This window comes from Anabrus simplex, chromosome 14 (assembly GCF_040414725.1).
Source record: "Anabrus simplex isolate iqAnaSimp1 chromosome 14, ASM4041472v1, whole genome shotgun sequence".
Taxonomy (NCBI): Eukaryota; Metazoa; Arthropoda; class Insecta; order Orthoptera; family Tettigoniidae; genus Anabrus; species Anabrus simplex.
Window position 1 is genome coordinate 6,590,059 of NC_090278.1, and position 72,089 is coordinate 6,662,147.

A 72,089-nucleotide genomic window follows, 5' to 3' on the forward strand; every position below is an offset into this window, starting at 1 on the left:
GGAAAATGGAAGCTAACTCACAAAGGGAGGAAGGAAGTGACCAGAAGGTGAGTGGGATTGGCAATCCCTATCTCAGATTAAGACCTATGACAGAAATAGACACTAACATCCCCTCGTACATCAGTCCTCTTTAACACTACTTAAGCCAACTGTAACAGTCAATAGTATCAAGATATGCCACTTATGCAGGAAATAAAATATAAATACAATGTAAGAAAGAAAACCATACACAGGAACCACAATGATGAAAGGAAACTCATATGATAAGGAGGGAGTTTGTAGGATTCAAAGATAAATTGAAATGAAACATGATCTTTTGGTTTATGGAGCTATATTCTACCTACTATCCACAGTGTTACAGGTATAACATTGTGTAGAAATCTGCACAAAAGTTTTAGTGATCATAGTATATCATAATCTCATGACATTACATTCAGCAGTGTTAATCATCAATTAATATTCATCAGCCAGAAAACTATGCAATACAACACAAATACAAAATCATTCATTTAGGAAAGAAAGACTGGAACTGACAAGTTACAACATAATACTTTTCTCTCTTATTGCAGTCTAACGTTGCACTGACATTGCAAACGTTTTCAGCAACACCATTTGTATTTTCCCAAGGAACTTACTATATGATACATCTTTCAGTCTGTCAAAAGAGGCACCTAGGGCCACACACTGAGAAATATAGAGATTTGTACTTCTTTTGCATCTACTAGAGGATAGCAAATCTCTTGCAGAGTAGTGTTTGAAGAAACCAAGACATGATAGCACATACTCTGTTCCTACATACTGCACCAAAACACAGCATATCATTCAATCAGTCATCTGCATTTAGATGATAAACAATGTCAAGCTACAAAATTGTATGCATCCCGTGTATTCATTGATCTGCACTATTTACAATACTTAAAAATGTTCTATTTTATGTGACAGTAGGATATATCAAAATTTTTCTGCTACATGGAAAAAGATGGAATCATGAATATGTTTGTGGGTTTAAAAGACAAGAGAGCGCTTACAGATTCTGTGATTGTTCCCCCTTACAACATGCAGGAGGTACAAATAATGCTTCCTTTCAGTCCATCCGCAGGAGAGGAGTTCCAATAAATGGACAGAAATATGTAGCATCAGGATCTACCTACAATAATATGGCAGCTGATCCAGCACAAAACATTACCATGCCAAGTCACAACATAGCTCCGCCTATTAAGAGCTATGTCCAAGGAATTGTATGCTAATTTAGTACAGTATTATGAACAATATGCTGCTACTTCCACAACATTATGGTGTGCAAGGGACTTTGCTGTGATCTAGACGAAATGCCTGCTGAAGACAGTGGAAACTCACTTCAGACAGTGCCATTTGTACCTACTGTATATCGAAGGCGGAAATCTATGTTGGTGGTTGCAGAGTAGCCTGATCTGTGGTCTGACAGCATGCACTCCACCCGGCCAACCAAGTGGGGAGCCTGGCAGAAGTAAGCAGAAACAATGCCAAAACTCAATTAAGGGCTGCGTGGTTGCCCACCCCCTACCCACAGGGGGACAATTATGATAAGGCTAGTTTCTTTACGTTGCACTGACACAGATAGGTCTTATGGCGACGATGGGACAGGAAAGGCTTAGGAATGGGAAGGAAGCAGCTGTGGCCTTAATTAAGGTACAGCCCCAGCATTTGCCTGGTGTGAAAATTGGAAACCACAGAAAACCATTTTCAGGGCTGCCGACAGTGGGGTTCGAACCCACTATCTCCTGGATGCGAGCCCACAGCTGTGCGCTCCTAACCGCACGGCCAACTTGCCCAGTACTATGATAAGGAAAGTTTGTAGAACTGTTACCATCACATCAAGTGAATGGGTTACCAACATCACAAAATTCACAAATATTAATTTAGTTACTTGGACATTGCATACATACCAGTACATACTTTTGTATAGGAGGATGTGCATACAAACTGCAAATAAGAGAGGAGAGAGCATAATATATTTCCTGTGTTCTGATGAGAAATGTTCTCCAAAATACAAGATTTTCAGTGAAACCTCCTTTGGTAGAAATGGATGCTTAACCAAAACTATGACTTCTTTACACAAATCATTCACGCAATATCACACGACACTTCCACTTCAGTATTTGAATATTATCATACAAATGATGATCTCATATAAAGGAACAGACTATGAGTTCAGTAAACCACATGTTTGAAAGGTTCATTGCTCTTGAAAATAACTCCACATTACAGTTTTTCACTTCCCATTTAGCAGATATGTTTCATGCTGTACTTAATCTCCCTATAATACCGTAATATTAATAGTAATACTAATATTAATGATAATAATACATGGCCCATGAAGTTTAAATAAAGTGTTTGATTATATAACAACTGAAGGGCAGGAATTTATAAAAGTCATTATGAATGCAATTAAGACAAATGGGGGTCTGAAACATGCAGATGTATGGCATATTTTGAATTACAACACTGAACATGAACTTAACATTTTTCCACCTTTATGAACAATTATAATGATGTTCTGGGCTTCATATTGATCTCATTTTTTTGCCTATGAGGCTCATACACCAATTCATGGCAACGATGGAATGGGCCACAGAAGGATGCAACTGTGGCCTTAATTATGGTATGGCCTTAGTATCTGCCTGCCTATTGCAAAGAAGGGAAACCATCTTCAAGATAGCTGACAGTGGGGTTCGAACCCACCACTGCCCAAGCGCAATTTCATAGATACATGACCACACTGCACAGCCTACTTGTTGGGTGTTTTGTAATACAAAATTAAATATATTGCTAAACAAGCATTAGCATTCATAAACTGAAATTGCTTAATTTGAATGTAAAATTAACAATAATAACATTAGCACCAGTGTTCTCCCCAGAAATGTTTGTCAGGCGGGTGGCAAGAATGACTAGCCGGGCGGGGAATACTACGTAAAACTTCAATATGAATATAAATTTCAATTCGTTCCCCTCAGGGTGTTAACAATAATATCAGACAGGTAAATATTAACTGCACAATTGAACTATTTGAATGTTATTATCATGAACAAGTTATAACAGAGTACGTTGAACGTCTAGTGTTCTATTGCTCCTTCCAAATCATGTAACACTGGACTTTAGGCCTCCCACTCGGTTGCTGTGGACATGTGGACTGCCATACAGGTTTGTGATGTCATACGGAATAGAGGGCTCGCATGCGATTCCACGCTAATCCAGACCCCTGCTCGCGACTACATAGTGGTCAAGCTAAACATTTGATCTCCGATGTAACTGATGCAATTATGGTAATGATTTATCATTTAAATTGGCAGATTTACAGTATTTATAGGTGAATTTGGAGCACCCAATGACTCAAATGTGTACCTATTAATAATATTATGTAATTAGCATATATCTAGGTTTAGTCAAGCGGTCTCTAAAACCGGCAGGGTGGTGCACCCATTAGAAAGGTCCTAGGGAGAACACTGAGCACATAAATACCAATTAGTGAAACAACAATTACAGTCCACAGGCTGAAGAGAATAAGAAATTACCGCAATAGTTCTTCATAATAACAACTCTTTACAATGAACAACATCCACTCAGGAAGGGACGATTTCTTTCTAAGGGTTATATATCACTGTCAGCACAGACGAGCGATGACTCATTAAAAGTTTATTCGTAATAGCAGCAGGCGTGGAGATGGTGGTGGCAGCAACAGCACCGGTGATAGTAGTAGTAGTAGTAGTAGTAGCAGAGGCAGTAGGAGTGCAGGTGGTGGGAGCAGCAGTCATAGCAGCTGAAGGCCTTGGCCGAGGACCAGACTTGTGTTCAGGCACACCTACATGCACAAGAAAAAACAATAAGAATGGTACCATTTTTTCCTCTTCTACTACAGTGAATGCAGGGTATTGATTTTCAAATCTCATAATGTCATTCATTCATAAATGTGTATTATGGTTCTTATACAGGCAACGTAAAGCCATTGATGGACTATAACAAGGAATAACATTTGCACATGTGTGCACTATTTTGTTAATAATAAATGTTAGGTATTTCAGCTACACTCTGCCTCAAAGAAATGTACACATTTCAACTTACAGGTAAGGCAAGCTCAGGTATGACAGGCATTATAGTAAATTTCATTATGAGAAGCGAGGTTCCCCCTCATCTGGCACTGATGAATTTATGATCATTACCTCTGGAGAGCAATTTGAAATGAATCACAGGAAAATGTGATAGGTCACAGTACCGGTACTTTGAACAACAATAATAACAACCACTTACTTCTTTCCGGGACAGCATCTTTATACAGCATCTTTGATAGGGGTCCTGGATAGCTGGAGTGACGAAAGTGCCTCGAACACACAGTGCAGTTCCTCAGCTGCTTCGGGGGAAGCTGCCGCAACCGTTCGACCCCCACAACGTCCAACCACTCTCTGCAAATGTTAGGTCTAGCAACAGGGAAATGATGAAATAAGATTCCCTGTTGCCGGCCTTCTTTGCTATCTGTGTACATTCCACAGATCTGACACTTTTCGTGCATGGTCTGAGACATGAAAAGAAATAGAAGAAAATAATTAAGGACACTGTAATCAGCTTATACTTTTACTGCTAATATCAGTACTATCAAAACGATAGTGGCTTATCAGACATAATATAACATTACATCAACTGAATTTTAAGGTGTCTGTTTCAAGTAGGCTTATGTAACCATCATATCAACCACCATGCAAAAAGGTAATAAAAAGGTGACAGTCAAAAATAATAAAAATACATTTTTGGGAACAGAAGCAACTATCAATCATCAACTTATTAACTTACTTAAGGATGCTTACCTCAAATATCTTGTACTTTTTCTTCAAACACGCAAACGAAGATAACAGATATACGCATCCAAATCAAAGTGAAGCAAAATGTCACAAACGTCAAAAACGTGGTCGTCCCACGTGGTCTAAGGTGTCAAACTCAAATCGACCAATAGCAATCGGAAGATGTTTCTACCAATAGGAGCTGCCGTATTCGTCACGTGGGCTATGGGTGAGTGACGTGATGTACAACAGCGCGCTCACAAGAGTGGAGGGCGAAAGTATTCAGTCTGAGCCGAGCCCTCGGAAGGGTAGGACCTATGCCGCTGTCAAACCCTTGTCGCGGACGAGACTCAAGGATATAACAACAAATAGCATCATATCGCACCCTCAGAACAAGACTGTCGTAACTACCAAATCACTGTTTTGAGTAAACTGCGATAAAAGATTTCGAATGCACTTCAAAATTCAAAGTTTTAAGATATACACTAGAATTTTTTTACTCACACTTGTATATCAATCTGGCACCTGGAAAAGTAACTGTTTACCTTCAATGTATAAAAACAGGCATAAAATAAACAACAAACTATAGTTACGACAGTTCATGTGTTGGTATATTGTTGAAATGAAAAAGTTACATCAGTCATACAATACAGTAGGAAATGCACCGAAGTGAGTTGAGACATCATGAGGATTTAAATAAAGTGTTACTAAAGTGAATAATATTACAATTGATATGTCCTAATATTAAATGGACTATAAATGCTTAAAATAAAAAGAATAAATAGTATTATAAAATTTAGTTTGTGAAACTGGCAATGATTAGTAAAGAGCATGATACACTCGTGGTATTATATTTCCATCACACAATGACATTAGGTCTTTCTTCTTTTCAGCCGAAATACACGGTTGTCGTGTGTAGGCACGATCAATGCTTTACATCTTCTTCTTTTTTGTTTGTTCTTGGACTCTGCGCAGCGCACTACGTCCAGTCACTGGGTTGTTTTAAACTTCACCAATCAAAGTTTCTGTTACAAAAAGGGATAGATTTGAGGGTAGTGGGAAACGGAAGTACACACTAGTGTATTGGGAGAGGTTGTGTAGGAAAGAGACATGAGGAATATTCGAGGCGTCTAATACTACAGATATGTACAACAGAACAAGTTGACATGTGTTAGGTTGCAGGGATTTAGCACGGGGACACAGAGTTCTACATCTTCACGCCAGTGTGTATTTACTACTATAGACAAACATGACCAGATCACAAATAAAGGAGGCAGGATCGTCCAGATTAAATCAGGATATTACATGCGTGAAAAAAGTTAGTCAGTAACTCAGCTAAGCGAACTGTCGGATGGTATACTAAACAAGAAATAGTGAGAGGAAGTTGAAATCCGAGTGATAGTAAAGTGGAAATGAGATGTTGTTGCTGTCGGGGATATTTCTCACATTGAAACAAAATATGATTTATAGTGCCGACATAGTGACCACAATTACACAAGTTGTTTTCCTTAATCTTTAAACGATACAGATGTTCCGGTGTACAGGCATGATTCAAGCGAAGTCTGACTAGAGTAGTGATATGACGTCGAGTGTACTTTCCGTTTGCGAACCACGGTTTAATAGCAATGTTATTTTGAATATTGTAGAAATGTTTACCTTTAAATTGTGCAGATTGAGGCCAATGTTCGTTCCACTTTTCTCGGAGAAATTTCTGACAAATTGTCCATACATCATTGTGTGGGAGTGCAATATGGTAGCGTAGGCCTTGTCCATCAGCTGCCTCATTGGCCAGTTTATCGGCCATGACATTGCCTGTTATGCCAGAATGTCCTGGCACCCATGTAAATAATACGGAACGATTTAGTATAGTTAGATCATACAATAGTTGTCTTAGATTTTCTATATACCAATTGTCCGCCTTTGTAGGATTTTCTAATGCTTGAAGAACACTGAGAGAATCTGTACAGATGAGGGCCTTTTGGATCGTAGAATGTTTAATATATATTAACACTTGACGAACTGCAAATATTTCAGCTGTGTAGATGGATGCATATTGGGGTAAGATGAATTGTTTGGATAATTGCAGCAGAGGGGAATAAAAAGCAGCTCCTACGTCGGATGTGTCTTGATGTTTTGATCCATCAGTATAAAAGGAATGTATTGATTATATTGATCTATAATAATTTTGAATGACTTAGTTGCTATCAGTCTGTTTAAATTCTCGGAGATACTGGAATCATCGAATTTTGTACGTATGATATTAGGTAACTGTATAGTCGCAGGAAACATGATAGAGTACTTAGGGTGAGTTCTTGTTTGAACAACGTGAGGTCGTAAATATATAAACTGAACATAAGCCCACAGGAGTGCCGGATATTTGTGTTGTACTACAGGTCCATTTCCAAAATATTCAGATAATAACTGCAGCTTGGGAAGAATCGGATGATGATATCGGGCCATTTTCTTGAGAAGATATTTAGTAGCTACATGTTTGCGTCGTAAATGTAACGGTGGTTCGGTAATTTCAGCTAGTAAAGCATTTGTAGGAGTCGAATTCATTGAACCTGTAATCAGTCGAGCAGCTTTGTACTGTACTTTGTCTAATCGCTGTTTTTGATCCAACGAAGCCATATCTATAAACTGATTACCATAGTCAAAAACAGACATGATCATGTTTTTATATACAGTTAAAAGGGTAGCTGGGTCAGCTCCCCAGGTTCTGTTCGTTAAGGATCTTAATACATGTAGCTTTTGTTGCGTTTTGCGACAGATCTCTGCAATATGATTTTTCCACGATAGTTTATTATCAATCGTTACCCCTAGATACTTAACGGTTTCTTTGACGGAGATTTCCTGTTCACCGCATCTAATGGGAGACTTATCATATATACGTTTGTGGGTAAATATGAGAATTGAACTTTTTGCCGGTGCTATCTCTAAACCATTTTTTATCATCCACGTCTGCAGGACTTCTAAAGTCTTCTCTAGAGTAAGACGACATTCTTCTATGGTATTTTGAGTGCAGTAGATTACTATATAATCGGCATATTGCAGTATTCGAGCCGTTTTTACAATTTCCTTTTCAAGATCCGCAGTATACAACATATACATAATCGGACTTAAAATGTCCCCTTGTGGAAGCCCAACGGATACAGAGCGGCAATTGCTTTGATGAGCGATTTGAGGGAGACTTACGCGTCGATACGTATATAATTGTCCTAAGTTATTAAGCAACGTGGAAGGAAAATCCATAGTATTTAGTTTCTGGAGTAGGATGGGAATATGAACATTGTCATAAGCACCTTTAATATCTAAAAAGGCAGCCGTAACGTGTTGTTTTCTGGATTTTGCTAACAATATATCGACTAATAAGATATTCAAAGCATCTGTCGTGCTGCGGTCTTTGAGGAATGCAAACTGGTACTTCGGTAGTAAGTCATAATATTCTAGAGCCCACATTATTCTGTTGAGTAAGATCTTTTGAAACAGTTTCCGAATACAAGAACTTAGACAAATTCCTCTGTAACTAGTTGGATCATATTTCGGTTTACCAGGTTTCTTGATAGGTACTAATACGAAATAGTTCCACTCCATAGGTATAGTACCAATATGATAGGATATATAATCCATTCCTGGGGAGGTGGTTTTCGTATGATATAAAGCAACATCGAATTCCGCTGGGATTATTGGTCGCAGCAAGGTTTGAAATTTATGCGTAATACCAGTTATCGGATATTGGAGCTGAGGTACGACATAATCAGGAGTTAGAGTTTGATAAAATTGAAGGAGAGTCGTACTATCCCAGTCGTTATGGGGTGGATTATTGCGGTTGGAGTTGCATAAATTTCGAATTGCAGACCAGACGTCTTGAAGAGGAGTTTGCCTATTTAATGAAGTTGTGAACATTTTCCAAGCCAATCGTCGTTTCTCATTGAATAAGTTTTGGATCTGGGCGGCTATTTTCTTGTATTGAAGATAAGACGCCATTGTCCCGTCATGCCGGAATTTTCTTAAAGCATTTTTTCGACGCTGTACACATGCCGAACATTCTTCATCCCACCAACGAACGTGTGGGGAATATTGAGACGGGTATTTAATTTCAGGTGGATGGTACATGTCTAAATACAGCGTTATAATATTTAGTAATGTCTGGTATTGATCATTATTCCCGTCGTTATCGACAATGGACAAGTTATCCTGAATATACCTTTGAAATAAGGAAGTATCCATATGTTTCATTTGTCGTACACTCTTCGGAAATTTTTTTGGCTTGCGGAGCTCGGTTGATGTGACAGTAATAAAGATAGGAAAATGATCACTTTGGTGGGTATCATTCCCTGTTTTCCACAAAAGTTTATGAGCCAAATCAATAGTTGCAATAGTCAGATCGACAGCACTGGGATTAGTATTGGGCGCAGTGATCCGTGTTGGTGATCCATCATTCAAAATTGTAAGAGGGGATTTATTTATGATGTTCTCGATATCCCAGCCTTTTTTGCAGCTAGAAACACTTCCCCAAATTGGATTATGGGCATTGTAATCACCCCCAATAATAGTGGACGTGTGGAATTGTGCGAAGAAATTCTTCCATTGGTCATATGTCGGTCTAATTTTAGGAGGACAATATAAGGAAACGACGGTTAAATTATTGATAGTAATTGCGATTGTTTGAACATTGGGAATTTCATATTTGATCTCTCTGACTTGGAAATCGATACTATTTTTAATAAGGATACACACACACCATTCGCAACATAACCATCTAAACGTATGACATTGAAACCAGTGACTCGGAAGTGATAGTTTCGTTTGAGCCATGTTTCACTAAGGATAACTATTTGTGGATCAAAAACTTGTATAATCTGAATTAACTCGTGTTTCTTGTTTAAAATACTCCGACAGTTCCACTGCAAAATTCTCATTTTTAGTGATGTGTTAATAGAGTAATAACTTCATCGTGTAAAACTTTAAGTAAATGACGCCACTGAACATCTTGTCCCATTTGATTCATTATGAAGTCAAATTTTTTCGATAATTCTTGAAATTTCCCCTCAGACTGAATGCGTACATTAGAAGATTCACCCTTCTTAGAGACAGAAGCCTCAGGAACACAGTTCCCAGAACGGACTTGGTCTGTACTAGTAGAACTATGAATTTGGGGTACATTCCCAGAGTTAGAAAGTAACTGAGATCTGATTGCCGGAATAGATTGTTGGTCTCGTGGAGGGTCCCTTATCAAATTCATGTAGTTACTTCTATCGAATCCTGGTCTACGTGGTTTTCGGGGTGGGCTAGTTACAATAGCAGAAAACTTCCTTTTACGAGGGGTTAATGGTTCAGATGTACTAGAAGAAGGTACCAACGGGGGGAAATGTTGCGGTAATGTTAAAGGATTAAAATCCTGTTCCAAAGGAGCAAAATAATTTTTTACCTCCAAGAAGGACTTATTCTCAACACTCATGATCCGTTTAATTTCCTTCTGTCTCTGATGTTCGGTACACCTTTCATCCCCTGCCGGATGATTTCCGTCACAATGGATGCATTTCACCAATGTCTGTGTACACTCTTGGGTGTTATGAGTTAATGCACATTTCCCGCAGCGAGGTTCCCTAGCTCTGCAATTTGTCGATGGATGGCCATATATTTGGCATTTACGACAAATGAGAGGTGCAAAAATGAATGCTTGGACTTCCAGAATAACATTAAAGATAGAAACGGTCTTTGGTAGTTGTTGAGATTGAAAGATGACCTTTACCGTACCGGTAGGTATGTATTCGGTCTTACCCTCTTTGGACGATCTGCGATTCATTCTTTGAACCTTGATCACTGGGTATAGTGAATCAATGTACTGTAATAGTTCAGTCTCTGATATAGTTGTATCAACCCCCCGCACCAGACCAACTCTGTGGATATTTGAGGAAGGTACAAATGCCTTCAAGCGTTTCTCTTCAAGAATCGGGTTGGAAAGAAAATTATTGGCATCCTTTCGAGTGCTAAAAGTAATTTGAATTCGATTTCGGCCCTTTTTATGAATGGCTTTGATGTTGGGAATCTGTCGTTCATAAAAAAGTCTGCCTAAAGCCATCGGGTGTAGGTATCCTATTTTTTTTCCGGATCATCCGATTCGACATAGACAATATACGGCCCTATGTGCATGTCTGAATAAGTGTTGGGTTTATCATTGTGAGACACTGTATTATTATTAGTGTTAGGAGTTGTAACTCTGTCTCTATCCATAACTTCTTGATTAGGTATATCTTTATCCACAATCATCCCTTCTAAAGAAACTTGTTCCAGGATTAGGTTTTCTTTCGATACCGGAATCGAATCTGGAGGTCTACCCAAACCACCACCTCCACTATCTAGAGACATCCCTTAAAACTATGCACTCTATTACTTATATATAGGTAGCCAGTGACAGGACGTAGTCGCTTCACACACTCCGAACAGTTCAGCACCAGTCAAGAACAGCGAACACTTTCAACGATCTGCTTCAGTTGAATGCTCGCACGACACTGCGACCAATGCTTTACTTCTCGCAGCCCAGCACTCGCTACATTCAGCTGCGCGCGGAAAGACTGTCGTTTGTTTACACGCTCGCGGCCTTCTCGGGAAGGATGTTGTGAAGCTATGCTCAGAGCTGCCACCTCTGTACGGAGGAACTAATGAGTGAGGTGCTTCGATAGCTGGTGGCAAGAAGATTAGTCTGGACGGTTAGGATTCTTGCCGTGGACAAGACGATTGGTCTGGACAGTTAGGATTCTTGCCGTGGACAAGACCATTGGTCTGGACGGTTAGAAGCCGCGAAGCGGCCTTAGGCCCCTAGTTTCATGTGGAAACACGATTGGTCTGGACGGTTAGGATTCTTGCCGTGGACAAGACGATTGGTCTGGACGGTTAGAAGCCGCGAAGCGGCCCTACGCCTCTAGTTTCATGTGGAAACACGATTGGTCTGGACTGGTTCTTGCCGTGCGGACGGTTAGGATAAGACCTGGACAAGACCATTGGTCCGGACGGTTAAAGCCGCATTGTAATTTTACATGGTGTTTTTTTGTTTGTGCTTTTATTCAGCCGGGGTTGGTAACGCAATGTATTTATCAGCATTGATGGCAATGACGTCACATTCCGTTCACCATGACCAATGAGAATGCAAGAAACTACTTGAGCCATGGACGATGGCGGCTACTGCTCTTTATTAGGTTATAAAAGTAAATATGTTTCTCGGGGCGGGCTGGTGGGTTCCTAGACATGGCAATGAACACATCTCTCCTCTTAAAGGAATTCCAAGTAAGATTTACATTATTTTCACTTCCCTATAATGTTATAAACGTTGGGCTGCGGGAAGTAAAGTTTTACCTAGGCAGGAGTAATTGGAAGTGTTTGAGTTGACCTCCTTCCCTTTTGACGGCCCTTAATATTAATATAATTGAACTCTTCACACTCGAAGTCTGTCTTGTAGCAAAGAGTATACTTCTGGCCCTTTTCAACTTTCAACACTCTAATTCATTCCATTTGACTGATTCTCCTTTATCATTCACTGTACAGTTGCTACACATTTTGTCAGTTAATTTCTTGAAATCATGGAAATCAAAGAGAATAAGTGATGGAAATCACTGTAATTCATCTCTCTGACCTGATATTCTGTCCCTCTTTTCGTGGCACATTGTGTGATTCCGGTCCACTGCGCAGGCACATACACTGGGCCACACTTTAAAGCTCTTTTCTTTCGCTTCTCTATGCAGGAATGCATGGAACCACCAGCGTGCTGTGCATCTCCTACAATTAAATATTTGTGGGTTATGGATTGTAGGTTTGGAATGGTATCCACTGCATACAGATACATTGTTGCCAGGAACTTTTTCTGGTTCTGTGCAGGGCAATTATCACTGTAAAATATAAAGTCTTTACACTCATTGGATTTGAGACATTCATAGACACAGGATGCAATTTCTATTGCTCCTTTCTTACCAGATGCTTCATTCCCAAGGTAGCAATAACCTTTTTTGGGTGCATTATCACAAAATGTGAAATTGTACACATTTAGTCGTTATTTATAATAAAACACTGATAGGTCACCACACGGTGCCTGAAGGACAGACTGCAGATCAAAATCGCATAATTTAATATCGTTACCCCCAAGTGCTTTTTCTAAATCAGCATTTCTCTTGGCCTCTAGTGGACACGGCAGTAGGTCTAAGTATTTTCTTTGAGATGGCAAATTATCGGTGTCAACATGCATCAGATGCGAGTTTGAAGCATTCACTTCTTCTGCTCTTACAATTACACTAATACAACATTCGCCAGAAAAAAATGTGACATAGCAACGATCCTCTACTTGGGAATACACGTTTGCAATCTCGACAGGACATCATTACATCTATATCACTTTGTGGAATTTTACTCGCTACACAATCGCAACTTGCCAGTGCCTTGGCACAACACTGTCTTTCTATAGAAAGCATAATACTGTCAACACTATACAGACAATAATAATGTGCCCCACACACAACGACTTGTCTTGTCTTGCGGATATTTATTTGGGATTCAATAAATTCCCAGTCACGAGACCATTAATATATTACACTTATATCACAAAAGCACACGATTACATCACTAATGCCCGATTTTAGCATGATCACACGTAGATAGATGCACTTAAAGAAGCAATATTATATCGAGTATATGTAGGTTCATGGAAGTATTACATTCGGTACTGAGCAGAGACACAAATAACTTAGTAATCTGGAATAGGAGTAACGTCTTACACTATACAAGATTGGAAAGTAATAAAAACCTTGATACAGTATCTACTCACCAGGAACATATAGAAGTGCCACCTCACAAACATGTCAGAACAAAACAACTGAAAAACTGGATCATAATTACAATTTGATGTGAGTGTTATCAAGGTATTCGTTTAAAATAGTAATGATCGTAGGCGAAGGTTGGTGCAACAAAACTGAAAGTCGTGTAGGGAAAGGTACTTGAACTTTAAGTAATTTCTGCATTAAAATGGCCTGATGATGTGCATATTGGGGGCAATGAAAAAACAAGTGGTCACTATCGCCCTGAGATTCTCCGCAGGAACAAGTTGGGTCGTTCGTAATGTGAAATCGAGTTAAATATACTGGGGTTAAGGCATGATTAAAACGTAGTCGGATGATATTGGTAATGTGACGTCGTGTATACGTACCATTTGCAAACCACGGCAGTGTGGGAATACTCAGTTGAATTTGATAGTAATGTTGGCCTTTCGTACGAGCAGATAATCGCCATTGTGTGCACCATGTGTGTTGAGCTGCAGTTTTGATATGTGGAAAGAAGTCGGGAATCGGAATTTTGATTTGTAATATATTCGCGGTATCTGCACTGGCGTCTTTCGCTGCTATATCGGCCATATCGTTGCCTACGTGCCGATTATGCCCTTTAATCCATATTAGCGTTATAACAAAACCGGATGTTTCAAGTCGAAATAGAAGAGACTTAACTTCGTAGACATATGTAGTTGTATGAGGGGCGAGTGATTGTAGAGCTTGTACAACACTTTGAGAATCGCTGAATATATTTATTTTTTTGGATTGCAACTGTTGAACATGTACGAGGGCTTGGTATATGGCATATAATTCTGCTGTAAAGATAGTTAAATTAATAGGTAACGGATATTTAAAGCTAATGTGTAGTTGTGGATCGTAAAATGCTGCTCCGACTCCAGTATTTGATTTTGACCCATCGGTAAATAGGTGGTAATCTGATGAGGTTATGGGACTTTTAAATTTCTTATGAGCGTATAATGTGGGATAAGGTGCAGACATTGATTGGTTTGATGCATCAGAAGGGGCAATGATAATAGAAGGACGGAATGTTTGAATATCATAGTGGTATGAATACGTATTAACGCGTGGTGTACGAAGTATAGTCTCAGTAAGATGGTGGATTTCAGCATAAGCCATATATATGGCGGGATACCGATGATTGGGAGGAGGACTCAGTTGATAATATTCATATAATAATTGTAATTTAGGGACAATAAGGGAGTTCGTTCTACTAATATGTTTAAGTACGAATTTTTTGGAAAGTTTTATCCTGCGAATATACAGTGGTTCTTCCGTAGTTTCTACTAATAAAGCGTTAGTTGGTGTTGTGCGGAGGGCACCCACACTGATACGTAGTGCTGAAAATTGGAGACGATCCAAAGCTAATAAACTATGTTTAGAGGTTAAATCAATAATGTGGGCGCTATAATCAAGTATGGACCGAATGGTTGCATGATATAGCTGTAGTGCTGACAAGGGGTCAGCACCCCATGCACGTTTCGTTACCGTTCGTAAGATGGTGATATAACGATCAGATTTCCTAATAAGATGCCGTATATGAGTTTGCCATGTGAGTTTTTGATCGATATATATTCCTAAATATAAGTGTTGTGAAACCAAGGGAATGCTATAAGTGTCAAAGTTAAGAGGGCTTTTATCAAAGGTTCGTTTATGTGTAAAGATCATCGCTGCACATTTAGGTATAGAAAGGGAAAGTCCATGGCCCGTTAGCCACTGAAAGACTAAACTTAAAACCCGAGATATAGTGGCTCTACAAAGGTCAATGTGGGAGTCAGAACAATAAATAACATAATCATCCGCGTAAGCTAGAATACGAGCGTGTGGAATCACAAGAGATTCGAGCTCTTTCATGTAAAGGGCAAACAAAATTCCACTGAGTATCGAACCCTGTTGTAAACCTTGTGATGTGTAACGGCTATCAATTGTGTGTTGGGGAGATTTAATAGTTAACCGGCGGTTAGTAAATAGTTGATTTAAAATAGAAAGGAATTGGATGGGGAATCCAGCACTAAATAATTTCTCCCAGAGGATATGCAATAACACAGCATCATAGGCACCTTTAATATCCAAAAAACTGCCACGATAGATTGTTTCCGCCATTTTGCTAATAAGATGTCGAGTAAGAAAATAATGATAGGGTCTTGTGTACTATTACCCCGTCGAAAGGCGAACTGATACTTGGGTAATAGCGAGTGATATTCCAATACCCACGCCATTCGTTTCATAAGGATTTTACAAAAGACTTTGCGTATACACGATTCCAGAACTATGCCTCGGAAATTTTCAGGTTCGGTAGGTCGTTTTGTTGGTTTCAAAATGGGTGTGATGAAAAACTCGTTCCATGATGCTGGTACATGTAATGTCTCGAAAATACTATTATAATATTTGAGTAAATAAATTTGGACATGGGGGGGGGGTAAGGCCTTGAGCATTTGATAAGTAATTGCATCAGGTTCTGGTGATGAGCTATTGACGGTACATAATACAGAGTGTAATTCATTATACGTAATTGGATTCAAAAGGGAAATAAAAGAACAAGAATTATTCTGTGAGGTGGGTAGAAAGAATGGATTTACTGTAACAGGGGCAAGGGTGTATAAAAAATCTTCTAGAACTTGTCGCGGATAAGCAGAAGAAGTTTGGTATTGGAAAGTTCTCGTGATCATGCGGATCGCGTTCCAAAATTACGTTGCTGGAAGTTGTGGAGTTAATTGAGAAATAAAAGATTGCCAAGCTTTTCGTTTTTTTGCATTAAAGACGAGCTTTGTTTTCGCAATATGATTTCGCAATTGAAAATAATGCTGCTGCATCATTGATTGGCGATATTGTTTGAATAATTGTTTGCGCTTATGAATAAGATCGTGACATTCTTTGTCCCACCATTTTAGTTCATATTCCTGTGGATGGGTCGTCACTTTTAATGGTCGACACGGATGAAACATGTTTAAATATTGGGTTAAATAAGGGAGTAAGAGGGACAAGGAAATAGGGGACTTGTGTTTCTGCTGCAAAATATAATTGAGGTATGATTGATAGCTAGCAACATTAAAATTTTTATAAGATCGGACGTTACTTATACAGGAGGGTGTCTGAAACTGGGATGTGGTGGGTGAATACCACATGTGATGAGAATTGGGAAGTGGTCACTAGTGTGAGTATCAGATAATGTATGCCAGGTGGTGACAGGGGCCATAGTTGTGCGGCAGAAAGTAAGGTCTACTGCGCTGGGTGGAGATCCAGGCGGAATTAAACGGGTCGGGGAGCCGTCATTTAAAAGGAACAAATTCTGATGCGTTGAAGTAGTAAGTAAATTGGAACCTTTGATTGTATCCACCATATTTCCCCATTCAGTGTGGTGGCAATTACAATCACCGAGAAGAAAAAGAAAAAGAAAAAGAAAAAGAAAAAGAAAAAGAAGAAGAAAAAGTCAAATTGTTGAATATAATGCATCCATTGATTCTGAGTAATGTAAATGTGGGGAGGGCAATAGATGTTTATGAAACAAGTATTATGGTGTACTATTCCTACAGCATAAGTGTGCGGGATGATATATTGTAAAGAGAAATGTGTAACTGATAAGGAAGTATGAACACATGTGGCAACTCCATCAAAGCCGTTACCATCATGTCGGAAAACTTGATAACCTCGTAATCGAAAAATGAAATGCGGTTGAAACCACGTTTCTTGTAAGCAGATAAAATGAGCTCGTGTTTCATTCAGTAATATTTGTAACTCATGTCTTTTAGAGGCGGCACTTCGACAATTCCATTGGAGTAAAGTAATCATGCTAGTATGTTCATGATAGAGTATCGTAGTTTATATAATACATGGTGAAGTTGAGGCTCGTGACCCATACTTTGGATTAACATTACCAGCAATTGCTGGATTTCTTGTTGAAGCCGTTCCTTGGAAGGAGGATAATGTATATCTTGAGGGGTTGCGGAGGGTTGCTGCCCAGCAGATGTGGGCGCACTTGAGGGATATGCTAGTTGCAGAGGTTGTTGCATGGCACTCGTTGACGGGATCGAATGTACTGGAACCGAAGGTTCGTTTCGCAGAATGGCCATGTATCCTTGTCGGTCGAAACCGGGTTCGGGTGTAGGAGGGGGAGATTACATGATTACTTGGGTGAACTTACGGTTACGCGGGTTTGGAGTCGAAGGGGATGGGGGATTCGACGATAGAGGAGGGAACTGAAGTTCTTGTTGCTCGGAATGATAAATTGGAAGGGCGATTCGGGCTTTAGCTTCGGGAAAAGATATGTGTTCAGTACTCATTAATTTTTTAATGGTGACCTGATACTTATGTTCAGGACAAATTGAGGAACCTGTGACATGGTTTTTCTTATAGTACGCACATTGTGTAAATTGCTCCGTACACGCCTGGGTTTCATGTTGTTGCGCACATTTCCCACAACGAGCGTTTTTCGCTTGACATTGTCGAATTGTATGCCCATAGCGCTGGCATTTGCGACAGTGAATGGGTGAAAAGATGTAAGGTTCAACTTCCATGTACATCTTATATAAGGCGACATGGGAGGGTAATGTTTGTGATCTGAAAACAATTTTTACTGAACCCGTAGGAAGGTATTGGGTTTCTCCATCTTGAATTGCACGGCGATTAAGTCGTTGTACGCTTTTAACTGGTGCCTCGGATTCCAGGTACTGTAATATGTCATCATTCGATAAACCTTTTTCAACTCCACGAATAATGCCTACTCTTAACACTCGTGAGGATAGAATGTAAGCTTTAATTTTGAGGCTTTCAAGCATAGGATTACTCAAAAACGCGTTTGCTTGAGAAGCCGTATGAAAGGTAACTTGTAGTCGATTACGCCCTTTACGTTGGATCGATTTGACATTGAGTTTGGTTTCATAAAATCGGCGACCAAGTGCCATAGGGTGTAAATTGCCGAGGTTTTTCTCGTTTATAGATTCAACAAATACAAAGAAAGGTCCATGATGAAAGCGATTATAATATTCCGGGGTAGAAGCCACTTGGGGCGCCTCGGATTGATTGTTAGATTGTTCGGAATTAGAACGGTCTACCACTTCCGTATTACGCCTCTGTACATCAGACTCAGTTGACTGAAAACCTTGCTGTAGTGTCGTATTACTGGATGAATTGGTTATGGGTTCCTCTTCCATGGGTACGACAATTTCACGCTCCACTCGTAAGGAATTCCCGGTTACCGCCGACGTTCCTCCACTGTCGGTCTCCATTGCTTGTCACTCCCGCACCACACGTGAACGAAAACACAAGTGATTACCACTACCGCGCACCTCTGACTCGCACAAGTAGAGTAGTGTACCGTACCACTATCACGGCGTGACTGAACCTCCACACACAACGACTTACGACAGTTTGTCAGTATGTACCTTTGCAAAATGTTCTAGAGGAAGACTGTCGTAATAGAGTTACAACAGTTTTACTGTTCGTTAGAGGACAAAATATCAGTTTTTAACGTGTTCGTAACTCAAAATTCAACTTTTGGGAGTTACGACAGTCTTGTTCTGAGGGTGCGATATGATAATAGTGGAAACTCCTGCGAGAAACTGGCGACACCGCTTCTGCGAGCCATCTAGCGGTTCGAGAGGCTGTCAGCTGTGTATGCCAGAAGTGTCTTATTTGTACTTCAGAGAGTTTTGTGCTTGTTATGTATCACGATTTTGAAAATAGCAGGAAGAGGACTTATTTGTGTTATGTATGAGTGTTTTAATTACAGAAGACAATGTGATTGCACGTCATTTTACAGATTTCCTAACAACGAAGTCCTGTGAGTATAGGTCTACCTGTGCCTGTATTTTTTTTTCTATTTATGAGAACATACTCTTTAAAATATTGTTATGATTAAACCTATGCATTTAAGCTATTTTTAGGTGTACTCAGTGGGTTGTGAAGAGCAGAAGGGCAGATTTAGATGAAATTCTGAGGACCAAAGGACCAGAACATTTAAATAAAAGCTATGTAGTGTGTTCGGACCACTTCTCAGAAAAGGATTTCAGAACAAAAATCTCTTAAGCCAAGGGTAGGTATATCATTTTATATTTTCTTCTGGCTTTGCTTATGAACTTTCCTGAAGTACAAACATTGCATTTTCCCATCATTATAACTTTTATCACTAGTGAATGCCTGATTATTAAATCTTTATGTTTGTTACAGAATTTGGCCAGGTGCAGTGCCATCACTGTTGTGCCACAATATCAAACAGACAAACTTGAGGAGTAGTCCGAAGAAAGGAAAACAAGAGCATGAATCTACCCCAGAAATTTCAGATGAGTTACCGGTACCAACAGAAAGTGCAGTCCAACCAAACCAAACCCCATGGCACTACAGCCCTTGAAAGGCCTTGGCCTACAAAGCGACCGCTGCTCAGCCCGAAGGCGTGCAGATTACGAGGTATCGTGTGGTCAGCATGACGAATACTCTCGGCCGTTATTCTTGGCTTTCTAGACCGGGGCCGCTATCTCACCGTCAGATAGCTCCTCAATTCTAATGACGTAGGCTGAGGGGACCCGAAACAGCCCTCAGGTGCAGGTAAATATCTCTGACCTGACCGGGAATCGAGCCCGGGCGCTTCGCTACCCCTACACCACGGGGCCGGCTGAAAGTGCAGTCCGGGAAGATGATAAAGTGCCCGCAGAAGAGAGACTGAGTAAATGCTGTTCAAACTTAATGCTGAAATATAGGAATTCTCAGAAGTTGCTATCCAAGTACAGATCAGTGAATAAAAGTTTGAGAAGAAAATTGTGTGTGCAGCAGAAAAATCAGTCAAAGTGTAACTGTGAGAAAAGTGTTGTGGATAACAGTGTTACTCACAACTTTATAAATTTTCAACTAAACCAAGGGAACCGTAAAGCTCAGGGTCGAAGATATTCGAGTACTGACAAAAGTTTTGCCTTAGCTTTGCATTATTGTTCACCAAAGTCATAAAAGTTCATGCAAAACCATTTTTCTTTGCCAAGTACCAGGTCATAAGGAAGCTGGTTACAAAATGCTCAAGTGGAACCTGGAGTAAATAAAATGGTTCTAAGCTTGCTGGAAATATAAACTAAGAAAATGAGAATGGAGGAGAAGGTTATTTCACTGGTATTTGATGAAATTTCCATCAAGTCATCACTGTCATATGATCCTCAGAAGGATCAGCTGGAGGGCTGAATGAATGTAGTGTACGTATATGTAACAGCTATGCAAAATTACTGACTAACAAGTATTTCAAAGTCCTTATAAAGGCATATGTGATTAGAACCAATTACTCAACAGTGAAAAATATTGCCTGTAAAAATACCAAGTTTAAAAAGATATTGCATGTGTGATTTGCTCTTGAAGACTGTAGGCCCTAATTATAACATGACGATCTAATGTTTTAATTTGATAATACATTTCTTTTATTCTTATCACTGGTTCATTCAGATCAACATCACCCTTTTTCCTTCCCTATATTATGTTACAAGAACGACGCAAACGTCTTAAAGTCTGTATTTCGTTGGGTTGGAAGTCGAAATGTGTAGTGTTTGAATAGCGCGTTATGTTAGTGTTCCTTGCGAGCCGCTAGATGGCAGCACTACGTGCTGTCGCCGCTGCTCTGCGTGCTAAGTGAAGAGAGTTTCCACTATTATCATATTAAGCTATTTGATAACAACAAACAGTAATAAGTTATCTGAATTATTCGATTCATGATGGCGGCGTACGCCATTCGGAAAGCTTCGGCTTGCTCCGTAAGGTTTCAGTAAAGCTTCAGAGTGGAGCCGTATAACGTCGAGTGGATATAGCCAAACCCTACTGGATACTAGAAGGCCTGGACAGAAAGCCAATTTCTTGCATTAAAAGCGGGGTAATAGTTTTTCTCTTTTCCACCGCTAGGTTCGCGTTTATGTTCTGTTGTTTGGCGTGAATTCTACGATGACGTGTGTTACTGTAACATGTTTCATGAGAAGAAATTATATATTAAACTTTATTTTATAAGGTAAGGCCTTATCTAACATGAAATATGAAGAGTTTTGCCGTTTTTTAATTTATTTGGTCTCACGGTTTGCAATATATGGATGGTTGTTGAGATGCATTTAACATTTGTTTAGTTATGTGTTTCCAAATTACTGTCAAGGTGGTGGTGGTGATTATTGTTTTAAGAGGAAGTACAACTAGGCAACCATCCTCTATATAACACTAATCAGAGAGAAAAACTGGAAGGGGTCCGACACTTCGAAAAATGAAAGTATCGGCCAAAGGAAGACAAGGGCCAGGAAAGGCGTTGACCAAGGAAGGTCGGATAGGATAGATGAAAATGAGGAGCCTGGCAAAGTAAGTGGAAGAAATGCCAGGACTCAGCTAAGGGCCCCGTGGTTGCCAACCCACGCTCAAAATTTCAGAACCCCTGGGGCATATTGCCGTCAAGTTTCTCTTTCCATTCTGTAGGTTAAGATGGTTTATTGCCGGGCTGAGTGGCTCAGACGGTTGAGGTGCTTGTCTTCCGACCCTAACGTGGCAGGTTCGATCATGGCTCAGTCCGATGGTATTTCAAGGTGCTCAAATACGTCAGCCTCATGTCGGTATATTTACTGGCACGTAAAAGAACTCCTGCGGGACAAAATTCCGGCACCTCGGCGTCTCCGAAAACCGAAAAAGTAGTTGGTGGAACGTAAAGCCAATAACATTATTTTTTATTAACATTATTATGATGGTTTATTGTTGCGTGCCTACACATCTGACACAGCGAAGAAATATACACAAATATTAATTTTCATCTTTTTCCTAAATATCCGAGTTTACGGGAGAAATGCAGGCTTGCTATTTCTGGACAGGGCAGCAGAAAAGAATCTCTTCCGGCTCCTAATGATAACTCCAGAATATGTAGCTTGCACTTTTTCGAATCAGATTACGGTGTACGTATTGTGAGGGGAATTCTGCCTCCCCGACAAAGTGCCGATGCAAATTCTTCTTCTTAAAAATGTATTAATATTTACAACGCGGGTGTTAGGATATCTCGGAAAATGTAAACTTGTCCGAAAGCTGAAATTCCTTACCGCTCCAAATTTTAAAGAGACGTTTCAGTGTCACGACTGTGATCAAGCACACATCACATACGTTATACTTACAACATTTTTCAGGCCTGTTTTTGATAATAATGCAAAGAAAATGACTAATGACTGTGATTTATTGAACAAATTCAAGAGCAAGCCTCTGAGCAGAAAGGTGTTGAAATTATAGAAATAGCGAAAAATCGGGTCAGTACTTCTAATTAGGCCTATTTCCATTTCTTTACCCCTTTGTGATAAACAAGTGCAAAATGAAAGAACTCTATGAAGTGTAGTGTTTTCTAAGTTGTTTTATATATTTAAATCTCATCCACACCGGACACAATGATAAAAAATGTATTATTTCGCGTTATTGTATGAATCTTCAATATAAGGATATAGACAGAACATGAGAACAACAGAACATAAACGCGATCCAAGCGGCCATTGCCTGAACTACTTCGTTCGCCCAGAAATGTGTCGGCTTGTCCAGGCCTTCTATTATAGCGTAGGCAACGATATAGCGCACCACACTCATTCTCTTTGGCGCACCAGCGAGCTTCAGCGAGCATCACTCATGCATAACCTGGATGATCGAGCCATTCCCGGCCGGCTAATGCCACCTTCGGTCAAAGTTACCGGCCCGGGCATCATAACATCTGAGGAGGTAATCAACTGGTATCCAGCTGGTACTTCGCCACTTCCTGCATTGCTGCTGCCAGGCGGGTGGCCTGACTCATCACATCGGTCCTCGGGCAGGGACCACCCCACTAGAGCCTTGCGGGTTGCATACTCCACCCGTATTGCGGGCTGCATACTACCAGGAGACTGCACCAAGGGAACAACGCAGATCATCGACTTCGCTGCCACCTTATCGAGGTTGGTTTACCAACCTAGTACAGAAGAGCAAATCTGTAGTGGGACTACGGTGTCCGCGTGCTTCTTGCCGGGGAGACACCCTTTCAATAACTGTGCCCTGAAGCAACAGCTCCGGAAGTTCGCACATCCCCTTTTTTTGCTAGGGGATTTACGTCGCACCGACACAGATAGGTCTTATGGCGACGATGGGATAGGAAAGGCCTAGGAGTTGGAAGGAAGCGGTCGTGGCCTTAATTAAGGTACAGCCCCAGCATTTGCCTGGTGTGAAAATGGGAAACCCCGGAAAACCATCTTCAGGGCTGCCGATAGTGGGATTCGAACCTACTATCTCCCGGATGCAAGCTCACAGCCACGCGCCTCTACGCGCACGGCCAACTCGCCCGGTCGCACACCCCTTGTCTCGTCCGAGGAAGGCCTCCGGGCATTTGACCTTTCCCTCCCTTTCAGCCTTCGTGACCGGCCTACGGGCCCTTGGTCCATTGAAAGGCCTTAGAGCGTGGACACTACTACACCCACATCACACACACTTGGTGTACACCATACACTTCCACTGCCACAGTGTCTAAAAGAGGCACTCATCAGAACAACACTGCACGTGGGTCCCACTTGGAAGGGGTGGATCGAGTAGCTCCGACTAGTGAAGGCCCAAGCAACATTACTCCAGCACCAGGTGCACACCTAGCTAAAAACTTGAAGTCAGAATTCCCTACGAAAATCACACGATGAAGCTATCATCCCAACCCAAAATGCAGATATTCCTACAGAAAAGAACGAGAAGAAAGATAAAAGGAAGCCAGTTAATTCCAGTACTACTAGTACTACCAAGAAGAAGCAAACTTCTACCGTGGCTGAAAACATCAATGCTGAAAGCCACGCCGAAGATTCCTACCCAAGTGATCCCTCAGAAATCCTACAGGAGGAAAAACGGCAAGCCTTGACCAACTCAAGGAGGAGGCCTACTGACGTCACTGTAGCCCCAGCAGAGACTAACAGAGGTCAAATAGTTAAGCCAACTCACATCAACATAGATTCCGATGAATACATATTCTCGCGCAATTCTACGCCCAGCCGAAACCTCAACAACAACAACAACAACAACAACAACAACAACAACAACGCCACTGCATTTATACCAACTGCAAACAGATATTCAGGACTAGAATCAGACATAGCTGCTCAACCAGACAATCCAGCGCCACTGCAACCACCACGACGCAAGCCACCCCCAATTACCATAAAGGAGGATCCGATGCCATACGCACCGAGAAGAGAGTTCATCAAATCCTTCATACACGGGCAATTCACCGCCAAAGTAGTCAGAAATAATAACCTAATAAAATACCAACTCGATGAAATGGATGATTACCATGCCTTAATTAAGGCACCGAAGGAAAATAAAACCACTTTCTTTCTCACCCGACTGCACCTAGCAGCACAATCTCTGCAATAATCCGAAACCTTCCCATTGACATCCCGACGGAAGAAATCACCATGGCCTTAACTGACAAAGGATACCCAATCTGTCAAACGGTGCAACTAACTAAGAGCTACACTTATACCACTAAAATAACTCAAGAGGACGGAACAGAAGTCGAAGAAGAGACAAGAGAACACAAGAAAATACCACTTTACGCGATAACTTTGAAATTCACCGACAAATCTATGACGAAACCACTTTATTAGACCTAGTCATAAAAGTTGAAAGACCCAAAAAGCCCGTTGGACCACCTCAATGTAAGAGGTGCCAACGCACTGGACATGCCCATCGAAACTGCAATCTCACCCCCAGGTGCGTCAAATGCCCTGGAGCTCACAGCACGGAGGAATGTGCTGTTACTGATGTCAATAAGTTTGTTTGCGTAAACTGCAAGGGAAACCATACGGCGAACTACGGTGGCTGCCCTGCACTCCAGAGGGATAAAGAAGCACTACTCCTAGCAAAGCGGAGAGAAGCTGAAAAAATTCAGCAGCAGAACGCTGCCCTGCCAGAGGACTTCCCAGCACTTCCACCAGCAGCTAGACAAGGAGATCTCCCTACCGCACAACCGGTTACGGAAGGGGACAACAGTACCCAAAATGCTACATCTACAACCCCGTCGAACAAAGAGGACAACCAGGTCGAACAAATAGGAGTACAAGCAAACGCTCCTGTCCACCAACAACCCTACTGCTACCTCTTTTACTACAACTCAATACACTAGTCGAACCCGAATTGCGAACAAGTCCAATGCAGTCACCCCTATTGTACTGCCACCCACACGGCAAGAAGCACTTAAATTGCTGTCAGCACTTCCTACATATCAACAATTCGATATACTCATGAATCACATCGCAGACAGCGGAGTAAGGGAGAGGATAATAAATCTATTGTTAGATCTCTCCTACACTCCTGCCGGTAAATATGTCGAATCAGTAGCACTCGATCATATATTTCAATTAAATCATGGGAAGTAGACGATCACCCATCAATGCTCAGATCGAAGGACTACGTATATTGTACTGGAACGCATGGAGGCTCAAGAAAAGAAAAATCGAATTTGAACAAATACTACATCAATATCACATAGACGTGGCACTTATCAATGAAACGTTCTTGAAACCAGCAGTAACGAGCAGGCAGGGACTCCAAAGAAGATGGAATAGTAATCCTCATCAGACAACGCCTAAAATACGATGAATACTTATTACCAACACTACAAACTATAGAAGCCTCAGCAGTGAAGATTTACACTAAACGAGGCCCTATAATATTCGTAGCTGGTTATAAGGAGCCACAGAAACCGTTGCAAACAAGAGATCTTGAATACATCTTTAACAATGGCTTCCCCACCATACTTGTAGGAGACTTAAACTCTAAACACACTGCGTGGAACTCACGAGTAATAAACTCTGCAGGCAACAAGATGATGGAACGCTGTCAAAAAACAAATATCAATATACTTGGACCATCGGAACCCACTTACATACCTTATAACCCTAATCACCTACCTGACACTATGGATATTGCTTTAACGCAAGACATCGAAGATGATATACATCTGACCACGATTTGGGCCACAGACTTAGACCACAACCCTGTCCTATTGGAAATGCAGGATGACTCCGTCACACCAACCTTGGCTAACACACAAATATCATACCTACTAAAAATATTAACTGGGATAAATTTAAAGACTTTATGGAGACCTACACTGAACACCCACTCCAAGAGGTAAACACCCCTGAAGGCATCGACGCAGCGGTGCAAAACCTCACTGCATCCATAAGAACAGCAGCAAAGGCAGCCAGTTCACTGATCACAACAACAGAGACTTCAGGTTTACCGGAAAGAATAAAATTCCTAATCAAACTTAAAAACATCGCCAGAAGAAGGTTGCAAAACTCCGGGAATCAACAACACAAACGCACGTACAACTTTCTCAACAGAAAATGCTCAGCAGAAATACTAGAGTACAGTAATGAACAATGGAACAATACCCTCCGTCATCTGTCAACCAAGGATAAGAGCATCTGGCGAATGACCAGAATACTCGAAAGGAAGCCCAGCAAAATTCCCATCCTCAAAACCAGTAACATTACAGCAAACACCAACACTGAAAAAGCTGAACTACTTGCCACTTCTCTTTAAGAACAATTTACACCAAACAACGAACCACAATACGCCAATCTCACCAAAGAAATAGAAGAAGAAATCTCCAACATCCGGCAAAAGCAAACTAGCCATGCAGATGAATACCCAATCATCATAGTTACTGAAGTCAAAAAACCGATCATTAAATTAACAAATAACAGGGCACCAGGGCCAGATGGAATAGGCAACAGAATATTAAAGCAGCTGCCTCGCACAACGTTAGAGCACTTAATAAAAATTTACAACGCCATCCTTCGCATTGGTCACTTTCCCACTAAATGGAAACTTGCCAGAATCATCAACCTTCACAAACCGGGAAAGCCAAAACCAGACCCCAAAAGCTACAGACCAATAAGCTTACTGGACGGACTTGTTAAAGTCATGGAAAGACCACTCTACCGACGACTTTTAAATAACACCACACCAAATGACTCTCTTCCCCCGTAGCAATTCGGATTTCGGAAATGACACTCAACGGTCCAACAACTTATCAGAATGGTAAACAACATCACGAAGACCTTAAACACCAAAAGAGGACGTGGCATCTTATTTCTTGATGTTGCGCAGGCATTTGACCGAGTATGGCATGAAGGCCTACTCTACAAACTTCATATCAAAGGACTGCAAAAAGTATACTGTAACCTCATCGCCAACTATCTTACTAATCGACAGTTCTATGTTGAAATACTAGGCGAAAAGCCAGGCCTAAAAACAGTGAGAGCTGGTGTACCTCAAGGATCCATCATAGGGCCGTATCTGTATCTGCTCTACTGCTCTGATATACCAACTACACCAAAAACAGAACTAGCACTATATGCAGACGACACTGCGCTAATGGCAGAATCCTTCCAGCCGAAAATTGTCATGAGAGATTTACAGGATGTCATAGCACACTTGGAACTCTGGTGCCACATGTGGAGGATTAAGATCAACCCTGCCAAATCCACGGCAGTATACTATACCGTCAGATATGAACGAAAACCCCAAACGAATCTTCGATTTAATGGAGAAGAAATTCAGTGGACTACCGAGGCCGAATATCTAGGAGTGATACTGGACCGTACGCTCCAGTACAAGTCACACATTAACTATATCCTTGATAAGTCCCAGAAGGCATAGAGATCTATCGAATGCCTCCTTAGCAAAAGATCTAAGCTCGATATAAAGAACAAGCTCCTTATATACAAAACACTGCTTCGAACTGTGACACTATACGCATCCATAGTATGGGGCACAGCCAAGGAGTGCTACATTAAGAAACTGCAACGATTTCAAAACAAAATCTTGCGACCGATTGTAAACACACCCTACCATCTAGGGAACACAGAAATTCATCAGCAAGTCAAGATTACCTCCATCAGGACGAAATAAAAAATGCCGCAAAGCACTTCTACCGCCCGGATCAAGAACATGCAAACCCACTAACTAAGCAACTTCATGAACTTGATGCCGGAGTGTACTACAGATATAAACATCCGAAAACACTAATTAACGATTAAAAGACTCCTCATAACATACACCAACTTGACCCTGCAAATAATAACTGCGCAGTAGAAACCAAACACTAAATCATATCCTATGTAACTACTGAAAATACCGTCCAGGTCCATCAAAACTCCATATAAATACAGTAAATATTGTAAATACCACAAACCACAGCAGCACTGTACATAAACAACTGTACAGTAACATTTCCCCCCCCCCCCCCACTATCTTCAATTTTTAAAAAAGTACTCCATGCCCAGCCGAGACCCTTCCCGCAAACACTCAATAGCAAATTTGTAAATATTTTACCAGTGGGCACTTGAATTCACAAATATAAATAAACACAATTGCACCAAATTATACCAAAAGTCCACGCTCTAAGAGCCCCAAATCAAAGTGAGATAAAATACCCAATGAGGTCGGCGATCTCAATCAAATCCACAGCAGTCGCTCCGCGAGGCTCAGGCTCAGCACGCGTCCTAAATACTTAAAATCATCTAGCTGTTCCAGCTTTGTATCCCTAATCCGACATTCAGTTCTCTTGGATTTCTTATCTACTGGCATCAATTTAGTCTTGGAGAGACTAATTTTTATACCATACTGATTGCACCAATTGGTGCCAAGATATTAGACTGCAGGCTTTAGGCACAATCTGTCATTAAGACCAAGTCGTCAGCGTAGACCAGACTGCTTACAGCATCTCCACCTATTAGAAACATTCCTGTAATCTCATACTTATTATATAATTACCGTGTGAGTTAAAATAAATGTGTATAGAAAGAAGGAAAATATAAAAGAATTTTGAAATAAGGAACGGAAGAAATATATTATTGTAGATGTTTTACTTCCTCCGCTGATTGTTCCCCTCCTTATTTTGCTGATATAGTCTATTTATTCTTTGAAAGATCAAAGCTTTTCCTGTTTTTATCCTGATTACTGATAAACGAGGGGCCAGCTCCATGGGTGGATCGTTAGCATGCTTGCCTTTGGTCCAAAGTGCCATGGGTGCGAATCCCGGCCGGATCGATTATCTTAACATTCATTAGTTAATTACTTTGGTTCGCAGACGGCGTGTGGTGCCATCTTCAGCTTTAGAATCCATCATAGGCACAGACGCACAGGTCGCCTATAGGGCGTCAATGCGAAAGAGCATCACCAGGCCTCACCGGACACCATATTCTCGTTTATCAAGATACTGTATACTTACCCTTACTGGGGCGGTAAAGGTGTGCTTACTTCACCCGGAAGGACATGGGTTCGATTCCCCGTCAGGAAGTCGAAACATTCAACCTTTTCCTTCCCACGCCCAAGTTAATTAAGGACTCAGCACATGTTCAACTCCTCCAGTAGCGAGCTGAATTTCAGACGTCACACTGTCTTCCAGAACATAATAATAATAATAATAATAATAATAATAATAATAATAATAATAATAATAATAATAATAATAATAATAATGGCGAATGGACTCCGAGCTGCACGATGTCAGTATGGGGCTATACCAAAGATAAAACCTAATATTGAAAATGGCAAAATCTCCTAGCCCTTGAGCCAAAGGAACAAAGGAAGGTTAAATTTCTCCGAATCGCCTGGAATTCAAACCCAGGACCCTTTGTCAAGAGGCCTGCACGCTAACCATTAAGTCACGGAGCTGGGCAATGTCTTGAGGATAATAATAATCCCGTGTGGCTATTACTAGCCGAGTGCAGCCCTTGTAAAGCAGACCCTCCGATGAGGGTGGGCGGCATCTGCCTGGTGTAGGTAACTGCGTGTTATTGTGGTGGAGGGTAGTGTTATGTGAGGTGTGTGAGTTGCAGGGATGTTGGGGACAGCACAAACATACAGCCCCCCGTGTCATTGGAATTAACCAATGAAGGTTAAAATTCCCGACCCGGCCGGGAATCGAACCCAGTACCCTCTGAACCGAAGGCCAGTACGCTGACCATTCAGCCAACTAGTCGGACTGCCTTGAGGAGAAGACAGTTGATTTAATTCATTACTTTACAACATTCTTACCTTACTTCTATGCATTGTGTACAATGTTGACAGCTGTCTTTCTTGTATGAAGAAAGCATATATTGTTGGGAATGATTGAAAGTGTGGCTTTTATTACGGTAATTAGGACGAGTTTGGAGTGAATAAATGTGTGGAAAATAATCGCACAGTTGTTCAGTTCCGGTTAAGGAGGAGGCAAGAGTTAACAATTGTTAATGTTTTTCTTCCATGATACTTCATTCAACAACTTTGTAAATATTTGTAATATGTTTTTTTTAACTACTTAGTCCATTTCAGATATTTCTAAAACATCCAGAAAATGTTGTATGGGCATGCATAAGGCTGTATAAAACTTGGTATTGAAAAAGTTAAAAACAAGATTTCCACTTCCGAAGGGGCACATGGCCCCGAGGTTCACTCAGCTTGGACGTAAAATACCAAGTTAATTCCTTGGGACAACGGCGGACGGGCGTAGAGCTAACAACTCTGGCTCACCAAGTGCCGAGTTTACGGATGCTGGAAACCTCTACGTTCCTTCCCTCCAAGGGCCTTCATGACCTGTATGGAGATGTCTTCGCTTTATACTTAACCTTAAAGAAACAACAACCACTGCTACAACCATCATCATCATCATCATCATCATCATCATCATCATCATCATCATCATCATTCCTTGAAGAAATAGGTCGGTAGATGCAGAGTGGGTCTCGGCCCATAAGTGGCCATGGCTGGTCCGAGGTCCAATAGCTCTGCACCCTAACCGGCCAACCGAGCAGAGGGAGGGGTGGCCACGGCTATATGACTCTGCGTTCAGGAGACGGGACAGGGCTGCACTTCATGGCTGGCCCCAACCGTTGGTTGTCCTGAGAATGGTTTTCTGTGGTTTTCCATTCTCCTGCACTAAGGCGAATGCCGGGACAGTTAGTAGTTTAGGCCACGGTCGCCAACACACTCATCTTCTCCGAGAATCTCCTTCATCTAAATATCCCGGCCTGAGAGACGGCGTCACCATCTAAAGAGGCCCACCTCCGCCTTCAGTGGAGGAATGAAAACATTTTAATAGTAGTTGAAGAAATGCAGCAAATCAAAATGTATCAGAACTTTATTTCATTGTAGCAACTTATTTTTACAGTTTTTATCATTCCTTCAATTGCTGCTGACTTGATGTTTGTTGTCTTACTCCAGAGCGAGAATGTGGCATATATCTAGAATATTGAACACAATTTACGAAAACAATTTAGATTGATGTTGTCACGTCGCATAATATTGTAGATGTGATAATACATTTTTGCTCTGGCGAGAACCCAAGGTGAAATTCTTTTACGTTTCACAGGGAACTTTTCTCCACGTCTTCAGGAGAAACTCTCATTTGTTCACAAGCAAGACTTCTCTGAAAATGGTGGTTTGAGTTTACCAAAACAGCTTTCGCAAATCATTCCGTCCGTCCGTTCTACTGGACCGATTTGCTTCATTCTCTCCGGAATTACCTGCCGGTAAATCATGATACTGTAATGGTTATAGCGTTCGCCATGCCGACTTGCTACGCGCCGGGGGCGTCATCTTATCGGCCCATCTCCTTACGCTTCGACTGCGCCAATCACGAACAAGACTTAAGTGCTAGGCTGGCCCCCTCTCGCTTTCGTTCGCGGTAGCGTGGCAGAGGACTATGGAAATTACTCGAGGATTAATCTGAAGTTTTCCATCTCGCGATGTTCCTGGACATATCTAGCATCCGGACACTTCTGGAAGGCCCGGCGCAGGAATATAAGAGAGGAGTAACTAGCCTGGAGTGAAGAAAAGGACGAGCTGACAGTCATAGTGAAAGGACGTACGTGCCTCTCGCTGCGCTTTCTCTCTCCTTGCCAGGTGCTCTGTACTTTTCAAGTATCAGCCAGGCACTTGTACTTATTAGTACATCTTCGAAGGAGCATTGTCTGAGCTGTAGCACTTTTCAGTGCTCGCTCTTTCTTTTCTACTCTTTCAGGAGGACTAGGATGGCGACGACAACCGTCAACATGAGCCCGGCCGACTTCGACTGCAGGGAAGCCTACCGAGAACTTCAAGCTAGGCTGAGCTTGGCGCCCGCTCCCGACTCCAGGCTCCCGTCGCTGATGGTGTACAACCGGTGGGGGAAGGACGTGTACCGGGAGACGATTTTTATAGTCGATCTCCTAACATCGATTGTGGAGCTCGACGGAGAGGATCCAATCGACCATCTCATCGGTGCGGTGATCCCCGGTTGGGCAGTCGTGATCTACGCCAAGGACGCAAGCCGCCTCCGACACTACGAGATGATGATGACCCAGCACTTCCAGGTCACCCGGCTACCATAATAAAGGGAGCACCCGGACGTCTCAGGCTACCAGGAGGCAGCCACGCAGACGGAGCTGGAGACCGAGGACCACGGCGTCGCTCCCGAGCGCCGCGACGGCGAAACCCCAGTTGGAAAGCTGTACTCTACGAAGTACACGCAGACCAACAAGGCCGCCAACCGGGATCGTCGACCACCTACCAAGGCGAAGTGATCGCAGACGCAGGCCTACCAGGAAGGGCCTGTTACTCGGGCGCAAACCAGTAAATCGCCTGTGATGGTGGAGAGCAGCACAGCAGTGGAGAGGGACGCCCCCTGGCGTTCTGAGGCCGCTGTCCACGCGCTGCCTGCCAGCACGTCTGTCGAGCTGCAGACCTCGATGTGCACCCCCCAGGACCGGGAACGCAGCCGAGTGCTAGCATCGACCGACGCCGCCGCTGCCAGCCAGGAGAAGGAAGAAGACGGCGATGCAGCCTGCATGTCTGTCGAGCTGCAGACCTCGATGTGCGCCCCACAGGACAGGGAACGAAGTCAAGTCTTAGCACCGGCCGACGCCGCCGCAGCCGCCACCAGCCAGGAGAAGGAAGAAGACGGCGACGAAGTGGAGCCACCAGCTACCCCGGGGTCACCAGGCCAGGAGGAGGGGCACCAGGACGAGGCCTCTTCCCCCGCCGAGAAGAAACTCCCGGGAAGAAGAAGACGACGCCGGACCAGGAAGCAGAAGGCGACGCCGGCCCACCAGGAGAGGGCCGCCCAGCCGCAACCCAAGACTGCTCCCATGACAGCAGTCAACCGAGGAGCCGATCAGGAGAGGACCTCAGCGGGTAGCGGCAGTCAGTTGAGAGTAAAACGTCCCCCTCAGCAGTTCTTGCAGTGTTTCCGCTGTCTGAGGTGGGGCCACCGTCAGGTCAGCTGTGGGCTCGAGGTGAGGTGCAACCGCTGTGATGGTGATCACCACTACACGGCCTGCGCAGCACTTAGGGAGGCGCCGGTGTGCGCCAACTGCTCGGGGGGCCACCCGGCCTCCTATCGCAGTTGCCCTGTCTACCGGGCCATGGCGCGGGCAGAGAGGAAGGAGGCCCGGCGACAGGCCTTAGTGGTACTCGACGCATGGCTCCGCAGCCGGTAAGGACCGCGCTAGTCACAGCAGTGCCCAGGCGGACTGATCTCCAAGCGATGGAATGGCGAGGAATGGGTTTATGTTTTGTGCATGGTACCTGTTCCTAACTAACACACCCTCTGGTATTAGTCCAGCCCACATCCTTGCATGTGCTATCCAAAAGATGTCAGGTTTTACATGTAGGCTCTTTCTTCTTTCTGCCTATGTAGTTTTTCCCTGACCCTTCAATACCATACTTCAACACCATATACCTAACACAATCTCGCCTGGTAACGTGTCTGACATGGAAACAGACAGATACTCCTTGTATCACTTCCCACTCTACCCAGCTATCTCTTTTCTTCTTAGAAATTAATAGCATGTTAGAGGCCATGCAGATTGAGTCGATGGTCACGGCGAGGGAGCGGTCTACGGGGGCCCCCCGTAAAAAAAGCCTGGAGTGAACGGAGGACGAGCTTGACTGTGCTAGCGAGAACACGTACGTGTCTCTCGCTCCGCTGTCCCTCTCCTCGCCAGGCGAACTGTACTTCTTAAGTGCAAGTCAGGCAACTGTACTTATTAGTATTTATCCGAAGAAGCATTTGTCTAAGCTGAGCACTTCTCAGTGCTCGCGTTCTCTCTTTCAGGATTTATTTTCAGGAGGACCAGGATGGAGAAGCTATCTGTTCCAGCTTGACCGGCAGACCACGACTGCAGGAGAGCCGTAGCGAAACTACAAGCGGCGCTCATAGCTGCGGAAGCCCCCGATCTTCGACGCCCGGCGCTGTTGTTGTACAACCGGTGGGGGAAGCACACGTACGAGGAGACGATTTACATAATCGATCTCCTTAAGGCGATCACGGAGTTCATCGGAGAGTCGCTCTTCGAGATCATCAGCGAGGTGATCCCTGGCTGCGGGGTCATCATCCGGCCTAGGGATGCAACCAGCCTCAGGAGCTACGAAGAGCTGGCGTCCCAGCAGCACCAAGTGGTCCGACTACCAGGACTCAGGGAGAACCTGGACGTCTCAGGCTACCAGGAGGCAGCCACCCAGACGGAGCCAAGGACCGAAAACGACGGTGGCGCTCCCAAGCGCCGCAACGGCGCGCCCTCAGTTGGACCGCTGTACTTTACGAAGTACACGCAGACCAACAAGGCCGCCAACCAGGATCGTCGACCGGCTGCCAGGGCGAAGTGGACGCAGACGCAGGCCTACCAGGAAGGGCCTGTTACCCGGGCGCAATCCAGGAAAGCGCCCGGGACGGCTGCACAGCAGTGGAGGAGGACGCCCCCTGGCGTTTAGAGGCTGCTGTCCATGCCCAGCTCGCCAGTGTGACTGTCGAGATGCAGACATCGACGTGCGCCTCACATGACAGGGAACGCAGTCGAGTGTTAGTACCGACCGACGCCACCGCCACCAGCCAGGAGAAGGAAGAAGACGGCGACGCAACAGAACCACCCGCTACCCCGGGATCACCAGGCCGGGAGGAGGGCCACCAGGAAGAGGCCTCCTCCCCTGCCGAGGAGAGATCCGCGGGAAGAAGACGCCGCCCCAGGACCAGGAGGAAGAAGACGCCGGCCCACCAGGAGAGGGCCGCCCAGCCGCAACCCAGGACTGTTCCCAGGACAGCAGTCTACCGAGGAGAAAATCAGGAGAGGACCTCAGCGGGTAGCGGCAATTAGGTGAGATTGAAACGTCCCTCTCAGCAGCTCTTGCAGTGTTTCCGTTGTTTGAGGTGGGGTCACCGGCAGGAAAGGTGTGGGCTCCAAGTGACGTGCAACCGTTGTGGGGGTGATCACAACTACACGGCCTGCGCAACACTTAAGGAAGCGTCGGTGTGCGCCAACTGCGCGGAGGGCCACCCGGCCTCCCATCGCAGTTGCCCAGTCTACCAGGCCATGGCGCGGGCAGAGAGGAAGGAGACCCGGCGTCATGACCCACCCCCTTCCAGGAGGCTCCCGCCTCGACGGGCTTGGCCTCATTCTCCGGGATCGGAGACTGGGTACGAGGGACCCCAAGGAGGTGGTGCTGTGCAGCGGGCCCTAGTGGTATTCGACCCATGGCTCCGCAGCCGGCAAGGCCCGCGCTAGTCACGGCAGTGCCCAGACGAACTGATCCCCTGGCAGATGGAACGGCGAGAGTATGGTTCATGGCTAGCTGGTGCATGATACCTCTTCTCAACTAATACTACTACTGGACCTTTTTCCAGCCCACATCCTTGCATGTGCTATCACAAGATGTCACGTTTTACATGTAGGCTATTTCTCTTTCTGCCTATGTGGTTTTTCCCTGACTCTTCAACACCACACTTTATCACTACCTAACCAATACAAACTCTTGCCATGTTAGCGAGTCTAACTCGGAAACCGGCAGATACTCCTTGTATCACATCCCACTCTTCCCTGCTATCTCTTTCTTCTTAGAAATCAATAGCATGTCGGAGGCCATGTAGATTGAGTCGATGATCACGGCGGGGGAGCGGGCTACGGCCCCCCCCCGTAAAAAAGCCTGGAGTGAGTGAGAGTGAGATTGAGTTTCCTGGTGTGAGTTAACGAAGAGCGCATTCAGTGATAGTCTGGGTTGAGGTGTCAGCCTGTTGGAGCCGAGGACTCGTTCCTGTTTCGCTGATGTCGTGTGTGTGAGTCTCTTGGGGCTGGCTGCTGTAAAACAACATTGGGTGTTCTGGAATGGAAGGGAACACTGGGTGCCGACGTGTGCAGACTGCGAACGGAGTTCGACGGATTGTGTGAACAGCGGATACTATCCCCGAGCTGCGAGACTGACGTGTAGGCTATGGGCCGTGACAGCGCTAACGAGTGTGACTGAGTAGCTGAGTGACTGTAGTGTAAATAATCAAAGACTCTGTATGTGTGTCATTGTAGATGGAACATGAGAAACTAAGAGAGGGAGCGCGTACCATGTAAGTGAGTAACCGTGTACTTGTGTAAGTTGTAAGCTCGGCAATTGTGTGTGTAAATGTGTATTTGTAGTGCGCAGCTAATGAATCATAGAAATAGGACGCTATCAGGTTCTGTACTCATTTATTTACTTATTTACAACACGTTACAATACAGTGATAGGTCCCTAAGTTCAGCCAACTTTGAGATCATACTGTAAAATCATATCATTAAATGATCGCTCCAGTAATTGCAGACGAATGCTTAGGATGGGGGAATGGCGCCACCTTAAGGGAAAATAGCTGTAGATTTCGACATAATAATAACTGACTATTAGTACACAATTATACTTAATAGTTGAGGTCTTAGTGGTGGCTACTCACCTTTCAAAGTTTAGGAAATTAACTTTTGTAGGAGTAAATACAATATATTCAAACTCCTGTAAATGGCGGAATTACCCCGCTAGTTGGTGCAATGCCACAACCTAGTTCAAATATACACATTACTTGCAAATAAGATACAATATTTTTTAGAATTTGAGATTTCTGATGTACCATTTGCTTTTAGGCCTACACTAAGAACATAGAATGCCACATAGGTTATATAGCACTCTGTCATTTCAGTGCCACTACAGGCCTATCTTAGGAACAAAAACAATAGTCACACACATAATTTTCAGCTGTTTCCCTGCCACTACATTCTGAATGAGCCCATCTGGAACATACGGCGCATTGGAACCACAATTTATTATTTTTTCCAAATTCTTCTCAATAACAAAACATTAATATCATCACCAATGCACACAGGGTCAATGTCATCATCTTCGCCGTCATCACACCATTTTTTCATCTATCTCCTCATCTGAAGACGATGATGATTCAAAGGTATGACCTCTACTGCATGTGTTCTTCGTATGCTTTGAAGTTTTGCTGGACATTTTCCTCTTCTGGTTTATTCCGAGATTTCGTTTCAAGAAACCGTAGACCCAATCAGGGCCGGCTAATTTTGTTCCCATATTGATGTTGTGTGGCATGCCATTTGCTTCCGCTAATTCAAATGCCAAACGCCTAAGTTCGGTAAGAGAAATGCCAAAAAATAACTTTGACAGCAATAAGACATGATCAGCAATTTCCCTTTCTTGGTCTGGAGTGAATATAGGCTTTCTTCCTAGAATTTCTTTGTCCGTTGTGTTTGTTTTCAGTCGATCTCTCAAAGATGACCTAGGAATGTTATATTTATTCGCTGTGCTTTTTACTGAGTTGCCATTCCGCACACCATTAATAGCTTCTTTCAAACTTTCCTCTGTCCATTTTCCTTTTTCTCTCGTCCTTTTCCTAACGCGTGGCATCTGAAAAAAATAATTCCGATTACTTCCCTGCGAATGCATTTTGGGGTAATACCACCACCCTGGCGGCGTTCCCCCATGTAGGAATGGCGGTATTGCCCCATATTTTATGAACTATTTGGTGCCACATTTTAACATAACCTATAAAAGTATCAACACAAAATAAGATCTTAAAACACTCTTTAATAGTTGATATTTCACAGTATGTCATGCTTCTATTCATAACTTGAAATTCAAGCTCACTACCTCTCTTCAATTAGATTGTAGGAATTACATCAAAACAGGTGAAATTTAAAACTATAAGAAACAACGCTCTCTCGGCCGACCGGAAGCTAGCGCACTATGTTTACATCTCATTCCACTAGAGTTCGCACCTATCGGCTCACGTCTTTCAGTTGCAGTACCTTAGATTTGCAGGGTGGCGGAATTCCCCGAGTGGCGCTATTCCCCCACCTTCCCCTACATTCTGTACTTTGCAGAATGCTAAGCAACTAACACTTTCGTTTATATCCTGATATAGGCCTACGTGATTTTCATTGCATACAGTCATGTTTCATTACTACCTGTCAAGCTAGAGAGTATACGCTCCTTCTGATCATGGAAGAATATTATTTCCTGCTACTCTTTGATTCTAACCTTTCCCAGCTTCTGAATATGTTTAACAGATGACAGAGGTTTCCTAATAACGTCCATGCTGCTAAGAGAAAAGTCTACATACAAACAGATCCCACCGGGCGAGTTGGCCGTGCGGTCAGAGGCACGCGCGGCTGTGAGCTTGCATCCGGGAGATAGTGGGTTCGAATCCCACTGTTGGCAGCCCTGAAGATGGTTTTCCGTAGTTTCCCATTTTCACACCAGGCAAATGCTGGGGCTGTACCTTAATTAAGGCCACGGTGGTTCCTTCCAACTCCTAGGACTTTCCTATCCCATCGTCGCCATAAGACCTATCAATTAGCAAACAGATCCCATCATGAAATACGCCTTAGACATTATCTGGGAACACCTATCGAAGGATAATGTAACTACACGAGAAGAAGTGAAGTTCATGTATCTTGAAAAAGTTCCCTGAGTGACAAAAAACCGCTCCTTTGAGACTAACCTATGAACTCACAAGACAACCGTTCTATACAGAAAAACTCCGATTAAAATTACCATTGCCTTGTATGACACAATTCCAAGCTTTTTTTTTGCTAGGGGCTTTACGTCGCACCGACACAGATAGGTCTTATGGCGACGATGGGATAGGAAAGGCCTAGGAGTTGGAAGGAAGCGGCCGTGGCCTTAATTAAGGTACAGCCCCAGCATTTGCCTGGTGTGAAAATGGGAAACCACGGAAAACCATTTTCAGGGCTGCCGATAGTGGGATTCGAACCTACTATCTCCCGGATGCAAGCTCACAGCCGCGCGCCTCTACGCGCACGGCCAACTCGCCCGGTAATTCCAAGCTTTACATGAAGAATTGCAGGATAGAAAACCGAATATATGGATAGATTTTTAACAGATGGCATGATGAGGTTACAATTAGAGGATTCGATTTCGCGATTCCGAAAACCGGGATCCCGACCACTTTTCAATCCCGTAGTTTTCAGGATTAACTTTTCTGGATCCCAGGATTTTCGGGAACGACATCATTTTTAAAAATTTGCAAAATAGACTGCGTGACGCGAAACTCTCAGTGCGTTATTTATGCGTCTTTTCGGTGTGTAAATGCTTGTTCTCGTTTCATCCCCTACGTGCGTAAAAGTCTGACCACAATGAGTGCATTTATGCACAGCTGATGCTGCCCTTAACTTACTTTTTATGGAGCTAAATGACAATAGCTCCGAGTTGGCTTCTAAATTCAAGATACATTTACAAAAGCGCATGAAAGATCGCCGAATAAACGACTCGAGTGGCGTATTATGGTTAGTCCACACCAAAGTTAATAAACAAAGTTAACGAAATAAATTTAATAAACAATGTTAACGAAAACACTTCTCAAGATGTTAATAAACTTTTGTTAACAAACCTCTTTAACATTGTGTCCACACCAAAATACCTGTTTGTGAGGTTACAATGGATAGGGTCAAGAAAAAGAAAATACAGCTGCAGCTTTTTTTATTTTAATGAGTGCAATTAGAGAAAAACGCAGACGCAAAGCGTGGCAAAGAAAAATATTGGAAAAGCGTTTAGAATTAAGTTTGGAGAGGACACTTAGGCCTATGTCAGAACTTACAATTCATGATGCAACAGGCTTTCAAAACTTTCTGAGAATGTCCCCAGAAGACTTTCAGTTCTTGTTGACAGTAATTGGGTCTGAAATTACAAAAAATGATACAAATTTATCGGAATGTCATCTGCATTAATGTTAGGCTAAGTATAACTTGAAGATTCCTACCGACTGGTGACTCCTACCAAGGATCATGTAAGAGTGTAAGAGAAATAATCCTACACTTCACTTATGTATTTGTATGGTGTATACGAGTTGCTTGCGATTCGACAGTCGATTTCGAAAAATAAAAAAAAGTATTGTATTCCGCGCTATGAATTTGCGTGTTCTAATTGCGTCTTTGCGCATGTGCGAACCGAAATGTTAACGAAAACACGAAATGTTAATGAAAAGTTTCATTCACAAAAGTTAAAGAAATTTTGTTTATCAACATGCTCGAAAAGTTAATGAACACACGCTATTTTGTTTATTAACAGACAGAAATGTTCATGAACATTGTTCATTAACAATGTTTATTAACAAAGTTAATGAAAACATCTTGGTGTGGACGCACCTTTATGCTACCTACAAAATTCTCATAGTGACAATGTGGCGTTGGCGTTCGATGATGAAATAAAGCATACATTTTCAAGTCCGAGCAAAGTCCATTTAAAAAACCAGATTTTTTCTTTAATTGAGAGATTAAACGGTAAAATAATGACAGAGGAAGAACAAATTATGCAAGTCGAGTCCACAATTACAGAAAAAAGTGATTTGATGCTCAAAGGAAAGCTTTAGCTGGAAACAGAAAACAGGATTGTCTCCTGACGCTTTAAATGGAAATTAATTTTCCAGAATTGTTAAGAAGGAAATGAACCTATACGAGTCTTCAAATTCTACTTGGAGCTGTAACCTAGAGCAGACTTATAAGTATTTACTAACGATTCCTCCAACTTCCATCGAACCTGAACGTGCTTTCTCAACAGCTACATATATGTGCAACAAATTGAGAAGCAGGCTTATTGATGGGACACTGGACGCGTTGTTATTTCTCAGATCATATTTTCGCAATTCGAATTAGAAGGTTCCTATTAAATTATTTTTCTTTATATTTACGAGAAATGTGAAATGTCACTGATTAATGTTATTTTTAAGTACTCTTTGCTAAGAAACTTTCTACCTACTTATTATGTTGTTATATGAAAATCGTCTATTTAATCTATGTTCAGAGAGAATGTCGTTAATTTCCAAAGTTTATTTTAAAGAGATTTCACTGATTCTTCGCAAATAATAATTTTAACATAGTGACTGAGTGATTTTAAATCTGGTTAGTCTGACTGTAAGTGTGATTAGTTAGAGTGATTAGATTAGCTAGGTGTATACTGTAAAATATGCTATTTTGTCTAAATTTCGATTTGCTGATTAAATAGCTGATTTCTGTAAGATTTTTTATTTATAACCTTCAATCCTGGGATAATCCCGGGACTGACCAAGTGTAATCCCAAAATGCCGGGATTAGAAATAAGGGCCGGGATTCAATTCCCTAGTTACAATGGATGAATTCTGAGTGCGAATTGTGGCATACCAAACGTGCTCCTTATTAAAGGGTCATTATACAATTTAAAGGGCAGGGAAAACAATATGACTAGGGCAGACATATCAAGACGAGTTATCTGACCTATTTATAACGAATACTGCGGAGCAGTACGTATCCACTGGTTGTTAGAGAAGACGTCCTCGAGAACAGACGAGATTTCCTTCTGAAGACGCAGAGCAAAGTTCTCTGTGAAGCGTGAAGAAAATCACCTTGTTTTCTTGACACACAAAAGATTACTTTCACGTCTACAATGGAACGTGCTTGTTTGATTTAAGTGAGAAATTGTGTTCGATAAACCGGGATATTTTCATATTCTCACACACATTTGGACATTGAACAGATTGGATTTTATTTATCTTCAGATCTTGCTCCGAAGACGAAGCTCTTCAACACAATATCACACTAATTAAAGGGCTTACACAGTGAAATATTCATGCCACAATTACAAACTATTCAAATGTAACAGTATTCAAATATGACATACACTTCGAGGAAATTGTACCGACAACATGGAGGAGTTTTTGCTTGTTGACACGCTTGAAGCATAGCAAGTAGAATGCGGAAAAGTGGACATGATCCCGCAGGCCGAGCACTAGTAAAATACACAATCACTAACAAGGGCGAAAGTAAGTAAAGTAAGTAAGTAAATGCCTTTATTTTCCTCCGATCTACAGCACTGGAGCCTTATTGATCTACTAAGGAGAAAAATAATAATGCCCAACCTAGGCAGCTTAATCACATACACATATAATAATTCCTGTAAAATAAACATACCTGACACCAAAGCAAGGAAAAAAAGCCATATTGAATAATAATAATAATAATAATAATAATAATAATAATAATAATAATAATAATAATAATAATAATAATAATAATAATAATAATAATAATAATAATAAACAAATGGCAACGAGGCAGAATGGTCTGTTGTCCCTAGTATAAAACAGTATGGCAGTATGGCAATGAAAAACTAAACTGGTAACATATTGCTATATAGATTATGATGTAGTGTCAGATTTGCATCTGCACTTTAAACAAAGAGTACATCACTTCCGGCCGGGCTCGCACTCAGCATATTCTTTCTTGAACACTGACCTCTCAGGTTTTCTACTTAAGTTGCAAATCTGGCTTCGTATTTCCTCCACTGTCGTGCCGGTGTGCAATTTTTCACCTTACGTTTCGTTACTGTTGACCACTATTTGAACTCTATTGTCTCACTATATTTATTATCTTTAGAATCCAGACAAATCACCACCTTAACTGAAATCATATTCACTCATCATTAATTTGGACCCTCAGCTCATATACCAACCATCTCCACATATTAGCTTTATCATTAACACCTATCCAATTTACAATCACTCCCTTCCTCATTCACTGCACACTTTACCGCCTATGAATTTAACTATTTAATCACTCTTGTCATAGTTACGAATAACACACAAACTCCGCTATTCTCATGTGTACACCAATTTACTTTCTACTGCAAATTGCCTTTTTTACTTCTTGTCACTATGCCTTCGTCCAATTTGTTCTTCTTACCCCATATCTCCCTTAGGCTCAAACTTCTCCCTTTCGCCAGAGTACCTCTTGCTTCTTCTTCCTGCCTCCCAGCCGTATTTTCACTTCCTTTGTGTGCTCTTGTCACATCTTGTGTTTCCGCCCCCACAATCACTTCCTGTATCTTCCTTTCTTCTCTCCCACAGGCCTTCGTCCTCAGCTCCTTAATTAATGCCCTGGTCTCGCTGGTTTCCTTCCTTATTTCCCTCCTCATCTCAGCTGTTACCTTTCTGACTCCTTCTTCGATCGATTTGTAAATAGCATTCATGTCTTCTTCTGCCAAGTTAATTTATTCTTGCTGCGAGCTTGGGTCCAGTGTCTTATTTTCTTTGGTTCTTTCTTTATCTTCAGGTCCGTCTTCACCCACTTTACTGTCTCTGACTTGCCTTTCTTCCACTCTCGTCCCCACTACCTCTTCGTCCTTCCTATTCTCTTCCATTTCCTGTAATTTCTTCGCTGTCCATACTCTGGTCCATAGTCCCTTGGATACTACTAGTTGTTGACCCTTAATGTAGGCTCTTAACCCTTGTATTTTAGCCCTGACTAAATGTTTTTTCAGTGTGTTTATATTCTTTACCCCTTCTCTTCCCATGTCTCTTTTAATCCAAATTTTTGTGCTAGGTATATTATCTGCGCCTCTTATCACCACTTCCGCCATCAGGGTGGAAAACAACTTCTGTTTTACCGACCTATCACCCCGTTTTTTACCTATCCTTTCCACATCATCAATATCAACTTCACTAAAGTTAATTTTCATCATTTTCTGAATAACTTCCACAACTTTGTAGGTTGTCATCACTTTGTTTTCCTCTTTGTCTTCCAGCACTCCATATATAAATAAGCATTTCTTCCTGCGTTCTCGGTTGCTGTCTTCAATTTCTGCTTTCAGTTTCACCATCTCTTCTTCCATCTCCTTTATTTTTGCCTTTAGTGATATCATTTCTCTCTCGCTGTTTTCCACTTTGTTCATTGTCTTGTCTGTTTTTCGCTGTATCCAACGCCTCATATGTTCAAATTCCTTCATTTGTTCTTTCATCATATTTTTAATCTGCTCAAACGGACACACTTCTTCCACCACCTCTTTCACCACTCTTCTTATGACCTCCACGTCTTCCCAGTTCATGTTGCCACTGGGAGTCGGGCCGGGGTTCACCTCCACACCTCCTATGGCTAACAGTACCATAATCACCGCTGCCACCAGTATCATCTCGCCCATCATTCTTGTTTCCACTTTACCTCCTTTATTTCTAACCGTTTCCATCTCCCAATAGCTGTACGATATTGATCTACACCAATCATCTTCGTCTTCCCTCCCGTCTTACTTTTCAACTCACCGGTCACACTCCACACCGGCTCTACCGGCACCTCACTCAGCACGTCTATCACCGAACGCTGACTAGGTTAGACTGTACAAGGGCGAAAGCAAATCGTAGTATATTAGGGCCAGGTCCATCTCCTCTGTATGACCAGATATCTCGGCCCCCGAAATATGTTTGGGAGGAGCCGTCCAATAAATAAACTAATTAAGTAACCAAAATAAAAAGAAGGAATATAAGTAGCTAAGTGAGCACTAAGGGTAAACTTGACAGTGGTAAATACATTTGGAACGCGGGCAAAATCTTTTTCAGTGTAGCATCTGTGGTTGAAATTCTTTGGAAAGGAACTTCGCACTCGTACAATTTCCGCTCTACACCGAAAAGCACAGCTTCATGGGTATGTTTCTCGGCTTAGGCAGCGAATACAGATTCTTTGGTTCGCAGCCTATTACGACATGCAGAGGATACTTGACTCCAGCCTCACGAGAGAAAAGAGTTCTGGTAAATCGAAAGAAACATGAATGTCTCCAGTAAAGCTCTTGGGCCGATGACCTTTGATGTTAGGCCCCTTAAAACAACAAGCATCATCATCAGTAAAGCTCATGAATTGTGAGAAAATAAAAGGCATTCTAGACCTCGTATTTACTAATCTAATTATTATCATTATTAGCCAGCCCTGTGGTGTAGGTGTAGATAGCCTGTCCCTTATTCCAAGGCCCTGGATTCGTTTTTCCAACCAGTTCAAAGATTTGAATTGCAGACTGAGGAGTAGAACGGGCTTCACTTGCCTTTTCAAAACTAAATTTCCCTTTTAGATTTTTATTTTATTTCATGAATTCTTCCTAATATATATACTGCATGAACGATTTATTACGTATTTATGTTTTGGGCATAATTTTATATCTAGGAAACTTCCGTAATATATTTTTCTGTAATGTTCACTATCTTATTGTGATTTGTTATTCACTGCGGACAGTGAATATAATATCCGTCTCCACGAGCAAATGGTTAACGTGCTGGCCTTTGGTCACAGGTGTCAGCGGTTTGATTCCCACGCAGTCAGGAATTCGAACCATTATTGGTTAGCTCTGGTGGCACAGGGGCTGGATGTAAGTGTCGTCTTAATCATTTAATCCTCAACACGACGCGCAGGTTACCTATGGGAATCGAATCAAAAGATCTGCATCTGGCGAGCCGAACTTGTCCTTGGACACTCCCGACATTAAAAGCCATATGCCATTTCATTTTCAGTGAATATAATTTGCTTCGTAATCCACATCACCGTGGCATATCATCTACATGTTTACATCAGCGGCATCTGGCGACACAATCAGACGAGGAATGACAGTTTCTAGACAAACCCACCTAAGCTCGGTAGTAGGCCGGTAATTCTCCAATCAACGTGCAGACCACCAATGAATATATGATGTTCTTTGTTTACATCAGTTTCTGTTCTCTCGATGACGGCAGACACGTGAGCTCCGAACGGTAGATGAATCTTTCTCCGTATTACCATCATGCATTGTGGCCGACAGAAGTAGTCACGCTTCCGTATTCTACTGGCTATCCTTGAGGCGTCCATCTGCTTGTCACAGTCCGTGCTACAGTATGTTTGGCGCTTAACATTCGCACAGCAACACTTCTGTTGCCAACAGAAAATGAAACGCACAAACACACCCTCATAAACAAAGACACCCAGGTTTTAACAGTTTAACCCTATAGTCTCTAACTTCAGCCTCTGAGCCATATATGGCGATAGGAACTTTCAGGAAGACGTGGTTCAAGAAAGACTTGAACTGGCGAGCAATGCTCTGGGTTGCTGCGGGCTTCATCTCCTGAATAATCTCGTGGACATTCTGGTTCCGGAAATGGCTCATGGCTTCGCCTGAAAAGGATTTACATTTCTTTACAGTCGAACCGGCACAGTCAGGTCTTATGGCAACGCTGGAATAGAAAAGGGCTAGGAGCGGGAAAGTACTACCGTGGCATAGATTAAGGCATAGCCTGGTGTGTAAACGGAAAACCATTTTCACGGCTGCCGACTGTGAGTTTTAAAACCATCCTTTCCTGAATGCAAGTGAACCCCGTGGCTAAATCACTTGATTTTTGGAAGTTTGATACTAGGGTAGCAAGGATGCCTCTTACCCAATTCCCACCCAAGTTAGAGGTATTTACCTGGATCTGAGGGCTAGTTCGTGGTCCACACAGGCTACGTGAAAAAAGTTGACGAGCTAACTGACACTGAGACACTGGCCTCAGACAAGATAACCAAAATGAACGGCACTGAAGATTCGTCGAGCTGACGACGCGTTACCTCGTGATCTGCAGGTCTTCAGCCTGAGCAGTGGTTCTAACGACTTTATTAGGGGAGGAGAATGAAGAAGCAGAGTAAGGAAAACCGGAGGATCGACGGTTTGGAGCAGAGAAGGTTTCCTACAGGATTGAGAGAAATAACCTAAGATGATTTGGACATGTTAAGGGAATGGAAGAGGGAAGGATACAGAAAACCAGAGTTGCTCAGCTGGCGTCCGTTGAGGCTCGCTTACGTACCAGGCGTACGTCACAGTCAAGTGAAGAGCGAACACACTCGGCACGGCACGGGAGCAGTGACGTTCGATTGTGCCTACGAAGGTCTCCTCGCACCTTGCAACGAAACGTTAATATAAAAAGCCACTATAATCGCTAGAAAAATCAACCTTTAAAACTATTCGGGTTTGATTTATACTGCGCTCGATATTAATAGACATGGTTTTATTTTTCTGTACTTACAGATTCAAAGAAAACTGACACGTTACAAGTTTTGTGTTACAATGCACAAACACACAGGGCTGAAGCGTGCAAACAGCGATTTACGATTGGTATGCATGGTTTCTCAATTTCACACCAGTCAAATTCTGGGTCTGTATCTTAATCAAGGCCACGGTCGATTCGTTCTTGAGTGAAAATTTTGCAACATGTTGTGATTCACACAGGCTCGCAGCGAGCGCGCAACTATTAACTGTGGTGAATAAAACAAAACATCAAAGGAGCATCTTGCATAAGTAACAGAACGTCTAGCGAATCAGAAGTCAAAGATATGTGTGATGCTAATTCCATTCAATGTAACAATGAAAATTTACATGTTTGATAGTTTTCTTTGATTCAGAATGGAATTCACGTAATGGATACAAATCGAAATCTATTTACAGCAAATGCAGGTGCAGAGTAGGCGGTCGGCGAGTGGAGACTGGCCACGGTTGGTCCGCGGATTTAGAGCCGTGCATTTGGGAGATGGATTGGGCCTGGTCCCCACCGACGGCTGTCCAGAAATGGTTTTCCGTTGTTTTCCATTCTCCTGCAGTAAGGCGAATGTCGGCACAGGTTCTAGTATAGGCCACGACCTCCACCAATTTACATCTCCTTTTACTGATAGAAGGCGTCACTTTGCAAGAGGCTCGCCACACGTCTTTGGGGTAGTAGTAGGTGTCATCTTGGGAGGCAAGCAAGGAAAAATTTCACTTGCACCTGTATTTATACCTACGTTGAGCGGGTGGGGGAATGCATAGATCAGCATGCAGTGGGCGCGCATTATAGCAGATCGATAAGCAGTGGATAGAGGAGGTGCACGCGCACATGCGATCGTTATACACTCTGGCGGAAGAAGTTTAGTACGATAGTCAATGTGTACACATATCGATAGGTGAAGGGAAGGTGCGCGCGCATACATGCGATCGTTGTACACTCTGGCGGAAGAAATTGAGTACGATAGTCGACGTGTATACATATCGATAGGTGAAGGGAAGGTGTGCGCGTGCACACATGCGATCATTGTACACACTGGCGGAAGAAATTGAGTACGATAGTCGATGTGTATACATATCGATAGGTGAAGGGAAGGTGTGCGCGTGCACACATGCGATCATTGTACACTCTGGCGGAAGTAGTTTAGTACGATAGTCGATGTGTATACATATTTATAGACGATCGATGCACGCTCTGGCAAGACCAACTACAATTACATCAGACCAACGAGCTAGAATAACATAGAGGGGCTGTATACCTGACATCAGCGCTCCCTGCTTGAAGCAAGTTGATAAGAGGCAGCCATGTTAACGGTTGTCAAAACAAAGTGAATTGGCGCGAGAGCATATGTTGAGGTGACAGGGAGATCGTGCATGCCAATTTAATTCCCTAAATTTTAAGAAGTGAAAAGATAGATTCTCGCTTTCAAGAATGCCAGCCGTAAGCTCAGCGTATGGTTGTACTAATCGGAGTAATAAAACCAAGGATATATCGTACTTTAAGTAAGTATTACTGAATTATAGCCGAGATTCCTTTTTTTAATTTCTGTTTGTAATTAAATCCATTTTATTGTTTACTTAGCGAAAGTACGGATAGCCACGGTAATAATTTGTCGAATTTTGTTTCAGATTTCGTTTAAAGAACAAGGAATTGACTGAACAATGCGTTGTGAGGGCGAAAAGAGATAAATGGTATCCCACTCAATTCAGTTGCTTATGCTCTGTACATTTCCAGCCCTATTTAATTTTCATTCACATTTACAAGTAAAGGAAATGGAACGCCCACCACCAAGGAAACGTAATCACAAAAAATCACTTATTTCGTTCAAACGTACACCAAGTATGATAAATACAGCATTTTACTGCTATTTTTGAAATGTATACAGCCTTTATTGTAGATGTCTGTTGCCTTGGTTTTTAAAACTATGCCACACTTCATAATGGACAACTTTCAAGCTAGTAATCCCAGTATGATATGGTAATGGGAGAAACATGATATCCCCCCTACATTATAATAAATAATTACACTAAACGATTATTGTGGTAAGTATTCATGGGCCGCCTCTGTGGTGCACTGGGTAGCGTGAGCAGCTGCCACCCCCTGGAAGCCCGGGTTCGATTCCCAGCTCCGCCACGAAATTTGAAAATGGGCACGAGGGCTGTAACGGGATTCTATCAGCCTGGGGAGGTCAACTGAGTAGAAGTGGGTTCGACTCCCACCTCAGCCATCCTCGAAGTGATTTTCCGTGGTTTCCCACTTCTCCTCCAGGCAAATGCCGGGATGGTACCTAACTTAAGGCCACGGCCGCTTCCTTCTCCCCCTCCCCACAAGGCCCCTGTTCAGCATAGCAGGTGCAGCCCTCCCTCACAGTTGTATCCCCCGACCCAATGTCTCACGCTCCAGAACACTGTCCTTGAGGTGGTAGAGGTAGGATCCGTCGCTGAGTCCGTGGGAAAAACCAACCCGGGAGGGTAAACAGATTAAGAAAGGAACACAGTACTCATGAGGATGCAATAATTTTAAAAATATTAACAGAATGTGGTTGTAGCATATTATAGGTCCCTATGATTTTAAGGTGTCCTGTCACAAATATTTATGTCCATCGTTTTTATTCTAATTTACGCTTAACCACAACAGCCAAGCAGGGTAACACTCTTGTTCCGATTTCGAGGCCTATTCGTATGTCACTGTGCGATGATTTCGAACTACCCTACAATCAAATGATCGTTATGTTGGCCTCGTGCCGTAATATGATGAAGTGGCGGTATTCGCTTTCATGCTTCAAGCTTTCGGCAACGGTCTTTAATTCTCCCCCAGCGATTCTAAAATGCGTATTTTGTACAGTTTTCGTCATTTAAAGGCCATGCCCCCTTGCTTGTGTGACAACAGGAAACATGGCGGACGTTCGTTCTATTAGGTTCACCCAGGCAGCGCTTCCGCCTCTCTATGTTATTCCAGCTCGTTGCATCAGACCCTAATGCAGAAAAAACATGGCGGACATCGGCGTGCGATATGAGAGGTTGAGGGAAAGGTTATGCATGTTTATTCCGAGTCACCTAAAGAAAATATCACAAGTCGAACCTCATGAAATGAAACTCACTAACTCAAAATATGAATAATTAAACACCGTAAGTAGCGTTATCGCGTATTGTAAGTCTAAGTGAAATTTCAGAGGGGAAGAAACGAAGGGAGAATTATTGTATCAACGTCAAGTTGAAACACAGAGTATAAAAATATTTCACATATAAATCTCCGGACAGCAAATACAATATATAGATGTCAACAAAGTACAAATGCTTTAGTACGATAGTGCATGAATGCATGTCGTGTGGCGGGCAATTTAAAAACTATGTGGTTTTTAACATCTGTCAAGATAACGGCCGCCATCTTTAACCATATATACTGTATATACTTGTTTTGAAAATGACTTACTTGAGTGTTGCTATCTTGAGGGAGCTAAACCTTATTGCTATTACCTTATTGTGCGGAATTTTAACTGATCTTGACGGGACTTAGTTACGTCGCGGGGCAAAGGCAGGTGGTCTAACGTTGCCCTTCTCAACCCAATACCATCTTAGTTATAAAGCAAGCTGCTCTTATCGACATATCTATTTATTAATGGCTTTTTTCAGTGGCGAAGTTAGGGCTCGAGGCCCTCTCTTCCACTTAACCACATACTAATCAAAACCATACATAAAGTTATGAGATATTTAAAATAGTTAAAACCAAACAAAAAATTAATAGAATTGAGAGCAATTTTAAATACATTACTAAGTTAATAATAAAACTAATTAAAAGTAAGAACTCTTAATAATGACTTATCCACAGGCGCGCACACATTCATACTTCAACCATTCAGTTAGCTGTCCTCAGCAGGTAGTCTCGGCAGGTGACCTTAAACCTTTGTAAAGAGCTAGTTTCTCTGACCTGAGCTGGCAGGGAATTCCATAATCTGGCGCCGGTCACTACAAACGATCTATTAATTTTATTTGTGCGGTGCACTGGAATAGAAAGAGTGGATCTGGAACGTGTATTTAAGTTGTGAAATGATGATAGAAAGGTGAATTTAGAAGAAATATACAGTGGCTGACTTTCCGCCAGTACTCTAAATACCATCGTTAAAATGTGTAGCTGCCGATGTTTATCAGGCTTCAGCCATGAGAGAGCCTTATAGTATGGAGTAATGTGAACATCGTACCCAATATTGTAAATAAATCGCAGGCAGGAATTCAGTGCTCGTTGAAGTTTAAGTGTTTCTTCTCTTGTCATATCAACTAGAACAACGTCACAATAATCAAGAATAGGGAGAACCAGTGCCTGTATTAGTTTGGCCTTAAGCTCAAATGGAAATACATCCCTTTGCCGTTTAAGAGGGTGTAGCGCTCCAAAAATCTTTTTACAGATGATTTTCGTGTGATCAGACCAATCAGGTGTTTCATTCATAATTACGCCGAGATTTTTAACTGTTTTATTGTAGGGAATAATGTTACCATTCAGTAGGATAGGCGGGATTGCAATATTGTACTAACTTATAGCAAGCTTCTGTTTTTCACACACTTACCATCTTATGGTTCATGTTTGTTGATTACTGTAGTCACGTCCTAGTTCGTGAACCATGGGCAACGGCTGAGTGGCCTAGTAAGTGGTCCTGAGAGTCGGGATACCAGTTGCTATGGAATGGGAGTGGGCATCTCGGACATATTCTGAGTCGTGGCCCTCCTTGTGCTCAGGCGGCTAGGACTATACAATTCACCGGTGGTCCATAACCCGTTAGAGGAGAGATCCTCACTTGGACTATGTGCAAGTAGGGTAGCATCCTGCTTCATGAATTTACCGAGCTCAGAACACTTTAAGCAAGCCTCGGACCTATGGGAGTATCAGAGTCTCACTCCCATTTGACAGGCAAGGGACTCCTTGGAAACAACTTGGCGAACGAAATGGAATTCGATGGGGAGCTATCAATATTAATGGGGCTTATGGAAGAAAGAAAGTAGAACTGACTGAGTCAGCAAAGAGGATGCATTTGGATGTGCTAGGAGTAAGTGATATTCGGGTAAGGGGAGATAACAAAAGGAAGAGATAGTAGATTATAAAGTGTACTTGACGGGTGTTAGAAAGGGGAGGGCAGAGTCTGGGGTAGGGCTCTCTATCAGGAATACCATTGCACGCAACATAGTTTCTGTTAGGCACGTAAATGAGCGAATGATGTGGTTAGATTTGTCAGTTGCAGGAATTAGGACTAGAATTGTGTCTGTGTATTCACCATGTGAGGGTGCAGATGAGGATGAAGTTGACAAGTTTTATGAAGCATTGAGTGACATCGTGGTCAGGGTCAACAGCAAGGATAGAATAGTGCTAATGGGCGATTTCAATGGGAGAGTTGGGAATAGAACTGAAGGATACGCAAGGGTGATTGGTAAATGTGGAGAAGATATGGAAGCTAATGGGAATGGGAAGCGTTTGCTGGACTTCTCTGCTAGTATGGGTTTAGCTGTTACGAATACATCCTTCAAGCATAAGGCTATTCATCGCTACACATGGGAGGCTAGGGGTACCAGATCCATAATAGACTATATCTTAACAGACTTCGAATTCAGGAAATCTGTTAGGAATGTACGAGTTTTACGCGGATTTTTCAATGATACAGACCACAATCTGATCTGTAGTGAACTAAGTATCTCTAGACCTAAGGTAGAGAAAGTGAAATCTGTCTGCAAACGAATAAGGGTAGAAAATCTCCAGGACGAGGAAATTAGACAAAAGTACAAGGATATGATTAGTGAGAAGTTTCAAACAGTAGACAGTAAGCAGGTTCAGGATATAGAAAGTGAATGGGTGGCATACAGGGAAGCAGTAGTAGAAACAGCAAGGGAATGCCTAGGAACAACTGTGTGTAAGGATGGGAAAAGGCAAACATCTTGGTGGAATGATGAAGTGAGAGCAGCCTGTAAACGTAAAAAGAAGGCTTATCAGAAATGGCTCCAAACAAGGGCCGAGGCAGACAGGGATTTGTACGTAGATGAAAGAAACATAGCGAAACAAGTAGTTGTTGAATCCAAAAAGAAGTCATGGGAAGATTTTGGTAACAGCCTGGAAAGGCTAGGTCAATCAGCAGGGAAACCTTTCTGGACAGTATAATAAAGAATCTTATGAAGGGAGGGAAAAAGGAAATGAACAGTGTTATGAGTAATTCAGGTGAACTCATAATAGATCCCAGGGAATCACTGGAGAGGTGGAGGGAATATTTTGAACATCTTCTCAATGTAAAAGGAAATCATCATGATGGTGTTGCGAACAGCCAAGCTCATGAGGAGGAGGAAAATGATGTTGGTGAAATTATGCTAGAGGAAGTGGAAAGGATGGTCAATAAACTCTACTGTCATAAAGCAGCAGGAATAGATGAAATTAGACCTGAAATGGTGAAATATAGTGGGAAGGCAGGGATGAAATGGCTTCATAGAGTAGTAAAATTAGCATGGAGTGTTGGTAAGGTACCTTCAGATTGGACAAAAGCAGTAATTGCACCTATCTATAAGCAAGGGAACAGGAAGGATTGCAACAACTATCGTGGTATCTCATTGATTAGTATACCAGGCAAAGTATTCACTGGCATCTTGGAAGGGAGGGTGCGATCAGTCGTTGAGAGAAGTTGGATGAAACCCAGTGTGGTTTCAGACCACAGAGAGGCTGTCAGGAACAAATTTTCAGTATGCGCCAGGTAATTGAAAAATGCTACGAGAGGAATAGGCAGTTGTGTTTATGTTTCGTAGATCTAGAGAAAGCATACGACAGGGTACCAAGGGAGAAGATGTTCGCTATACTGGGGGACTATGGAATTAAAGGTAGATTATTAAAATCAATCAAAGGTATTTATGTTGACAATTGGGCTTCAGTGAGAATTGATGGTAGAATGAGTTCTTGGTTCAGGGTACTTACAGGGGTTAGACAAGGCTGTAATCTTTCACCTTTGCTGTTTGTAGTTTACATGGATCATCTGCTGAAAGGTATAAAATGGCAGGGAGGGATTCAGTTAGGTGAAAATGTAGTAAGCAGTTTGGCCTATGCTGACGACTTGGTCTTAATGGCAGACTGTGCCGAAAGCCTGCAGTGTAATATCTTGGAACTTGAAAATAGGTGCAATGAGTATGGTATGAAAATTAGCCCTCGAAGACTAAATTGATGTCAATAGGTAAGAAATGCAACAGAATTGAATGTCAGATTGGTGATACAATGCTAGAACAGGTCGATAATTTCAAGTATTTAGGTTGTGTATTCTCCCAGGATGGTAATATAGTAAGTGAGATTGAATCAAGGTGTCGTAAAGCTAATGCAGTGAGCTCGCAGTTGCGATCAACAGTATTCTGTAAGAAGGAAGTCAGCTCCCAGACGAAACTATCGTTACATCGGTCTGTTTTCAGACCAGCTTTGCTTTACAGGAGCGAAAGCTGGGTGGACTCAGGATATCTTATTCATAAGTTGGAAGTAACAGACATGAAAGTAGCAAGAATGATTGCTGGTACAAACAGGTGGGAACAATGGCAGGATGGTACTGAGAATGAGGAGATAAAGGCTAATTTAGGAATGAACTCAATGGATGAAGCTGTACACATAAACCGGCTTCGGTGGTGGGGTCATGTGAGGCGAATGGAGGAGGATAGGTTACCTAGGAGAATAATGGACTCTGCTATGGAGGGTAAGAGAAGTAGAGGTAGACCAAGACGACGATGGTTAGACTCTGTTTCTAACGATTTAAAGATAAGAGGTATAGAACTAAACGAGGCCACAACACTAGTTGAAAATCGAGGATTGTGGCGACGTTTAGTAAATTCACAGAGGCTTGCAGACTGAACGCTGAAAGACATAACAGTCTATAATGATGATGTATGTATGTATGTATGTATGTACTATCTTATAGCGAGCTGCCTGTTTAGCTTTACTAAGAATTGTTGAGGCTTAGCCGCGTTCATCCTCCTAACAGCGAGACGATTATCATTTGCCTAGTGGTACAAATCAGAAACTGCAGAAACCCATATTGCGCTAACTGCGTAGCCAACTCGCTCGGTGAACGCTAATTTACAAAATATGAATACACCTGAGATACATCTTCTATCATTTGCCTTGTGTGAAATATGCTTGGTGATGGCAAATTTACAAAATATGAATACAGCTAAGGTACATCTTTCATCATTTGTCTAGTGCAAAAAAGAGAAACCGCGGAAACACATATTGTGCTAACCGCGTAGCCAACTTGCTCGGTAAACGCAAATTTAGAAAATATGAACTTAGCTAAGTTACATCTTTCATAATTTGCCTAATGCAAAAATCAGAAACCGCGGAAACACATATTGCGCTAACCGAGTAGCCAACTCGCTCAGTAAACGCTAATTTACAAAATATTAATACAGCTAAGGTACATCTTTCATCATTTGCCTAGTGCGAAAATCAGAAACTGCGGAAACACATATAACTGCGGAAACACATATTGCGCTAACCGCGCAGCTAACATGCTCGATGATAGCAAATTTACAAAATATGAATACAGCACAACACGGGTGATCGAACAGGCACGCAGTTAGCATCTACGTAAATATACCTCACTCCTTATTTTATATGCTGTTTTCATAAAAAAAAGCCCACTGATATACGCACACACATCACTCCTTTATCGTAAAACCGAACACACAGACAAGAATGTTGTAAGATAGCCCTTACATTTTATTACACCACTTACACACGAGTTTTAATTTACTCTACACAGATATACGAATTACCTAAGATACTTACATGTAAAAGGGGTGGGGGAAAGATCAAATCATAATGATTTGTATGTATGCATGGAGTCTGCGCCAAGTGATCAGAGCAAATGAGAGCAATACTGTGAGATCCTGCTATTGCTGGCAAACGTGAGCGGAAGTCACTTGACAACGCAGCAAAATACTCATGACCTTTTCCGGACATAGGCAAGTAAGACACACATCCAGTTTGAAATGAAATAACATTGGATAATATAATTAATATTTGTTTCTAGATATTAAGGATAGAAATTACTGGAATGGAATAGTTTGTAAGGCCGAGTTTGCAGGTTACTGGAAGTTGATACTAGCTCAAGTTCTAATCGGTAACAGCTTATTATTAAAATAGCCTTGTAGTTTAGGCGACAATGCACTAGGCTTTATGGTATCCCTTGCCTGACGTAACAAGTAACTAAAATGCACTATCTATAAGCTCTGCAGCTCCAGTATCTTCTACCTGTTGTAAGAGGCGACGATAAGGCGCTCTCAACTTAAGAGCACCCCTTCCCTGTCATACGAGGTAGCTAAAAAAATTTATCTATGAGCACATTATCCCCTGCCAAGGGTATGTTACATTTTTACTCTAATTGCACGTAAATATTCCTCAAAGCATCACTATCGATATTTTCATACTTTCCTTTCTTTTATCCCTCTTCTCAGATTAAAGCCGAGATTTTATAGATTTTCTTTCTGTTAGTAGGCTTCATGTTAAGAGGAAAATTGTCCAGCTTTTAAATGTTAATTCATTGCATCATGTGTGTAAGGAATGTGCCGATATTTTTATTGACAAGTGTTTTAATGTGATGATACAATGTTTTTTAAATGAGAAAAAAAAAGACAAATCTCACCGTAAAAGTTCAGGCAGGAATGCTTAAGCAAAAAAAGTAATGCATAAATGAAAGACCAAGCCATTTCACAGCAGTCCATTTCACACCTTGTTTATATGTCTAATTTCAGTCTTTAAATAATAACCTTTTAAATAATTCATTAATTTATCCAGAATTGCTTTAGCAACTTCGAAGGTAATATCTCAATAATACTTTCTTTCTAGACATAATTTATTTATCCATTTTCGTATATGCATTTCCATTGATATTTGAATTTAGCGCGACTTTTCAGGTCAAGTCACTTGGAGCGCCACCGCTGAATTGTCTCCCATTTTAACAAGGCTAAATCCTTAAGTGTCGCGTATTGTCTCTACTGTATTTGGTATAAATGCAGGTGAAAGTCAAAGTTTTCCTTGCCTCGTAAGAGGCAGCCGTGCCCTGGCCAGGGCAATATTTTATTGTAGAGGAGACATCGCTACAGCGGTGGACCTCTAGAGAGAGGGAGAGGGCGAGCACATCTCTCACTCACTCGTCCCTTATTTTTGGTAAGGGGAGATAGGGGAAAGAGGACTACCTCTTTAAGCCCCCCCCACTCCACCAAATTCAATAAAGAATAACCATTTACTTAGGGTAGCACGTGGAATTTCAAGATGGCGGCACGATGCTCTCTTGTTTAAAGATGGCAGTTGTTAAAAAAGCATGCGGCTTTGTTTACAAACAAGAGCACATGGTCATGACGTCAATGTCACGCAGTCATGACGTCACGAGGTCAATAACCTTTGGCCGGGGTCAGTAACCTTCTGTGCTGACGCAGTAGAAAAGAGCTGACGCTATGGGGTTGAACTCTCTTTGCCCTACTACTGGTGCGTCTAACTGTTTCTTATTTTCCGTGAGAGTTGTGGAAGGATTTTTAGTGTTCTTCTCATAGTGACGCATTTCGAGCGCCATTTTGGTGTTTAAAAGGTGATATTGCAATGTTGAAATTTATTTTACTTATCTAAATTTTCTTCTAACTTTTAATTCTGTTTTAGCTTGAGTATGCACATTCTCTTTAAATTTTTCTGCCTTCGGGTCTAAATTTTGTTGATTTTTAGATATTCTTGGGAATCGTATTCCTGGGCATCGTGTATCTGGGTTTTACGTTTCTTCCTCCCTTGTTTGATTTTATTGCTATTCTTCCCTTATTTTGGGGCTGTACCTTGCTTTGTGTTCCCTTATGCACAATGCAAATCATCAACATTCGTATGGCCATTCTAGGCCTTAAAATGTATTATTATTATAATATTTTTTAAATTTTGATCTCTTGGGGATGTTAAACCTATTTCAGTTTTCGTTATCCCTGGTTTTACCTCGTTTTCATTTTTGATTTGGTTACATAACCTTAAATATCTTTTTATGAGCTAGAGTTTAAGTGTGTGTGAATTACATAAGGTATTCTTGCCTTGGTCTATTTGGGATCTTAAACTTATTTCATTCAACATTGTCATTCTATATGACATATCAGTACATACTGGTACTGTAACCTGTGCGGTTCAGAAAAGGATGACATTTATTTATGATTGTAATTATGTATGGATTGGTCATACTTTTGAATGGAGTGTTAATGCGTTTAAATTCCTTCTTTGTATTACACTGTTGCTCCCCCTACATTCTTTTGTTCATGCCTATTTTGATTTCTGTTCCTAAAATATTGATTCTCTTTTTTTTTATGCGGTGGATGCTGATTTGTATTTGTTTTCTTGGGGCGTAAATGTTGCTGTTCTGCGGAATGGAAAGGATGAAATCCCTGATTCAAAGCATGGATTATTAATTTTATTATGTTTAATTTATCCGTCCATGTGACATAATACTGCCAGATTACTGATCGTTCTTATTTAATATTTCCCCGTTTTTTGGATTAGTTGATTAATCTGTAATTTACCCTTCTCGGTCAGTTTGTTGTGTTTACATTTTACTTCCTGGGTAAGATGTTTGCATACCTGTTTAAACTGTGCGGTGTCATTTTGGTCTACCCTTATTATGGTATTTTATGGTGTGTTTATTCCTCCACTGGGAACTGTGACAAATTTTAAGTAACATTCACCCGAAATAATATGTTTCTTTGTGATTTGACCTCACAAATTCAACATAATGTAGTTAAAGCAAATTAATTATAGATCCTGTAACTAAATCTCTTAAATTGAAATATTTTTCTTTTGCCGATACCTATATTTTTTGGAGTGTTCCACCCCTTCCAAATTTTCCTTCTAATTAATGTTATTAGAGGATGGTTGCCCAGTTTTACTTCCTCTCAATAGCCTCACTGTGTTTCAGGAATTGTGGAAATCGACCTTCCCGCCACAGAGCCGCTGCTCTCGATGAAGAACGGTAATGGAACAGTGAGAGTCCGAGCAGTATTTTCCAACATGAACATCAGCGGTGCCAGCAACTGTACCGTAGCTGTGGTCAAGAGAGTTTGTTATTAAAAATAGAGATGCCAAAAACGTGACTAAGGGAGCAAGAGCGCTCAGATCCACACTGTCCACAGTATCTTCACTCTCACACCTGTGGCTCTGCTGCATTTTGTTTGGCATCAAGGACAAAGCCCACTCAGCCACTGAAATTATGTAGGGGAACACTTTTTAAATGAGCTTAATTATTTTAATTTGTACAAAGATGTTTCCATGTGTTATATCATGTTTACAACTCATCACATCACTGTATGTGATTAAAATATTTAATAAAATCTGCCTGAGGATGGCCATAAGAAGGCCGAATCATGTTCTAGTTTACGTATGACCGTTTAATTGTTAAATGGTCGATTTTAAGTATTGAATAGGTGGAATCTTTATAATAAATTATTTTCAAGTTTTTTGTTTGTTTGCATGTTCTATTTGAATCTATCCATTTACAATGTAATTTGAAAAGGCTGCAAAAGAAATGCATAAAATAATACTCTCAAGTCTGAAGAAAGGAAATGCATCCTTTAACATTATATTGCTCTGTGTCTTAGATCAGACGTCGCCACTTATCGAATCGACATGGGGCTGACTATTCCTCAAATAGAAGCGAGTGGGCCATATGAAGTGAGTGGAAATGTCCTGCTCTTCCCTGTCAGAAGTTGTGAAGAATTCAACGCTGTGTTTTGTAAGTATCCTTCAGCAGAGATGTATTAAAATATATAGTTCCTATGGTTGTAGATTTCAGCCTTTAAGGAGAGACTTCACTCATCAGTCGATTGATTTCATCCGAATTTTGAAATCATGGTTATCATGTGAAGATGTAGCAATGCCCATGTTTTGAAGTCCAGAAATGTAGCTTATTGGTTCGTAATTTTTGAATTTTGAATAGGATTCAAATGGTACTTTTGAAAATGAACTTTCGGTACCCAGACCTCAATTTTTTCATTCCTGATTTTTAGGTACATTGGCAAGACATAATGCAGAAGTTCTATTCATACGTCTTATGATAAATTTATTTTGTTTACCTTCAGTTTTTTAAATTTAGAACTTACATTTTCTTTACTTATTTGTAAATAATAATATCATAATAACATAGAGTAACTACATTTCCTACAATATTAATGTATAAAAATATACACACACCTTATAGCAACTTCCTGTGATTAGTTAATATTTAGGACTAAGAGTGGGCACTGATGTGAGAAAAACAAACCTACGGGAAAATGGGTTTTAAATAAACTTTCAGTAAAGTGAATAATTCTCCAGTACCATATATTTCTCCCTGCTGCTTCTGTCGGGATTTGCAACATAACCCCACATTTCACACATGACGCTATGCTCACAATGTGCATCAGGGATTACGAGGATAAGATATGGACATGGTAGAACAAGGGATCAGAAAATACACAGGAACATAGAAATAACTTGCCCAGAAAAGAACGAGTCCACCAGGAAGTGAACTGAAACCCACTGCCCCCGTTTTGCCGGGCAGCCCAGCCGGTAAGCAAAAGTCCCAGAGGCGGAACGTTCGTTTACAGGCAACGCTAAATTATAGAGGACAGGGACAACCTAAGGACTGACGACAAATGAAAACACTAAAAAGAAATGGGTTTTAACATTTATTAAAAGGAAATTATTAGCACTTTCCAAATTCCATTAATATTTTCAAAATCTTGAAATAAAAAATATTTAGCTCTTCCCTGCTGGAATTCACCCACAGTTCTTCATTAAATTGCGTTCTGCAAAGATACGAAACTGAGTCTTAATAAATCGTATTAGGAAATTAATTAAATTATTATCTGAGAAAATCCTATCTCAAAATATCAAAAATCTGATTTTTCAAATTATTATTTAAATTAACAATACTCTGCGATTTATTTTGGAATGAGTCAAATTTTTACCTCACACGAAAAATCAAACAAATCATTTCTATTAATCAAATATTATTCTAATTAATTACTTATGCTTCAAATCATTTAATTAAATTATCTTGAAGTTCAATATTCAACTCATTAGATTTTTACCTTTGTGTCAATTGACCTAGTGTTGTGCACAACTCACAATAAAGACTTAAAATTCTCGCATTATAGAGTTAAACATTTTACATTTTGTGAGCTTAGTTCATTGACGCGATCCTTGCTTAAGTATTTTCCCTCGAAGCAAAGATCCTAATCTATCTTATTCCGTCATAAAATTGCTTAAAGATTTATAATTGAGCCAAATATGCTCGCCATAAAACAACAAGAAAAATCGAAAACTTTACGCGCTCAGCGTACACATATCATGACGAAATATCACCATGAAAATCACATTTACAAACAAAATCAGTCATTCATCCATCTCACATTCAAGCTTTGGTTCACAGTAATATTATCAAATAGATTTATCGAAACCTATCTCTTGAATTTTAATTTTTAATTTTATTTGAAATATGAGAGTTTCTCCCGATGACAATATCACACAAGGGCTACCATTACGATCGTCTGACGTGTGATTGTAACAGGATTATCACTTTTTCAATGAAATAGATTCCACAACGATGTTCCAGGATAATTTTACAGTAGAAATCATCACTAAAAATTCCATAGAATTACCTACAGTCATAGATAAACAAGCATTCGCGCATACGGTCTATGAGTCACGACTACGTTATTTTTAATCTCCTATTATCTCAAATTATCGATCAATATGTGCTGCATACGAAGAAATTATGTTCAAAAACACACTCTCTTCCTTAACTGACTCATGTAATGGACACACAAATAAAATCCTATCTTAAGATCCATTTACAAGTCTCAAAAATACCAATAACAGTAAATGCAAAATTTGTGGACATTCAAGCCACGACCAATATTCCAGGCCAACATCTACTTCAATATAGCACACATTAATCATTTATAAGCATAGTAATAATTACACTCATGACCTTTAAACATTCTATTAGACCGTAATAATGTCAATTATTATTATTATTATTATTATTATTATTATTATTATTATTATTATTATTATACGCGCGCTGTCGCGTCATCGTAAGCTATGGTTTAATGAAATCATAGATGACTCTATCCTATCTCGAATCTATGATAAACCACAAAACATCAAGGAAAAATCCTAAATTCACAGAACACGTCGATATTCTGTCCCAAATAATTCAAAAATTATTCCATCATTATTTTAGAAATTAATAAATGTTATCGCGTGGGTCAAATATTTTTAACACTTTCCTCGACTTATCATGGGACAGTGAGAACATGTCACGAAGCACTCACTCAAATAGAACAAATTATAGGTCCCAAATACACTCTCACACACATCAAATCTACCAACACCAGTGAAAGAAGAGTGAAATTCCTAACTACAAAGACTATTAGAAATGATCTCAAATATTCAAGCAAGGACTACGTCTACATAATTATTACAACAGAAAATAGAGAAAAGTATAATTTAAAATCTTAGCTGTAGTAGACTTGGCTTCTGGACTCGGTTGATGATCAGTGAATATTTAACCAAACTCCATCTCCGATATTATTCTCCCCTGGGCTGAATTATGCCTCACATTTTAGTTACACATGGCTGCAGCAGGCGAGGACTTAGGACAATTACAAACTCCGTCGTAATGCTGAAGTTCCATTCTTCCAAAATAGTTCAGGACTGCTAGGGATCTTCCGTCTTCTGGTGAAAGTTGAAACTAAAAGGTTTGTTTTAGAAATAGTTCCCAACACACACTCAATTCTCCAAGCTGGCACAGTTTTTACGTACTTTAAATTTTCCTCAGATTTATAAAATTAAGGAAATCTGAACTGCTGCGTTTCCAATATTTCCGTTTCTTAAAATTTCCTCAGAAGCAGACAAAAAATATCGTCTTTCATCAAATGAATGCTTGTAATGTTCAACGTCGGATACGCCGTCTCCAATAACACATGTGCTCTTACAACACGATTACTTGTACTTGTGCGAAGCAATTACTCACGTAGACAACTGAAGACACAAAAGAGCAAAAGAGGAAGATTCCCCCAGATACATGGGTATTTATTTCTTCAAGACGTAGGTGTGTTTGTTAATTGAATTTTATTGGCTGAGATTTAGTGATCGGGCTAACCTTGCGATCCAATTGGTTAAATATCATGACGTCAAAATCTCAAAGTATTGATCGCTTCTGGTCTGGTAGAGTTCATGTCCATGTGCTACTCATCTGGTGTCTTCAACAAGGCACAAAAAAAACCCAGACTCACTTACACGGCAGGGGGAAAACCTGTTTCACTGCGGGCTAGCAGACAGTGCAGAGTTGAAATCTCCTTCCTGGATGATAATTTTATGCATTGTTCCACCCCTAAATTAATTTTTTTAAATTTCAGTTTTTCTAGATGAGATCTTCCATTAAATGAGGTGTACAACTTGCTTGGTATACTATATCTGTTGCAGTGTCTGCCTTCGTACTTGTCATAAAATGGATTGAAATTATTTTATTTCTTATTTTAAATTGGGAATATTTCTGCATTCATTTTTAAGTTATGAAATATCCTAGGTATATTGGCATGAAAACTTTTAGACTCTGCTTACTTAAAAATCCTGGAGAATCAGATTGGAAAATAGATTTTTAAGTGTATGTATGCTTACCCCTTAGTCCCACTTTCATAGTACGGAGTTGGGGATGAGGTGAGATGAAATTATATTGAATGTTTTTTTATGGCCAGATGCCCTTCGTGATAAAGATGAAATGAGTGATAGTGGATGAAACTGGGCGAGGTTAAAGAGGTGGAAGGAAACAATGACCTATCCCAGCATTTACCTGGTAGTGAAAATGGGATACAACAAGACAGCTGTATCCACTCGTCTTTCGAATTTGGAGCTTGGCTCGTTAACACACTCAGTTAAAGAGTTTTAAGTAATTTTTGTAATTTATTTGTATAGCCAGTCACATTGCAAATGCTTACCGCTGGTAAGTTACTGGGGTGAAAATGGGATATTGTTGGTTACTCACTTTGTAGTATTAATAGTGCTTGGTTTGAGTGAGATTAAGTAGCAAGAAGGGTAGTTTTGAACTGTGAACTTTTTTTTAGTAATTTCTTATAGTGTGTTATCACTGAAAGGCAATTTATATGAAAAGGTGATACTGATGCATAATCAAGAAATCAAGCGCAAGCACTTTTCATTCCTAAACAGTTGAAAAATGTCAGATATATTGGAGTTGCTATTGAAAGTGTTTATGCAGAAGAAAGGGTTTGTGCTGTGCTGTAAATTAACCAACCTGCATGTTGTAGTAAATATTCCAACACAAGTTTTCATTGAACTATAAACAAGATACCAGATTTAATTTAAATAAGCAAGGCAATTTCAGTGGTGTGAAATACAATTTATCATGCAAGCCTTGGACACCCAACTCAAAATATGAATCAAGCTTGAAATGATCTGTAAGTTTCAAATTAAGTTGGTACAACAATTTCCCTGGTTGACATACAATGATAAACATAATGGCGTATATTGTAGTTTTTTGTGTGCTGTTACATAGGAGAAAAGAGGGAAGGAGTGAGCAAACTCTAGACCTTTACAACACAACCATTTGTTGGTATATAAATGCAGTTCATAAGCTATAACCATTTGTCACGTCAGTGATTTTAAGGAAACTATGGAAGGCCAATGCAATACTTTTTATCAGTATAAGTTGACTCACATATGAAAAAAGCAGTTGTACGAGTTTTATTCCTATAACAAAAGTAATTCTATTGTGCGGCCACCAGAATATTCCTCTAAGAGCTCATAGAGGTAATGGAATAATGTTGAGTTCAAATATGGGAGGTAAAATGGAAGTACATTTTTGGACCCTTGTTACATTTTGAGTAGATGCTGATGATAAGGTTCTCAAAGAACATCTAGAGAAACTTCCCAGAAACACAACCTAATTAGCAAGACAAGACAGATGACTTACTTGCATGTTGTGAAGATGTAATAACATTCTCAGAAAAATTACATTAAGACTTTTCTTCTCAGTTTTATCTAATAAGACAAAAGATGTTAGTATCTGTGAACAACTTACATTGTGCATTAGATAGACCAGTATACAAAGCAGCATGTTGAAGCCACAACTACTTAAAGAAGACTGTTATTCGCCTTAAACTCCTTTAAGCCAGTTAAATACGACTATAGACAGTTGAACAGCTACTTAAGAAGACTCTTGTCTTATCTTAACATACGCAATTAACATCTTTAATAGTCTATCAGCTTCACTTTTTCTTATCCTCCAATAGGAGTATCAAGGAAACACATTTCTATTTCATTATATGGATTGAGCTGTTTATTGCTTTGCCCTCAGCAGGTTTTGGGTGCACTGTCTCAGCGCTCCGGAGAGTGTAATCTTGTGAACTTGTGACATGCAGCTTGATACTACAATTTTAACCAGGACATTCTAATAATTTTATGCTAGACAAACACCTACAATGATATCCTCTTTTTTCTATTTGTAAGAACAATCAGGATCCTTATTATTCACTTAATATGGGCGAAACATGTCCCTTGTAACTTTTTATGATAAGATTTAATTCTTAATTTACTAGATCTCTTTATATTGAATAGGTGGATATTAAAAATAACACTTGTAACATACTTTGTATTAAAAATTAGTGAAAAGTGCTCTTTAAGCTTGGTTGCCATGTCAAAATATGAATGTAAAATTGGTCCATGATTAATGTTATAAATCAGAATGCTACTTGAAGGGTTTGGGTCCAATTTACTCAGGTCAATTCTTTTGGCAGCTGTTTCATTCTCCAGGGCACTTGAGTCACTCTTGCACTGAGAAGACTTACAACTTCAGTTTCCGTCTTCGAACTCTTCAGATGAAAAATCACTTACATCTACATCTGTAAAGTTCAAAATTGAAGCAATCTATTGCTCATTTACTCTCTTCTTAATAACCATGTTGCAAAATAGCTATATAAATCTAAAAAAAAACGCCGGTCTCAAAACTCGCGATGCACGTTCGGCTGAAAACGATAGCCTCTCACAGCTTGTAAGAAGTTAACAGGGAGATAACGCAAGTCTATTCAAGGATTCTCATTTCAGCCAGACCTATAACTGTCGTTTACTGCCATCTGTTCAGTTTTTTGATTGCTACGTCCACAATTTAATACATATTAAATTCCACTCATGGGCAACCTGTGATGGGACTTAATATATTAAATTCTGCCCTCTAAGAGTTAAAAATTGAAATAATTTCTAGACAACACATGCAAAGACATTGTTTAGTATCTCATCGTAAAGAGTGAGGATTAAGATACGGCTTTACTTCTAAATTGAGCATCACCTTACCTATGTTACCAATTCTCTGGGAAACAAAGATTTTCACCTTGTTTTCTTGACATAAGCACACTGATCTTGTTTGGATGCATTCGGTAATACCGTCACCATAATTTACGTGGCCGTATTTAATGCACGCATCTTGCTTACTCACAGCTAATGGCTTGCAGAGGAAGAAGGTAATGAGCACTGATCTCGGAGTCATTTTCTTGTTCACTTGTCTTCATCGAACTACACTGAGACATGATATACACAGACAAAATATATACAAAAATCAACACACATATGTAAATATAAGGGGCGATCAAAAAGTTTCTGTTTGACAGCTGTACAGTCCTGAATCGTGATGCCAAACAGGCAAAATTGCCATGGGGTAAAACACCGTGACCTGCTGCATGAAGAAGTCTGTAAAGGCCTGCTGCACATCCTCGTCCAACAGGTGTGATAATCGTATGAGGAAAGATCAGGACTATAGGGCATATGCTTGTGTGTCTCCCACTTGAGCTGGCATTCTTCCTGCATGATGACCTTTGTGGTATGGTGATGAGACTGGCTTCCCTGATTGACTGGTGTCTCATGTTGAACACAACCCGCACGGAACTTGTTGCAGAATTGCACAGTGGTGGTTTTCAACAGACATGCTGTCCCATACACAATCTTCATTCTCTGATGGATGTCCATCGATGTTTGTCCTTCGGCAGCCAAGAACAAAATAATAGCATGATGGTTCTGTTTGGACGCATTCGGTACCAACGTCGCCATAGTTCACGTGGCTGCATTTAACACATGCACCTTGTCACGACACGACTGCCACGCTAATCCCTTTGCCTACTTGTCCATGCTTATATACCCGCATCGGAGTCACGCTACGATGCATGTCCGCTGCAGCAACACCATCAAAGAGAAACTTTTCGATCACGCCTTATAAAACCACAGCTACAATGACTTGAAATCCACAGGCAGTTTCCAGTCATTCAACTGTGTCAGAAATGGAATGAATGAAACCCCCGTCTAGCAGCAAGGATAGAAATTGTGCTGGCTGCTGAGCCTGTCACACACCTATGGGGTAAAGATTAATAAATTACTGACAGATGAAATTAAATTATATTGGAGTGTTGCTGGAATAAAAGATAACAGGGAAAACTGGAGTACCCGGAAAAATACCTGTCCCGCCTCCACTTTGTCCAGCGCAAATCTCACCAGGAATTCGAATCACAGAACCTAGTGGTGAGAGTCTGGTATGCTACCGCCTGAGCCACGGAGGCTCTACAACCGCATTGAACTATTACACAAAATACTTTCTTTTTTACAGTTTTCAGAGATGCCAGGGTGCCGGCGTTTTGTCCCTTAGGAGCTTTTTAATGTGCCAGTAAATCTACCAACATAGGGTTGACGTATTTGAGCACCTTCAAGTACGACCGGACTGAGCCAGGATAAAACCTACGAAGTTGGCTGAGAAGGCCAATGTTCTACTCTCTGAGCTAATCAGCCCAGCAGATTTCAACTGACTTGTATCGCTGTGTTCTGTAACTATACGGCAGAAAGAATCAAATAGTAAAAATTTTGAAAAATTCGTGGAGTGATGAAATGAAAAAAAATATATATATATCCTTCTTTTGCAAAATATTGTGATGTATGGGAAGTAAATCGTTTAAAAATTCAAGTGATAGAGTGGCATATGAGAATTTTAAAATGCCCAAAATCACTAATGTTGAGTGTGTTGAAGTGCTCATTGGTAGCACATCTACTGCCTCAAAGGTGGAGAAATGATTGATACTCATGGATGCAGATTCTGATCACTCCGGCCATGATGAAGAGGCTCTGGTGGGCCCATCGAAGCTTGCACGACTCTGCATAGTACAAATACATATTTTGTTGTTACACGTAATGTAGCCGAGCTGTCAGTCTCTTTATTTCAGTTGGTGGTACTGATGGATAGAGCTCTGCACGGATATGGGTGTCTGCCAAGTTAGTGTCTTGGCAGTGTACTCTATGGCAGTAGAGATAATTTTGCTGATAATTTCTAAATAATGAAGTTTATTGATTTAAAATTCGGTATACTCTTATTTATGCTTGTGGTTAAGTGACACTTGACCCTTGTTTTTTACAACTTGCTTTACATCCACCGGCACAGATAGGTCTTATGGCGACAATGGCATAGGAAAGGACTTGGAGTGAGAAGAAAGCGGCCATGGCCTTAATAAAGGTACAGTCCAAGCATTTGCCTCTTGTGAAAATGGGAAACCAGAGAAAACCATCTTCAGGGCTGCCAACAGTCGGATTCAAACCAATTATCTCCCGGATGCACGGTAACAGCTGTGCGCCCCTAACTGCATGGCCAACTCGCCTGGTAACCCTTGAAATTGGGATGGGAGAATGGTGATATATAAAGATCCTTGAGACCATAAAGCTTTAAATCTGACCTGATCTGAACTGTCTTCTGCTCGCATTTACTGGAAGGAAGGAACAAATTTTTGCAGCCCAGCAGATTTCATTTGACTTGTATCACTGAGTTCTGTAACTATACCGTAGAAAGAATCACACAGACAACATTTAAAAAATTCATGATGTAAATAAATGCAAAAAAAAAAAAATTCTTTCTTTTACAAAATATCGTGACTTATAGAAATTAAATGGTTTAAAAATTCCAAAAACACATTGATAGTCATTGCAAAGGGAAATCCCCCATAAACCTATGAATGTAGGAAGTGTGGTGCCAGGTATCAGGCCTGTTATATTATGTTAATAGATCTATCCGTTTCAATACCTTGGGTGTAATATAGTTAAATATTTACAATATCCATGGAGGGCTCTACTGATGATGAAGTAGAGTGTTAAACACACACCTATCTTTCTTGTTAGTTGTTTTGTCACATAGAAACATATAATTTGCTTTTTAGCTCTTCCTTAATTTCTTCCCTCCTCCTTTCACTGATCATGTGGATGTATTCCTGACAGAGCTGATTTTATGATGGTAAATTTCCACTTCCGTTAAATGTACTTATTAAGCCATGTATGGATAACAGGATTGTCTAGTTTCTCTACTGGTATGTTAGCTTACATGAACACAGTAACAGTGTTGAATATAAACTCTTTTTTTATGGGACTGTAAAAAGAACCGAAAAATGTAAACATCTAGGGGAACAGAGAGAACCTGACGGATTGGATAAAGAGGCAAACAAAGCAAGAATTAGAAAATTAGAATTTACAGGTTAACCTAGAACAGATACAACAAAAGAGAAATACCTTACAAGGATAAACTTAGATACTACAGCATAGTGGTAAAGCCTGAAGGTCTCTTCGCTTCAGAGAGCCTGACAATGAATAAAAAAGGGTGAGCTTCACGAACTCGATAAAGAGAGGAGAATCTTAAGGGAAATTTTAGGACAACAGAAAAATGCTGATGGGGAGTGGAGGAATAGAAAAAAATGATCTCTACAAATACACTGAAAAAATCACAGCCAGCATGTGAAAGTGAAAGCTAAAATTCTATGGGCATCTAGAAAGAATGGATGAGAAATAGCTAACGAAGAAAATATTAAAGTACATCACTGGACTGAAAACTTCAACGAAGTGGGTCGAAGAGGTAAAAAGAGATGCAATAGAAAGTGGACTTACAATGGATATGATTCACAACAGAAAAGAATTTAGAAGCCAAGTGGACATCATCAAAACATTCCAGGAGAAACTACCCAAAATGTAGACCCAAATTGGTCATATCTTAGAAAGAAAGGAAAATCAGAAGTGAAAGGATGAAGATGTTCTGGGAGAAGAAGAAAAGAAGAAGAGAACATCTTAGGTTGAATCTGGTCCACAGACGGCCAAATTCGGAAACAAGAAGAAGATACTCTTCTTTTGAATTCTTCATGTGAGTAGCTTTTGCTAAGGTTTCTTTCAAAAGCCACCACTCTAGGAACACTAACTTCAAGGAACAAAGTTTTCCAGCATTTCTAAACCTTTTCTGATTTATATTGTTTTACTAAAGTGTCTTGCCTGCGATAATCTGACAATCACAATATTTGCACATAAGAATCCTTCCATATGTATGCATCTTCTCACATTACCAAAAATGAGCACCAGATTAATTCCTGGGCAAAGGCAGCCGGGCATAGAATTTACTACTGTGTCACACCTAGTAGCAAGGTTACAGGCACATGCAACTGTCCTCAAAATCAGAAGATTGGCCTCGGTGATTGGAAGTCAAAAGGAAGGATGAAAAATCAGGAATCTCCTGATTAAATCAGATGTAACACTTAACAAATCTTACACTAAGATTTACATCCAAATCTGTAAAATCATGTAAATTTCTTGAACTTCGTGTGAGAAAGGAGGTTGAAATGGAAAACCTAATAAGAGAATTGATAGGAGCAAACTAGGATGGTTTGGACATGTAAAAGGATGGAAGAGGAAAGAATACCAAAATATGATGGAGATGAAGTTCGAGGGAATGAGAGATCTAGAACAAGGCGGATCGATTCAATAAAGAAGAGTGTAAGGAGAAGAAACATGGAACCGGGCGAGTTGGCCATGCAGTTAGGGGCGCGCGGCTGTGAGCTTGCATCCGGGAGGTAGTGGGTTTGAATCCCACTGTCGGCAGCCCTGAAGATGGTTTTCTGTCGTTTCCCATTTTCACACCAGGCAAATGCTGGGGCTGTACCTTAATTAAGGCCACGGCTCCTTCCAACTCCTAGGCCTTTCCTATCCCATAGTCACCATAAGACCTATCGTTATAAAGGTGAAAAATGAGAGTATCCTCCTAATTCAATACAATAAATATTCCGTCATTAGACGGAGTAAACAAATTGTATTGAATCAGGAGGATACTCTCATTTTTCACCTTTGTAACGTGAAAACCATCAATACGGAATGATTCTAATAGCTTGTAAAAGACCTATCTGTGTCGGTGTGACGTAAAGCCACTAGCAAAAAAAAAAAAAAAAAAAAAAATCAAACGAAAAAAAAAAAAAAAAAAAAACATGGACTGGGGAAAAG